Source organism: Salvelinus sp. IW2-2015, linkage group LG13, assembly GCF_002910315.2.
Source record: "Salvelinus sp. IW2-2015 linkage group LG13, ASM291031v2, whole genome shotgun sequence".
In the NCBI taxonomy this organism is placed as follows: domain Eukaryota; kingdom Metazoa; phylum Chordata; class Actinopteri; order Salmoniformes; family Salmonidae; genus Salvelinus; species Salvelinus sp. IW2-2015.
The window spans coordinates 47301292-47358610 of record NC_036853.1 but is presented as its reverse complement, the minus strand read 5'-3'; the positions used below and the strand labels follow the sequence as shown (position 1 = coordinate 47358610).

Here is a 57319-nt window from a genome sequence, read left to right as displayed (position 1 = left end):
ACGGTCCCTGCTCATCTGCGTGAACATGCCTTAGGCATGCTGCAAAGAGGCATGAGGACTGCAGATGTGGCCAGGGCAATAAATTGCAATGTCCGTACTGTGAGACGCCTAAGACAGTGCTACAGGGAGCCAGGCGGACAGCTGATCGTCCTCGCAGTGGCAGCCCACGTGTAACAACACCTGCACAGGATCGGTACATCCGAATATCACACCTGCCTGAGTTACACCAGGAACGCACAATCCCTCCATCAGTGCTCAGACTGTCCGCAATAGGCTGAGAGAGGCTGGACTGAGGGCTTGTAGGCCTGTGCAACAACGTCGTCTATGGGCACAAACCCACCGTCACTGGACCAGACAGGACTGGAAAAAAGTGCTCTTCACTGACGAGTCGAGGTTTTGTCACCAGGGGTGATTGACGGATTCGCGTTTATCGTCAAAGGAATGAGCGTCACACGCCGGGGCCTGTACTCTGGAGCGGGATCGATTTGGAGTAGAGGGTCCGTCATGGTCTAGGGCGGTGTGTCACAGCATCATCGGACTGAGCTTGTTGTCATTGCAGGCAATCTCAACGCTGTGCGTTACAGGGAGACATCCTCCTCCCTCATGTGGTACCCTTCCTGCAGGCTCATCCTGACATGACCCTTCAGCATGACAATGCCACCAGCCATACTGCTCGTTCTGTCGTGATTTCAGCAGTAGCAATACATTGTTCACCCTCCTCCTAATTAGCCATTTCTGAGACTCACTTAAATTCATTTAAAGATACAGCAGTAGCAATACAAGGATATAACATCTATAGAGACAGAAATGCTCATGGAGGAGGTGTTGCTGTATATATTCTAAGCCATATCCCTGTAATGCTTAGAGAAGATCTTATGTCAAGTGTTATTGAAGTGTTGTGGTTGCAGGTTCACTTGGCACATCTAAAGCCTTTTCTTTTGGGGTGTTGCTATAGGCCATCAAGTGCAAACAGTCAGTATATAATAGAAATAATATGTGTGAAACTCTTGATAGTGTACGTGATGTAAACAGAGAGGTCTACCTTCTTGGGGACCTGAATATTGACTGGTTTTCATCAAGCTGTCRGCTCAAGAGGAAGCTTCTTACTGTAACCAGTGCCTGTAATCTGGTTCAGGTTATTAAATTWGCTGAAAATAAACGCAGTTGACAGTGAGAGGACGTTTCTTTTTTTGCTGAGTTTATTTACACTGAGCTGCGCTTCGATAGATGGGTCGAAGATGGACGACTGGTTTGCCTAGCAGAGATRGCCCTTGTCCTTTGTAGAATCTTTCTGGTCGTAGTGTTGTAGAGCGGATACGTTGAAGTACCCTGTCTTCTCATAGGATTATCTGTCCTTTCCTAGGCCACGTACGTCTTTAGTGAATAAGAGTTCAAAGTTCATACCAAGTTGCCATYCTCAGCTCGTGCTGTATTCTGGCTGGTCTAAACYTATGGACACCAGTCCTCACACCTCACTAAAATTACATTTAAACATTTTAAATTGCACAACAATGTGTAGCCTTTCCAAGATACAATTTATGTCGTCCTATCATCAGATATAATGTCCCAGACACCAACTGATCTGACATCATATTCTTTAAGTACCAAACAGACACTTTCAACTGGTTGGTTTACAGAAATATTGCACCTTCCCTCAACCTTTTGATGTTACCATATTCTCTCTATGTTAACAAAGGGCTTTCCAAGAGTCCATTCTGTAGGGTGGAGGGAAAAGTATTTATGGGGGTCATAAACCTCATACAACAGGGCWTCGTCATGACAATARTGAAATATAAACTTGGTAATGCTTTCACTGATTGCACATAAAGCAGCGTTTCCCCAAGTATTTTTTTCAGCAGCGGTGGAAGGTTAGTGCGGGTGGGTCGTTTCTGTGGCCAACGGCGCCATCTACGACCAAACATTTTAGAGGACCTCCTCTTGACCMCAGAGACAAATTTTGTTGCTTTAAAGCAAAATTTCCCACAACTCAACATTTTGCCATGGGGCGGAGAGAACATTATACAGTTTTAAAGCTAGTTTCCTGCCATTCCACACTTTGTCATATGCATTTTTTAAAACGTATTATTAAATGAAATCAATGCAACTTATGTTTACATACAAAAACACACATTATAATGTATGAACTGACCAGGTAATATCCCCAAAAAACTCCATATAGAGTTCTCTGCCATTTTTGTAACCTCTTTCTGCAGGTGATTGGCTGGAGGCTAACAGAGGAGACTGGACAGCCATCTTGAATTCCCAGACCCAGTCCGGTGGAGCCAAGGGCTTACGGGACAACATCACTGAGCAGGCCAGGACCAGAGGAGACAAAGTGGAGGTCAGTGGCTGGGACAGCGTCCTTAACTCGGTGCTGCGGAACAACACTGTTAAAAACAACCAGAAACAGATAGTTGAACACAAAAACAACATCTGAACTTACTCTCCATGACAACAGACTGACTGAGCCCTGGGCTAGGTGTATATTTGGTCTGCGGGTACGGAGGTGTCTGTATGCGCGGGAGAGACAGTCTCAGACGAAAGAATGTTGCGAACGACAGAGCAGCGGAAGGATTTGGTGTGAGTCGTCAGGCTAGGGCTGAACTGTGGTTACCATTTTATAATGTCATGTTTCTGTGTGTAGAGCAAATGGGTTCTTACATAAACCTATATGCTTTTCTGTTCAATTTGTGTTTACAGTCTGCTGTCCATGAGAGCCTGCTGACATCTGATGTTGCTGGGTGGAGAGACTGGACTTCTGAGGTGGCTAGTCACAAAGCCTGGCCCCGGATCAGAACCCTGGATCAGGAGCCGCTCTTCCTTCCCGAGTCGGAACCAGGACCCAACTACGAGGGACAGAGACTCCACCACCACACAAACACAACCAGTGGACAGGGGACTGAACAACCTCAGTCCTGGTGGTCATCAGAAGAGGCTCTAGTCAGGGAATCATGTCTGCAGCCCAGACCCTTCTCTTCACAGTCTCAGTGCAGGGATGGAGCAGGGCCTGGGGCTGATAGAGATAGACCCTCCTGTTCCTATGATACAAACACCACAGTGTCCATGATGAACAGTGCAGGTCTTCCTGGGCTTCAGCCTTCACAGAGAGTGGTGAGAGACCCCCCTGGTGGGAGTCTAACAGGAAGTCTTTCCTCTCCATCAGGATCTCGTCTAATGCCTGGTGAATGGGTTCATAGAAGGTCTGGGACTGGGTCTAGCCCTCCTCATTTACCTCATGGTTACCCTAGCAATACAGACAGAGTCAGGATGGGTGTTCAGCACAAYCGCTTCCTAGCCTCTAACACAGCACAAAATCCTAACAACACCCAAACAATGGCTAGAGGTCAAGAAGGGAGCTCAAAGACTAACCACCTGAGGCTGGCTCCTGCTTCTACCTCCTCTGGTGTCATTGGGAGGCCGAGCATTAGGACTGACGCCGACAAGCCGTACACCTGCCCAACGTGTGGGAGGCGCTTTGCTAAAGCGAGCTATGTGAAGATGCACCAGACCGTTCACACCAAGGAGAAGCCCTTCAAGTGCAAACTATGTTACAAGAGCTTCTCCTTCCTGACTAACCTTATCAGACATAGGAGTGTCCACAATGGGGAAAAATTGTAGCAGTGTGGCCTGAGATGTACACAAGGGATGTCAGGGAACCATTCTTTAGGTGACATATTATAGTTATGTGAAGTGTCTTTGGGTAAGAGAGTAACCACATACCCCTCATTAACCCATTGTAAACAGGRTTGTGTAAACTGTTTTTAGAGAGAGAGTAAACCTGGGCTAGAACAAGGACAGTTGAATATTTACCTTACTGAGGTGATGTAGATGGAATAAAGTAATTGTATTCTATTCTACTGTGTTCTTGCTAACACACTGTTCTTTATAAACAAATCTGCTCCGAGCTTGAAAGATGGTGATCATGAATAGATTTGATGTGTAACGTAATAAGCAATMGCGTATTTGAAAAGAACAGCATGCATACCTATTTCATTTAACCACATCCTTTGAGCTATGACGCCAACCATTAAGTATGAGGCGTTATACGTGCCTATTCCTTGATTGTAATATTCAACTGATAAGGCAATGCCGCAATAGTGATTATTGGAAGAATTGAACCGCTCATGCAACGAGAAGCGGAAGCACCGACTGCTAGCAGAGCAGAGTGGATGATTGTAAGTAGAAACTTCAGTGCAAACTTCTTTGGAAGACTGTTGTGGGGTGGGCAGACTGCTATAGAAGMTTGACTGGAAGATAGCTACAGATTGTTAAACCAGATAATGTGATTGAACCAAAGATTTCTGGGAGTTACAGGTTAGGTACTGTTTGGTGTAGCACAGAGAATTTTCTACCAACCCTAACTTCAAATTGTATTGGTCACATACACTTATTGTGGGTGTAGCTAAATACTTATGTTCCTAGTTCCAACAGTGCAGTAGTATCTAAAAACGATTCACAACAATACACATAAATCTAAAAGTAAATGAATGGAATTAAGAAATAAATATTAGATCGAGCAATGTCGGAGTGGCATTGACTAAAATACAGTATATACATATGAGATGAATAAAGCAGTATTTAAACATTATTAAAGTGACTAGTGTTCCATTATTAAAGTTGCCAGTGATTCCAAGTCTGTATATAGGGCAGCAGCCTCTAAGGTGCAGGGTTGTGGAAGCCGGCTAGTGATGGAAATTTAACAGTCTGATGGCCTTAAGATAGAAGCTGTTTTTCAGTCTTTCGGTCCCAGCTTTGATGGACCTGTACTGATCTRGCCTTCTGGATGATGGGGGTGAACAGGCAGTGGCTCAGGTGGTTGATGTCCTTGATGATCTTTATTGCCTTCCTGTGACATTGGGTGCTGTAGGTGTCCTAGAGGGCGGGTAGTTTGCCCCCGGTAATGCGTTGGGCAGACTGCACCACCCTCTGGAGAGCCTTGCAGTTGCCATACCAGGGGGTGATACAACCGGACAGGATGCTTTCAATTGTGCATCTAGAAACATGTGTGAGGGTTTTAGGTGACAAGCCAAATTTCTTTAGCCTCCTGAGGTTMAAAAGGCTRTGTTGTGCCTTCTTCACCACACTGTCTGTGTGGYTGGTCCATTTCAGTTTCAGTGATGTGTACGCCAAGGAACTTGAAGCTTTCCACCTTCTCCACTGTGGTCCTGTTGATGTAGATAGAGGGGTGCACCCTCTGCTGTTTCCTGAAGTCCACAATAATCTCATTTGTTTTGTTGACGTTGAGTGAGAGGTTGTTTTCCAGGCACCACACTCCCAGAGCCCTCACCTCCTCCCTGTAGGCTGTCTCGTCATCATTGGTAATCAAGCCTGCTACTGCTGTGTCGTCTGCAAACTTGACGATTGAGTTGGAGGCGTGCTTGGCCACGCAGTCATGGGTGAACAGGGAGTACAGGAGGGGGGCTGAGCTCGCACCCTTGTGGGGCCCCAGTGTTGAGGATCAGCGGAGTGGAGGTGATGTTTCCTACCTTCACCACCTGGGGGGCGGCCCGTCAGGAAGTCCAGGACCCAGTTGCACAGGGCGGGGTTCAGACCCAGGGCCTTGAGCTTAATGATGAGCTTGGAGGGTACRWTGGTGTTGAATGCTGAGCTATAGTCAATAAACAGTATTCTTACATAGGTATTCCTCTTGTGCAGAGTGATGGCGATTGCATCGTCTGTAGATCTATTGGGGCGGTAAGCAAACTGAAGTGAGTCTTGGGTGGCAGGTAAGGTAAAGGTGATATGATCCTTGACTAGTCTCTCAAAGCACTTCATGATTACAGAGGTGAGTGCTACGGGGCGATAGTCATTTAGTTCAGTTACCTTAGKTTTCTTGGGAACTGGAACAATGGTGGCCATCTTGAAGTATGTGGGGACAGCAGACGGATAGGGAGAGATTGAATATGCCCGTAAACACACCAGCCAGCTGGTCTGCGCATGCTCTGAGGACGCGGCTAGGGATGCCATCTGGACTGGCAGCCTTGAGAGGGTTAACACGTTTAAATGTTTTACTCACGTCAGCCACGCAGAAGGAGAGCCCACATTCCTTGGTAGCGGGCCTCGTTGGTGGAACTGTGTTATTCTCAAAGCGTGCGAAGAACGTGTTTAGCCTGTCCGGAAGCAAGACGTCCGTCTCTGCGACGTGGCTGGTTTTCCTTTTGTAGTCCCTGCCACATACGTCTCATGTCTGAGCCGTTGAATTGCGTCTCCGCTTCATTGCCTTGCGGAGTGAATAACTACACTGTTTATATTCTGCCATATTACAAGTCGCCTTGTCAATGTTAAATGCGGTGAATGCTACCATCTATCCACGGTTTCTGGTTAGGGTAGGTTTTAATAGTCAGTGGGTACTACATATCCTATACACTTCCTTATGAACTCAGTCACCGTATCTGTGTATGCGTCTAGATTATTTTCCGCACACTACCTGGAACAAATCCCAGTGCACGTGGTCAAAACAATCCTGAAGCATGGATTCCGATTGGTCAGACTAGTGTTGAATAGTACGACGCACGGGCACATCCTGTTTSAGTTTTTGCATATAGGACGGGAGGAGCAAAATGGAACCGTGGTCAGATTTGCCGAAAGGAGGGCGGGGGAGGGCCTTGTAAGCATCCCGGAAGTTTTAATAGCAATGGTCGAGAGTCTTAGTGGGACAGTCAATATGTTGATAGAATTTTGGCAGCCTTGTCCTCAGATTTGCTTTGTTAAAATCCCCAGCTACAATAAATGCAGTCTCAGGATATGTGGTTTCCAGTTTGCATAAAGTCACCCTCTAAAGAGCCTTACYGTCCGCGGCGGTGGAGTTGCCGTACCAGGCTGTGATGCAGCCCAATGGTGCTCCTGGAGAACACTGAGGGCCCTCGGGGACAGGCAGAATTTCTTCAGCATCCTGAGGTTGAAGAGTCGCTYTTGTGCCTTCACTACGGTGTCTGTGTGGTTAGACCATTTCAGCTTCTCTGAGATGTGTGCGCAGAGGAATTTGAAGTTATTGACCGGCTCCATTGATGATGACGGGRGTGTCCAGCCTGGTTCCCCCTGAAGTCCACAATGATCTCRTTTGTTTTGCGAACGTTGAGGGAGAGGTTGTTTACCTGGCACCACTCCGTCAGAGTGCCTACCTCCTCTCTGTATGCTCGTCGTTGATCAGGCCTACTACTGTCATGTCATCAGCTAACTTGATGGAGTTGGAACTGTGTCAGTCCATGCAGTAGGGGACTAAGGACACCCTTGTGCGGKCCCTGTTTTGAGGATCAGTGGCAAGGAGCTAATGTTGCCTACCTTCATCACCTGGGGGCGGCCTGTCAGGATGTCCAGGACCCAGGTCCATATGGAGGAGTTCAGACCCAGGGCAGTGAGATTTTTAATGAGCTTATTGGCACTATGGTATTGAAGGCTGAGCGTTAGTCAGTCGATGAACAGCATCCTCACATATGCATTCCTTTTGTCAAGGTGGGTAAGGYCAGTGTGCAGTGCAATGGCGATTACGTCCTCCTTGGATCTGTCAGGGCGGTAGGCAAATTGGAGAGGTTGAGTGTGTCGGGGAGGGAGGAGGTGATGTGGTCTTTCAGTTGTTACTTTCCCTTTCTTGGGCATGGGGATGATAGTGGACACATTGAAGCAGGTATAGAGGCKTGTATCATTGGTTGACGTGAAAAAATAAACAATGGCGGCGGCAAAACTACCCACCGTCGGATTACCAAAAATGTATAGAGGCCTGAGCTAGAGATTGAAAATGTCAGCAAACACAACAGCTGGTCTGCACATGCTCTGAGGGCACGGCTAGAGATGCTGTCTGGGCCGGCAGCAATGCGAGGGTTAACACGTTTTGAAGGACTTACATACATACTCAGTGGAGACTGTGTGTGTAGCCCACGTTGTCATCGGGGGCTCTCCTCAACAGCTCATTTTGCTCAAATCTTGAGAAAAGGGTCTTTAGCTCGTCCGGTAGGGTGGCGTTGGTGACCGTGATGTGGCTGGCTTTCTTTTTGTAATCCGTGATCGTTAGGAGACCCTTCCACATACGCCTCATGTCCGACCCACTGAATTGCTCCTGTACTTGTTTRGCCATCTTGATCAATCTGTACTGTTAAACCAAACTTGTTTTTTTTAAATCAATCGACGATTGTGCACCCCAATACATATAAGACATGCTTTTGAGTTATGTARCCAGTAGGTCCCTCACATTCTCTGGCACTGGCCTTTTTTAACTATCCAAAGCCTAGGACTGAGAGGCAGCCTTTAGTTCTATGCCCCCCTGCCTCTGGAATAGCCTGCCAGAGAACCCGAAGGCGGCCGAAGCTGTGGACATATTTAAGAGATCTTAAAACACACCTTTTTAGCTTTGCTTTTCCTTAGGGTGCTGTTTAGTTTGTTATCCTCATGTTTGTTGTGTAGTAAATATTTCAGTTTTCATTTTCATAGTTTTTGTTTTTTCCTGTGAAGCTCAGTGCATCGCATTCATGTCTGAAATCTGCTATATAAATAAAGCTTGATTTGATTCTAAAAGTCAAAAGTATTCCCACAGAACAATGAGACAGATATTTCACTGGATGTATAAATGTGAAGCATCCACTTATAGTGAGAGAAGATGGATTTTGTCTGACGTTCTGCAAAATGTTCTCATCTATGAAACATTTGATCTCAATACAGTTTTCTGTTCCCAAAACTAGAATCTGTTACGAACATAGTGGACTTAAGTATTGTAGTTGTTACCCTTTGCCAAAGTGTTAAAAATGTKATTGTTTAGGAGTGCAAGGTCAAATTGAGTTATTGCATGCGCACTTCAGAGTAGGCGTTCCCTAACGGTAATATGCAAATACATGCTGAACGCGCCTCTCCTTGCTTGTTCTGCCCACTGACTAATTTCTTTCCATTGGAAATGACAGGCTGTGGTCTATCTTGGGTTAGTTATAAACATTTTTGGTAATCCGACGGTGGGTAGTGTTGCCGCCGCCATTCACTTCCGTAAGTTTACTCAAAAGATGAGTGAACTATCCCTTCACCTTGTTTTGGTATAACATCTTTGGTCTGACAGACGTTTATAATGCATTGTATGACATCAACAAACATGGCTTAGCATTAGCTCATCAGTACAACCTTCAAAAAAGTATTTTACACGCGTGTCCATTWCAATTTATGCAAGAATCGAATGCATGATGTCACCAGTAAATGTATTCATTATTACCACACAAACCATTTATTGATGCACGTGCCAGCAGTCAATCACGTAACCTCTGACACTCACTCAGCCATTCAGTCTTGTTTATGTATGTAGCTAGTGGGCTAAGCTGTAGCATTAGCAATATCTTTCAAAAGGAGACAACTCACAAATGTGGAAATTCTGACAGTAAAAGTCAGAAATCAGATTCTGATGGTGAGGGTCTGCTTCCCATCCTTGTGGCCATTAATAACCCTAAATCTGAGGACCCCTTGCTCACCGACAAAGTCCCATGCCCCTCTGAAGATGCTGYTGGTGATGGAGGCAGACCGACGAAGATAAAGTACAAGAGGTCTGTGGTAGCTGGAAGGCCGCAAGCCATTTCACCACTCCTGGCACTGCTGTTTGATGACGTCCATGTCCTCTCCACTGTCTATACAGCGGCCTTGTCGGCCACAGGGAAAGTGGACCACCTGATGGGAGAGAGTAAGATCAAACCAGACTGAGCTTGACTAACCTCAAAATGGGGGCAGTGGATAAGACAGARATGATAATCAGCTTTGTGGAATGCGCTCAGGAGACTACCAAGTGGTATAAGATCTTTTTCCATCTGATTGACACTGCTGTCCTCAATGGCCACATAGTTCACCACCAGATAACAGGTGAGATTATTGAACAAGTTTTTTTTTGTAATGGACATAGTTCAGTTCTAAAATTAAAGTGACTCTCTCACCCACCTCTCCACTCCCTCATCCTCCATAGGTGAGGTAATTACCTACCAAAAGTACAGAGAGAACCTCCACTGGGGGCTGTCCTGCTGCAGACAATCCCCTACGCCTCACCGCAAGGCATTCTTTCAAACTGCTGCTCAAGACAGTCGCACACGGAGGCACTGCAAATCTGACTGTCTGGCACCATGAGAAGGAAGCAGAGGTTGTTGACAAAGTACACGTGTTTAGCTTGTGTCGCACCATGCTTTGGGGAGTACCATACACTCAAGCACATTTGCAGCAATGACTAACTGACATGCCATGATACTATGACTTTAGGGGTGGATGGGTGGGAATGCAGTTCAAATCACGACATAAATATTGAAATATGGGTTATGCATATTAATAAGTTGTCAGTCTTTTCTTGCTGTTTTTTCTCCAAGTAAAACTGTAAAYGAGTGTGTTTAAACGGTATGTTGCTGGCCTTAATCGTCAGCAAGAAAGTTCCAGTTATGATMTWGGCAAATAATGTTTGTGTGTGGTTTCTGAAAGCACAGAATAAAGAGGAATTATTACTAATTACAATACAGCATCAGGATATAGCAATAAAACAAATTAAAGTAGTAACATAACACTGCTATAAAAGTAATAAATTGCATTGACAAAATCACAAATATGAATAACAGTAACTGTTGCGCTCCACAAGGAGGCAGGGCCCAGCAGAGCTAAAATACACAGGCCATGAGGCCAGGGCAGCTTCAAAAGATACAACACAAGCTAATACTTCTCTGTAAAACACACGTCAGAGACATATATATAMCCGGTGTGCTACAGTAGAAATGACATAACACGATACACAAACTATAATGTAATAAGTCACTTACTTTGATAGAAACGCACACATGTRCAAAGTTATTATTTGTAAGGAAAACAACAATGAAGGTAATTCAGGCATCAGGAGGAAAAAGTTAGCATTTCTTTTCTGATCGGAGATGCTCAAATGTCTGCATACGTGACCGGGGGAAACACTGGGGAAGTGCTTGGGCTCTCATCGAAGAGAGAAGTTTGTCCGGGTTCATCGTAGTGCCTCAAACGTAAATTCTCCACAGTGAAATGGGATACTTTATGTGAATTAATAAGGAATTGGAACACACCTGAATTCAAACTATTTGAAAATAATTTMAAATTGACCAGTTGAAACAGCCRATAGATAATTAGCAGGCAGCGTGGGTTAACTGTCCTGTTGCATAACAATCACATTTTGGAACACCAATTACGTTTCCATCCAAAAATGTGTCATTTTTTGTTTAATTAAAGAAAAATCACGACAGCTGTGATGGAAACACGAAGTTTCAGTGTAATTTTTTTTAAATGCCGASAGATCATTTGTTCCTTCGACATGGAGGGATCTTTGTGTCGGTAAAATTAATAACACGGGAAATGCCGGTGAAAACGCCTTTATGTGCAAATATTGATATAATAACCACCATATCTAAGTAAATTTGGAGTCACGCATGATATGGTGTATGGTCCTCCCACTACAACTTGAGAAACCATGCAGTTTATTAGGCTTCAGATGAAATATGTTGTGAAAGTGCATGGTGATGAGCTTGATGCTGCTTTCCAATAAATACAGAGGGTCTTATTCTGTGACATGATGATCGATAATTGACTGCCGTTTGACAAATATATTCGCTGTTATCCATAATAATCTCATGTAGACTAGACAAGCCACAGCCTACCCGTATTGTATCTGCGAGCTGTTGGCTAAAGTGCAGGTGCCAAGACCAGATTAGACACATTTGCTATTTAACACAACAGTTTATGACAAAACTATCAGAGTTGAAAATGCGACYGYAACACATTGATCTTTATATTTTTATTAMGTACATGAAAACTTTAATCGAAAAAGTACATTTTGGGTGCACTACGTCATCACGCARTGATTTGATGGAAACATTTCTGGTGGGAAAATGTGCACATTGTTTTTATGCAGATTTGAGAATATTCGCATGACAATCTGTTGCCAATTGGTATGGAAACCTAGCTAGTGAGTGCATTCTGACATCACGCGCATAACAAAAAAAACTCACGCTGGGGGGTTAATGCAGGGTTTGATCTAAATGTCAGAAGCTAGAGTGAAATTATTTTCTAATTTACAGAGTGGAATGGTTTTTCTGCTGGTGTATCCTGAGGTAGCTCCTCTCTGAGAACCTCTTCCCGCAATGCCTACAGGCGAACGGCCTCTCTCCCGTGTGGACCTTCAAGTGCATCTTCAGGTTGCCAGCCAGGGCGAAGCGCATGTGACACTGGGTACAACTGTAGGGTTTCTCCCCTGTGTGGACCCTCTGGTGCCTCTTCAGGTCACCAGCCTGAGAGAACCTCTTCTCACACTGGGGGCAGCTGAAGGGTTTCTCCCCTGTGTGGACCCTCTGGTGCCTCTTCAGGTCACCAGCCTGGGCGAAGCTCATGTGACACTGGGTACAGCTGAAGGGTTTCACCCCTGTGTGGACTCTCTGGTGGATCTCCACTTTCTGGGGGCAGCTGAAGCCTTTGTTACAGAACATGCAGAGGAACCGTTTCTCTTTACTATTGCCTGATGTTGCTCCCCCTCCCCGAGCCTTGGCCCTTTGGTCATTTGAGTTCAATACCTGATCGAAAAGAACACAGCCTTGTGAATCGGAAGGTGTCGTTGATGTGGACACTGGGTCGCGATCCCTGAATGCATGTAAAGGGGAGTGGGTGGCGCCATTTAGATTTGTCTCTAAGCTTCCCCTGTAATCTAAGAAAACTCTGCCCTGTGAGTGTCCGTCTCCTAGGAGACGATCTGCATTCCAGGTGGGAGGAGCGTCACCCTCCACTTTCACAGTCACCTCATCTACCACTATAGCCTCCCCTTTCTTATCTTGGCTCCCTTCAGAGTATACACTACTACTGTACKGGTTCCATTCCGCTCTAGACAGATCAGTCTGMGTCTCTAAACCCAAGGGCATGTTGCCAGGGCCCATCTCTGTAGTGTAAAAACAAGACGGATCATTGACAGTCTCTGACGCATCACCCAAGTRCAGATGGGAATGAACCATCCTCGGGCTTGGGTTACCGTAAAGTAAATACTCTGAGCCGGGAGCAGGACAGCCCAGTGGCCCCTGCCCCAGTCTCTCTGGGTCTGATCTGTGGTCAGATCCTGTGTGTAAGAGCCTTTGTGTTACAGTTAAAGTCTCGGTGTCTGTCTCTGACTTGAGGACGGCGTTCGGCATTCCACTGACCTCCGTGATTCTGCGTTGGGTCCTGGGCTGGGGCGCGGCAGCAGTCGCAAGGTCCTCTGTGGCTACAGGTGGCGCCACTCCAGCCGCTGCTCCAGTCTGAATGTCTCTGCTGTGTTGTGGGTCCTCCTCTCCTTCAGTTCTCTCCTGCTTGACCGGAGACAATCCTTCAGGACCTGCAGCCTCTGCATCTGCAGACTGACACAAGAAGAGAGGAGGTTATTACCGGTACATGAGTAGAATTGGATAACAATGTCTTGGGGAAGTCTCACAAGCTCCCCTATGGCAGAAAAATAAGGATGTACATGTAAGCAAGTGAATAGCTGAGGGGAGCCTTTCTGAAATAAACAGGCCACATTTGATGTACTGCGATTMTTTTATGTCACACTATGACAATAACTTGCTGGGTTGAGGTTCCACTCGCCTCAATTGCTATGCTTTGGTCATCTCTCCACACGTTATGTCCCGCTGGCTTCACAAAGCTCCTGTCGCCTCCAGTGAGATATCCTTCACCTGAGAGTGATTGGGGGAAAGGGGTGGTTAGGTTAGGTAATGCTCACGCTATATTTTACACTATTGACAGACGCCGTGCCGAATACCCATACTTGCGTCCTAAATAGTAGGCCATTTGATAGAATAGAACGTTTTAAATTATGTGAATTTTCTAAAATCGAGTATGCTTTAAATGCCAGGATGTTATACTCATTTCGGCTCTTCATCTTGTAGAATTCGCTGCACACTTTTCAGGAATTTTACAGCCACAATGCATTGGAAGAGGGGGAATAGTGAAGCTTCTGCGGTGGTGTTCAAATCMAAGTAGTTTTTGTTTTCCTTGAAATTATTACGAATGTATCATCGTAATGTTACATCTTTGAAAACAGATCTGCTGTCTGCTGTGCCTTTCAATAGCGTGTGACTGCGGTCCGCAATGCATGTGGGCATTGCAGGAACCCCCTCCTCCCCTCCCTAGAGCATCCCATTGGTTCCTGCATGAACGCCCCCCCCCATCGAGCATCCCATTGATATTCTGGATTTCCCCTGATTTGTTTATGTAATTAAAATGTGGGTCAAAAGGGAAATAAATGTATATCTGAGTTTTCACACTGTCTACCAGTGTCCTAGCTAGCTACCGTTATCACCCCCATCTCCTGTACACCGGAGTCCTCCTTGCTAGCTAGCTAGCTAGCTAGCTAGCTAGCTAGCTAGCTAGCACACAGTGTCGCCCCTGCCACATGCTGTGTACCAGAGTCCTCTTTACTAGCTAGCTAGCATGCAGTGTCCTTCACTCCCGCCTGCCATCACTGTCGTTAACTTCTTATGGATGAGGGGCAGTATTGAGTAGCTTGGATTAATAAGGTGCCCAGAGTAAACTGCCTGCTCCTCAGTCCCAGTTGCTAATATATGCATARTATTAGTAGATTTGAATATTAAACTCTGAAGTTTCTAAAACTGTTTGAATGATGTCTGTGAGTATAACAGAACTCATATGGCAGGCAAAAACATGAGAAYAAAATCCAACCAGGAAGTGGGAAATCTGATGTTTTCAAGTCTTTGCCTATCCAATATACAGTGGAAATTTGGTCCGATTGCACTTCCTAAGGCTTCCACTAGATGTCAACAGTCTTTAGAACCTTGTTTCAGGCTTGCTACTGTGAGTAGCGGGGGCGGAGAGATAACAGCTGTTTGAGTCAGTGTGCTGGCAGAATGACCATGAGCCTAGGTCATACGGCCTCTGTTGCCATGAGAGCTAGCTGCGTTCCTTTCCTTTCTAAAGACAAAGGAATTGTCCGGTTGAAACATTATTGAAGCTTTATGTTAAAACATCCTAAAGATGATTCTATACATCGTTTGACAGTTTTCTACGAACCTGTAATATAACTTTTTTGACTTTTCGGTCTGAACTAAGTGTGCCTGCGCTTCATGAATTTGGATTTGTGAACTAAACTGCAAAACAAAAGGAGGTATTTGGACATAAATGATGGACTTAAAAACAAACATTTTTGTGGAACTCGGGATTCCTGGAGTGCATTCTGATGAACGATCATCAAAGGTAAATTAATATTTATAATGGCTATTCTGACTTCTGTTGACACCAAACATGGCAGTATCTGTATGGCTTGTTTTGGGTGTCTGAGCGTTGGTCTCGGAGATTATTGCATGGTGTGCTTTTTCCGTAAAGCTTTTTTGAAATCTGACAGTGGTTACATTAAGGAGAAGTATATATTCAATTCCATTATAACACTTGTATTTATTCAACTATTCTATAATGTGTATTTCTGTAATTCATGTGGCTCGTCTTGCAAAATGTTCACCGGATGTTTTGAAGAAAACATTACTGAGACATAACCGCCAGGTGAAACTAAGATTTTTGGATATAAATATGAACTTATCACGAACAAAACATACATGTATTGGTGTAACATGAAGTCTATGAGTGTATCTAATGAAGATCATCAAAGGTTAGTGATTCATTTTATCTCTTTCTGCTTTTTGGTTTAACTCCTCTCTCTTTGGGCTGGAAAAATGGGCTTGGTTGTTTGTTCTTGGTGACTTAGGGCTGGACCTTATACATAATCGCATGGTATGCTTTCGTCTTAAAGCCTTTTTGAAATCGGACACTGTGGTGGGATTAACAACAAGTTTATCTTTAAAATGGTGTGTAATACTTGTATGTTTGAGGAATTTTAATTAGGAGATTTCTGTTGTTTGAATTTGGCGCCCTGCACTTCCACTGGCTGTTGTCATATCGATCCCGTTAACGGGATTTCATCCATAAGAAGTTTTAACAGAACTGCAAGAAAACCGCGCCAGACAGGCCGGGGCGAATGCCCTGTCTACCGGTGTACTAGCTAGCTACTAGAYGTTATAACTGTTAGAACAGTAACGTTACCTACAGGGTTACTTGCTTGCTGTTGAGCAACAACTTCATATTTAACATTAGCCTAGTTAGCTACTTGTTYTAAATACCAGGCCTGTGTTCAAACTGTTGCCGGGTCTTATGACAATACCAGACTTTTAATTCAGTGGCAAACACAGCAACTTGATAAAGTATGTAGCAGTCTAGCTACAGTTGAAGTCGGAAGTTTACATACACTTACGTTGGAGTCATAAACTCATTTTTCAACCACTCCACAAATTTCTTGTTAACAAACTCGGTTAGGACATCTACTTTGTGCATGACAAGTAATRTTTCCAACAATTGTTTACAGACAGATTATTTCACTTGTAATTCACTGCATCACAATTCCAGMGGGTCAGAAGTTTACATACACTAAAGTTGACTGTGCCTTTAAACAGCTTGGAAAATGCCAGAAAATTATGTCATGGCTTTAGAAGCTTCTGATAGGCTATTTGACATCATTTGAGTCAATTGGAGGTGTATACCTGTGGATGTATTCAAGGCCTACCTTCAAACTCCGTGCCTCTTTGCTTGACATCATGTGGAAAATCAAAAGACAACATTTTAGCCTCCACAAGTCTGGTTCATCCTTGGAGCAATTTCCAAACGCCTGAAGGTACCTCGTTCATCTGTACAAACAAATAGTACGCAAGTATAAAACACCATGGGACCACGCAGCCATCATACCGCTCAGGAAGGGACTCGTTCTGTCTCCTAGAGATGAATGTATTTAGTGTGAAAAGTGCGAATCAATCCCAGAACAACAGCAAAGGACCTTGTGAAGATGCTGGAGGAAACAGGTACAAAAGTATCTATATCCACAGTCAAATGAGTCCTATATCGACATAATCTGAAAGGGGCTCAGCAAGGAAGAAGCCACTGCTCCAAAACGCCATAAAAAGCCAGACTACGGTTTGAAAACTGCACATGGGGACAAAGTCGTACTTTTTGGGAAATGTCCTCTGGTCTGATGAAACAAAAATAAACTGTTTGGCCATAATGACCATCGTTATGTTTGGAGGAAAAAGGGAACACCATCCCAATCGTTGAAGCATGGGGGTGGCAGTCATGTTGTTGTGGGTGCTTTGCTGCAAGAGGGACTTGGTGCACTTCACAAAATAGATGGCATACATGAGGTAGGAAAATGATGTGCATATATTAAAGCAACATCTCAAGACATCATTCAGGGAGTTAAAGCTTTGGTCGTAAATGGGTCTTCCAAATGGACAATGACCCCAGGCATACTTCCAAAGTTGTGGCAAAATGGCTTAAGGACAACAAAGTCAAGGTATTTGGAGTGGCCATCACAAAGCCCTGACCTCAATCCTATAGAAAAATTTGTGGCTGAACTGAAAAGGCGTGTGCGAGCAAGGAGGCCTACAAACCTGACTCAGTTTACAACCAGCTCTGTCAGAAAGAATGGGCCAAAATTCACCCAACTTGTGGAAGGCTACCCAAAACTTTTGACCCAAGATTAAACAATAAAGGCAATGCTACCAAATACTAATTGAGTGTATTAAACTTCTGACGGACTGGAATGTGATGAAAGAAATAAAAGCTGAAATAAATCATTCTCTCTACTATTATTCTGACATTTAACATTCTTCAAATAAAGTGGTGATCCTACTACCTAAGACAGGGAATTTTTACTGTGATTAAATGTCAGGAATTGTGAAAAACTGAGTTTAAATGTATTTGGCTAAGTGTATGAAACTTCCGACTAACTGTATCTACAGAAAGTTCACAGCTCTACTTTGCTCATGTTTTGATTAATGTTGTACTTAATCTTATAACTTCAGGATCTATGGGCAGGATCACCTGCATGAGCTGGAGGGGCAGTCATCACCTGCATGGTTGAAGAAAAAAAAATTGGTACAGGTACCCCTGTTCTCTGAAAGCAACAACACTTTTTCCATCTATTTCCTATGCTTCACCGGCACATTCATGTAAACCACTTGTCAAAAGTTTTAGAACACCTTACTCATTTTTTTTTACTATTTTCTACATTGTAGAATAATAGTGAAGACATCAAAACTATGAAAAAACACATATGGAATCATGTAGTAACCAAAAAAGTGTTAAAATATATTTTATTTGTTTACATTTGAGATTCTTCAAAATAGCCACCCTTGCCTTGACAGCTTTGCACACTCTTGGCATTCTCTCAACCAGCTTCATGGGGTAGTCACCTGGAATGCATTTCAATTAACAGGTGTGCCTTGTTAAAGTTATTTGTGGAATTTCTTTACTTCTTAAGCGTTTGAGCCAATCAGTTGTGTTGTGACAAGGTAGGGGTGGCATACAGAACATAGCCCTATTTGGTAAAAGACCAAGTCCATATTATGGCAAGAACAGCTCAAATAAGCAAAGAGAAATGACAGTCCATCATTACTTTAAGACATGAAGGTCAGTCAATACGGAACATTTTCAAGAACTTTGAAAGTTTCTTCAAGTGCAGTCGCAAATACCATCAAGCGCCATGATGAAACTGGTCTCATGAGGACCGCCACAGGAATGGAGACCCAGATTCCTCTCCTGCAGAGGACAAGTTCATTAGAGTTACCAGCCTCAGAAATTGAGCCCAAATAAATGCTTCACAGAGTTCAAGTAACAGACACATCTCATCATCAACTGTCCAGATGAGAGCGTGTAATCAGGCCTTCATGGTCAAATTGCTGCAAATAAACCACTACTAAAGGACACCAATAGAAGAAGAGATTTTCTTGGGCCAAGAAACACGAGCAATGGACATTAGACCGTGGAAATGTGTCCTTTGGTCTGGAGTCCGAATTTGTGATTTTTGGTTCCAACCCCGTGTCTTTGTGCTACGCGGTGTGGGTGAACGTTGATCTCTGATGTGTATTTCCCACCGTAAAGATGGAGGAGGAGGTGTTATGGTGTTGGGGGTGCTTTTGCTGGTGACACTGTCAGATTTATTTAGAATTCAAGGCAACACTTAACCAGCATGGCTACCACTGCATTCTCAGCGATATGCCATCCCATGTGGTTTGGGCTTAGTGGGACTATCATTTGTTTTTCAACAGGACAAGGGCCCAACATACCTCAGGCTGGTGTAGTGCTATTTTACCAAGAAGGAGAGTGATGGAGTGCTGCATCAGATGACCTGGCCTCCACAATCCCCCGACCTCAACCAAATTGAGATTGTTTGGGATGAGTCGTACCGCAGAGTGAATGAAAAGCAGCCAACAAGTGCTCAGCATGTGGGAACTCCAAGACTGTTGGAAAAACATTCCAAGGGAAAGCTGGTTGAGAGAATGCCAAGAGTGTGCAAAGCTGTCATCAAGGCAAAGGGTGGCTACTTAGAAGAATATAAAATATGTTGATTTGTTTAACACTTTTTTGGTTACTACATGATTCCATATGTGTTATTTCATAGTTTGTCTTCACTACTATTCTACAATGTAGAAAATAGTAAAAAGAAAAACKCTTGAATGAGTAAGTGTTCTAAAAACMTTTTACCGATAGTGTAAATGTGAAGACATACATGTTAGAAAGGTGGAAGTATTACAGAGAAATGTATTGCAATTAGCACAATCATTTACAGGGCTTTATATGTAGTATTMTTGATGCTGAAAGCTATCCTTTTCCATATTTTTCCAGGAATATGGAGTCCGTGCTGACTCGGGAGGACACAGCCGCATCCTGGAAGTGGTATTTGGTGATGGATTTGGTGCTAGGGGGTTGCCACTCCATCACCCTACCGGTTATCATCTCCTCATCCTCCCTAGGTGTAGCTGTGGGCTCCAGATGTGGATGCTGGAGAAGGTATGGCCATTAATAAGATGTAGTTTTAGGTATTTTGTTTCATAGCTATTATTTATTAATTTTGTACTGTTTTTGGTGAGATTTTTTTTTTAACCCAACGTGGATCTCTGTTCTCATTGAAGTGTTTCTTGTTTATAAGAAAAGATTTGTACATCGACTGTTGGTGTGTTTTACTTTAAACATACATTTTTTTTTTATGCACTCGCACATCTGAGCCATTTTGTTGCAGGTGCATGGTAAACAMTTGATACGTTTAAAGAAAAAAGAAACCCACGCACACTTGCTAGTATCACTTTTTTTTTTATTGAAGAGTGCGTGTCGGGTTCTTGGCCTTTCATCAGCTTTTTGCTCTACTAAACTAAATAAAATATCTTTGGTAGAATAATAATTKATTTAATTTCTATAGCTCTCTTCATTACAATCTCAAAGTTCATCAAAAGCAAAAAAACGTAATACATCGTCATAAGTAGCCTAGCGATAGTTGCCTAGGTCATTCCAATGGAGGCCAAGTCTTTGAGTGCATGCTACTTATCTAGCTAACATTGGCCCAAAACATCAACACTCCGCTATAGTGAAAGGGCTTCTTCTTTTGTGTTTTCACATTGTGAAACAAAAGGGGAAAGAGAACCACCCTTCTGATTGCCCTACACTCATTAAAACCCACAACCCCATTCCACTACTTTGACCCTATTGTCTCCTACACCAGGCCYACACCCTGTAACTCTTATTTTTTACCAGTCTGACCTCATTTTTTTTTTTACAAGTTTCCAGTTGTCTTGAACGCACCAAGAGTAGTAAGTTTCAGCCATGGCATACTGAATATTTTTTACTAAACAGTGRGTGCTAAATACTAAGATGATAAGTACATACTATGCAGTTTAAGTATGTAATATGCTAGTATTCGGACACGCCCAGAGTCTACAATTGACAAGGATGTAAGGTAATACTTCTTAACATAACTTCTTGATATACTATTTATTTATTGATTGATTGTATTCCYTGCATCACATTTTTTTAATTGAGTATGACAATAAGAAATTCAGTAAATCAAGAATCTGGTTAGAATATGATACTGGTTGTGTCAAATCTGGCTTGTCTACAACTTAAACGGCATACTGTGTACTAATCATACTACATTCTATTTAGAACTACTAAGTAAAAACGAATGCAGTAAGCAACAAATACCAACATACTAGGCTCATCTATAATGAGAATGTGTCATCTAATACGCAATTGCGCTATTTCCCGCCATTTGTTCATTTCGGTAGCACATTCCCATATTTAAAACTGCAACATGTAACTTTTTGTGGACGGACAAAATTCACATAGAAATGTGTTATAGATCTGTCACTCATTGAAAGCAAGTCTAAGAAGCGATAGATCTGTTTTATGTGTGCCATTTCTATGCTTCCCATTCTTAAGTTTAGTTTTTGCGTCTTTTGCTTTAAACAGCTGAAAATACAATATTTTTGGTTATGGAAAATATATTTAACATCGGTTTAGATGTTACAATGATTCTCTACACAATGAATGCTTGTTTTGTAACAAACTGAAATTGGGCGAACTATTASAATTTTAGCAACCAGGAAATGGTGGAAGGATTTCTGCATATTGCACCTTTAATTATCKYCATATGTCAAACACATGGGAGTCTWKCACAAAAGTCTGCAGTGAATTCTACTAGATGAAATGGCGACATGAGTATAACATACTAGCATTTGCTGTCCAGTGTACCTCAGTTGGTAGAACATGGCACTTGTAACGCCAGGGTTGTGGGTTGGATTCCCACSGGCGTCCAGTACAAAAAWAAGTATGAATAAGTATGCACTCACTACTGTAAATCGTCAACAAAATGGTACATTTAAATCAAACTCGATTTTTGAAAATTTACATACTTAAAACGTTCTGTTTCCTCATACCTAAAATGCCTATTCTGACATGGTCTTTGTGCAAGAGGATTTTGTTCTTAATTGACCTGCCTGGTAAAATAATAGCGATTTAATTTTTTTTGCAAGATAGCAAGGGGAACTATTGCACCTATGTGGAATTTGTGGATTGCCTTCAAAATAAAAGTCCTCAATTGAAAGTGGCGGAAACGGATACATACATAAGAATCATGCCATATTTGGACTAGCTATTGCTGAACAAGATTGGAATGTCATATAAATTAAACAAAAGACAATAATWAAAAAAWTTACATCACTATGGATGTATTAGACTTGAATTGCATTGGGGGCATAATTATATGCACTGTACAGCCTTACCWATGGATTCTGGGTCCATGAAATGGAGAATCAGRCCACTCAGTGATACCCACAAAACACAACTGAAGACTTTACACACATATTAGTGTCATAGATTTTATTGRGAGACTTCGAAACCACTGAAATGAGCCACATTGCAATATAAAATGTCAATACGTACAATAGGCTTTATAGTGAGGTGTTTGTGTTAAAATAACAAATTATTGTATTTAGTTGAATTTGACATTCTGACATTGTCAGAAAGAAAAAAACATTGTAGCATGATCTATTCCAAATATGCKATGACTCCATAATTTTAACCATTTGCATCACTTTCAATMATGGAATTTTACTTTGAAGGCGAAATTAAAGTTCCACTCGTGTGGCTAATCCTTATTGTGGCTAGCTTAACATAGGTCAGTWTTGCGTACTATTCAAAAACTAACCAAGACACAATTCTGAGTAACACATCTGAACACGTATGCAGAGGAGAACGGTGCAACAGCCCCGCAGCCTCCACCTTCTGCAAATTGTACCTCTTGCCATTCCGCTGTTTCGGTKGTGAATCTTYACACTACTGGGACGACTGGCGAGGACGCGCTCTCGTATTGTCCTCTCTGCGCGTTCCCGTGCCACCTTCAGTTCCAGTAGCTGTAGTTTCCTTCGCAATCCCCTGTTTTCTTTCTGGCTTTGAGTTATTTCCAAACGAAACACTGCATAGTCGTCGTCTACGAGTTTACAGATCTCTGACACGGCTGCATTCGCTAGCACCTCCATAATGGAGGCTATTTGAGTGTGAAAAACCATACCGTTAGCCATCGTTAGGTTAGCAGCTAGCTAGCGTCTACCTAGAATAAACCAAGTTCCGTCTCCAACGCGAAGTAAAGACTACCTGAGGMACGTTTATGATGCTCGTATGTATTTTGAGTTCCAATGTGTTAATAAAGGTCTAAATAACAACAAAAACGCTAACGTGGAAATTGTATTTGTTCACTACACTACTTCTGTTTCTTTGGTATCATGGTGTTCGCACATTGTTTGTGCATGCCGCCACCTACTGTGCGGGAGTGTGGGCGATCACGTTACATTGAGTGATACAAAAAGGAAGAGGGAAAGGGAAAAATTGTACCATCAAACTAACCCTTCATCTATATACACCACTATTTCATAAAAAAAACACCACCACCCCAGTCCACTACGTTGACCCTCACTGATCCTACACCAGGCCTACTATTRCATTCAACACACCTTGTAACTCTCCTGCAGTAAAACCTTGTACACCCAAGTACTTCTTTGCAGCTGCCACCACATCTATTTTCTGTGATTTAGGTTCCATTTCTGTGGTACAGTTGATAACCATGGCTATGAATGCTAAGAAGCCAACCTTACTGAAGCACAAATGTGTATCACTCTGTATTGGCCTAGGCCTACTACTCACCCTTGACCCATCATCCTCTACTCTCTTCATTGCCTCAGCATACGACACCTTCTGTTCTACTCTGACAACCTCAACCAGTCCCTCTCGCACTAAGGCACTTCTGATCCCCAGCAACATGGGAACCCCCACAATTGATACTAACATTCCTTCGGCCCATGCCCTCCTGCTCACTTCTCGGGAATCTACCTCCTACACACTGCTGCTGCAACATGACCATAAGCTTGGCATCTGAAACACTTTTGTGGGTTCGGCTCAAAAGCTCTCACGGGATAACTGACATATTCTAACATGACTTTGTTAGGTAAAGACTCAAAAGGACAGACAGTGTCAGCGTAGCACCAAACGGCGGGCGTCAGTTTCTCCACCTCAACACTTAATGCCACCCCAGTAATGACTCCTTTCAAAGGCACCCTGCTCCAGAGAGCAAATCAAGTCACAGGTCTTGTCCAGAGGTGCGTTCTGCGAAGTGCCCTCTTCCTCAGAAAGGGAAGAAACACTGAAAATCATTAAGTCCACTTCGAGCTACCTTCAKCGATTTAACAGTACCCAAATAATTTTTGCCCCAGCCTGAGACGACATATGGGTCAGCCAAAAGGCAGGGATCCACTTTCTCCAAAAATGTCACTCCCACTGGGACCGAATCATACTTTGCATGATCATCGGGGCGAGGCTTGGACTCTGAGGTCTTCATCACACCTGCCACCGCAGGTAATTCATCCTCACTCTCTTCAGGTTAAATTTCTGAGCCATCAGAAAAAGCAGAGTACGGTTTGTACTTGCCATTCTTCCTCAACACACATCTTCCAACTACACTCGTCTTTTCTTCCTAGCTGTCCATAACCACATCTCTCTGTTCACAACGCTCATGCCGCACCTTCATCCGCTGTATTGTTTACAGAACACGCACTGATGGCCTTTCTCCAATACCCAACATCTGTTCCTTATCCCAATTTACGRGTCTGGCAATCTCTGGCCTCTCCCAATTGGGATTGTTACCTGCTGTTCCTTTTGCTTATTTTGCACGTGTTGATTTCATTTGACAGCTGACATAACAAGGAATTGCCAAAGAGCCACTATTCACTTCCGTTTACTTATTCTTAAAATTTGTATTGGCGGATTGCAACTAGTGATGTGCATTTCGAACGATTCGTTATTTTTTAACAACTCTTTTAACTGACTCGAGAGTCATGATTTGTTGAGTGACTCATGAGTGACTCGTTCATTTGACCGGCTAGTGCTGGTCGCAATGAGTTCTACAGTATGATTACTACACGCTTCTCCGGCTCAGCGGCTCCAGCGAATTGCAACTGAGAAAATAATCAATCCATTGGCTAATTTGTCAAGTTCCACTTATTTTTTTAGCTAGTCTGTACAACAACAAAAAAACTGACCATTTTATAAATGGTATAACTGTGTGATAAACAAGTTCCTTGAATTTTCATATCTATTTTGTTGTGCTGTTTAATTTGTATTGGTGTTTTGTGTCTGATGCGTGGTGGTCTTCCATATCATTTGCGGAGTGCATCATGAGCAAAGTCATTGTAGCCTATAATTTCAATTCCCCTGTGAAAACCATGAGCATGGGACTTGGCTTTGCTATACCGCAGCCTACCAAAAGTTGTACCGTGTCCATTACAGCGTAGAAAAACGCCTCTCCAATTTACGGAATATACCAAAGCATTGGCCATAACAATAGATGGTGAAGTCAATGATACTCGTTTCTCCTATCCATCTGTGGCTAAGTTTTTCCTAAATGCTTATGACAAACCCAGCTCCAACCATATTCCAGCCAGCTGGACTATTCCCAAACCCTATCCCCATATTACAACCCAACCCCATCCCCATATTTGTTTTAGTTTTTCTGCTATTTTGCACACCCATTTTTCTACTTGCACATCCCATCTGCACATATCACTCCAGTGTAAATTGCCAAATTGTAATTACTTCCCACTATTAGCCTATTTATTGCCTTACCTCCTTACTTCATTTGCACACACTGTATACAGATTTTTATATTGTGTTATTGACTGMACGTTTGTTTATCCCATGTGTAACTCTGTTGTTGTCGCACTGCTTTGCTTTTTCTTGGCCAGGTCACAGTTGTAAATGAGAACTTGTTCTCAACTGGCCTACCTGGGTAAATAAAGGTGACATTTTTAAAATTCTAAATACATTAYTAATAATTAAACAGTCCTCACCTTGAATTTCAAATCACAACCTCTTGATTCACGGTACGCCAATCTTCCTGCTACGCCACAATGTCTATGTCACATATCGGTTAATCAGAGTATTCTCATCATTGATTAGATGTATTTATTTCAGCAATATAAGGCCTTTCAGTATAATTGTCTAATGTTGGTGGGGCATGTTAACCCGATTTAATGATACTGCTGAATCACTTTGAGATCTGTTCATGTTTTTCTTGAGTGTACTTTAACAGAGCTGACTTTAACTTTACTTTAATTTACTTCAAGGTGCATTCACCCTATTGCTTACAGCCGTACACCTATCAAGTTGTTTCAGCTCTCCACAAGTGCCTAGAGAGGAGAGGGTAGGGTTTCTTTGCTGCTTGCATTTGCTGTTTGTTTTGGTTGTGTTTCAGATTATATTGTGCCCAGTAGAAATTAATGGTAAATAATGTATTGCGTCATTTTGGAGTCACTTTTATTGTAAATAACAATAGAATGTTTCTAAACGCTTCTAAATTTAATGTGGATGCTACCATGATTACAGATAGTCCTAAATGAATTGTGAATAATGATGAGTGGGAAAGTTACAAGTTACATATACCCCCAAGACATGCTAACCTCTCACCATTACAATAACAGGGAAGGTGAGCATTTTAGGGGGGTTATGATATTTGTGCATCTAACTCTCACTCATCATTATTCACGAATCATTCAGGATTATCCGTAATCATGGTAGCATCCACATGAATATTGAAGTGTTAAGAACATATTCTATTCTTATTTACAATAAAAGGTGACTCAAATTACACAATACATTATTTACCAATKATTTCTATTGGGCAGAAAATAATCTGAAACAGAACCCAAACAAACAGCAAATGCATCCAACATGTTTGTAGAGTCACAKGCTTAAAGTAATCATTGCACGCTAGGAATATGGGACCAAATACTACACTTTTGACTACTTTAATACACATTCAGTTGAAGTCAGAAGTTGTGGCGTACAGCATTAGCATCAAATAGCCCCCGTGATATGCAACTTTTCAGGGAAGTTAGGAACCAATATACACAGGCAGTTAGGAAAGTGAAGGCTAGCTTTTTCAAACAGAAATTTGCATCKTGCAGCACAAACTCCAAAAAGTTCTGGGACACTGTAAAGTCAACAGCCCTGCACCCCCCACAGCAACTTGCCCAAGCCTCCCACATTTCTCCTTCACCCAAATCCAGATAGCTGATGTTCTGAAAGAGCGGCAAAATCTGGACCTTTACAAATCAGCAGGGCTAGACAATCTGGACCCTCTCTTTCTAAAATTATCAGCCAAAATTGTTGCAACCCCTATTACTAGCCTGTTCAACCTTTCTTTCGTATCGTCTGAGATCCCCAAAGATTGGAAAGCTGCCGCGGTCATCCCCCTCTTCAAAGGGGGAGACACTCTAGACCCAAACTGCTACAGACCTATATCTATCCTACCATGCCTTTCTAAGGTCTTCGAAAGGCAAGTTAACAAACAGATCACCGACCATTTCGAATCCTACCGTACCTTACCGTACCTTCTCCGCTATGCAATTTCCGAGCTGGTCATGGGTGCACCTCAGCCACGCTCAAGGTCCTAAACGATATCATAACCGTCATTGATAAGAGACAATACTGTGCAGCTGTATTCATCGACCTGGCCAAGGCTTTCGACTCTGTCAATCACCACATTCTTATCGGCAGACTCAACAGCATTGGTTTCTCAAATGACTGCCTCGCCTGGTTCACCAACTACTTCTCAGATAGAGTTCAGTGTGTCAAATCGGAGGGCCTGTTGACCTCTGGCAGTCTCTATGGGGATGCCACAGGGTTCAATTCTCGGGCCGACTCTTCTCTGTATACATCAATGGTGTCGCTCTTGCTGCTGGTGATTCTCTGATCCACCTCTACGCAAACGACACCATTCTGTATACATCTGTCCCATCTTTGGACACTGTGCTAACTAACCTCCAGACGAGCTTCAATGCCATACAACTCTCCTTCCGGGGCATTCCAACTGCTCTTAAATGCAAGTAAAACTAAATGCATGCTCTTCAACCGATCGCTGCCTGCACCTGCCCGCCCGTCCAGCATCACAACTCTGGACGGTTCTGACGTAGAATATGTGTATAACTACAAATACCTAGGTGTCTGGTTAGACTGTAAACTCTCCTTCCAGACTCACATTAAGCATCTCCAATCCAAAATTAAATCTAGAATCGGCTTCCTATTTCGCAACAAAGCATCCTTCACTCATGCTGCCAAACATGCCCTCGTAAAACTGACAATCCTGACGATTCTTGACTTCGGCGATGTCATTTACAAAATAGCCTCCAACACTCTACTCAGCAAATTGGATGAAGTCTATCACAGTGCAATCCGTTTTGTCACCAAAGCCCCATATACTACCCATCACTGCGACCTGTATGCTCTCGTTGGCTGGTCCTCGCCAAACCCAATGGCTCCAGGTCATCTATAAGTCTTTGCTAGGTAAAAACCCAGCCTTATCTCAGCTCACTGGTCACCATAGCAGCACCCACCCGTAGCACGCGCTTCAGCGGGTATATTTCACTGGTCACCCCCAATGCCAATTCCGCCTTTGAACGCCATTCCTTCCAGTTCTCTGCTGCCAATGACTGGAACTAATTGCAAATGTCACTGAAGCTGGAGACCCATATCTCCCTCACTAACTTTAAGCACCAGATGTCAGAGCAGCTCACAGATCACTGCACATAGCCTATCTGTAAATAGCCCATCCAACTACCTCATCCCCATACTGTTATTATTTTTTTGCTCCTTTGCACCCCAGTATCTCTACTTGCATATTCATCTTTTGCACATCTATCACTCCAGTGTTTAATTGCTAAATTGTAATTATTTCACCACTATGGCCTATTTACTTACCTCATTTGCACACTGTATATAGACATTTTTTTCCCTCTATTGTGTTATTGACTGTATGTTTGTTTATTCCATGTGTAACTCTCTGTTGTTTGTGTCGCACTGCTTTTCTTTATCTTTGCCAGGTCGCAGTTGTAAATGAGAACTTGTTCTCAACTAGCCGACCTGGTTAAATAAAAGYTGAAATTAAAAATTWAAAAACGTTTCACAATTCCTAACWTTTAATCCCAGTAAATATTCACTGTTTTAGGTCAGTTAGGATCACCACTTTATTTTAATKATGTAAAATGTCAGAATAATAGTGGAGAAATCTTTTATTTATTTCATCACATTCCCAGTGGGTCAGAAGTTTACATACACTRAATTAGTATTTGGTAGCATTGCCTATAAATTGTTTAACTTGGGTCAAACGTTTTGGGTAGCCTTCKACAAGCTTCCCACAATAAGTTGGGTGAATTTTGTCCCATTCCTCCTGACATAGCTGGTGTAACCGAGTCAGGTTTGTGTGCCTCCTGCTGAAACGCTTTTTCAGTTCTGCCCACAAATTCCTATGGGATTGAAGTCAAGGCTTTGTGATGGCCACTCCAATACCTTGACTTTGTTGTCCTTAAGCCATTTTGCCACAACTTTGGAAGTATGCTTGGGTCATTGTCCACTTGGAAGACCCATTTGCGACCAAGCTTTAACTTCCTGACTGATGTCTTGAGATGTTGCTTCAATATATCCACATAATTGTCTCATGATGTCATCTATTTTGTGAAGTGCACCAGTCCCTCCTGCAGCAAAGCACCCCCACAACATGATGCTGCCACCCCCGTGCTTCACGGTTGGGATGGTGTTCTTCGGCTTGCAAGCTCCCCCTTTTTCCTCCAAACTAACGATGGTCATTATGGCCAAACAGTTCTATTTTTGTTTCATCAGACCAGAGGACATTTCTCAAAAAAATATTATCTTTGTCCCCATGTGCAGTTGCAAACTGTAGTCTGGATTTTTATGGCGGTTTTGGAGCCGTGGCTTCTTCCTTGCTGAGCGGCCTTTCAGGTTATGTTGACATAGGACTCGTTCTGTGGATACAGATACTTTTGTACCGGTTTCCTCCTCTTCACAAGGTCTTTTGCTGTTGTTCTGGGATTGATTAGCACTTTTCGCACCAAAGTACATTCATCTCTAGGAGACAGAACGAGTCTCCTTCCTGAGCGGATGACGGCTGCGTGGTCCCATGGTGTTTATACTTGCGTACTATTGTTTGTACAGATGAACGTGGTACCTTCGAAGCTTGGAAATTGCTCCCAAGGATGAACCAGACTTGTGGAGGTCAACATTTTATTCTGAGGTCTTGGCTGATTTCTTTTGATTTCCCATGATGTCAAGCAATGAGCACTGAGTTTGAAGGTGCATCCACAGATACACCTCCAATTTGACGTCAATTAGCCTATCAGAAGCTTCTAAAGCCATGACATCATTTTCTGGAATTTTCCAAGCTGTTAAAAGGCACAGTCACTTAGTGTATTGTAAACTTCTGACCCACTAGAATTGTGATACAGTGAACAAGTGAAATAATCTGTCTGTAAACAATTGTTGGAAAAAATACTTGTCATGCACAAAGTAGATGTCCTACCTACTTGCTAAAACTATAGTTAACAAGAAATGTGTTGGTTGAAAAAAATGTTTTAATGACTCCAACCTAAGTGTATGTAAACTTCGACTTAACTAAGTTTGTCCCAATACGTTGGTCCCATAAAAGGGAGGGTATGTACAAAAAGTGCTGTATTTCTAAACCTTTCCCTCGATATGGATGAAAATACCCTCAAATTAAAGGTGACAGTCTGCACTTAAACCTCAGACATTGTATCATTTCAAATCCAAAGTGCTGGATTACAGAGCCAGAACACACAAAATGTGTTCTGTCCCAATACTTTTGGAGCTCACTGTATACAATGTAGAACAAACATGTCATTGACAAACTCATTTTATTGATCAGATACGTGTGATGTAACTGTTGCCAAAATATGACCTAACATACACTGAGTGTCCAAAACATTAGGAACACCTTCCTAATATTGAGTTGCACCCCTTTTGGACTCTCCAAGATGTCGAAGCATTCCACAGGGATTGCTGGCCTATGTTGACTTCAATGCTTCCCACAGTTGTGTCAAGTTGACTAGATGTCCTTTGGGTGGTGGATAATTCTTGATAGACATTGGAAACTGTTGAGTGTGAATAACCCAGCAGCGTTGCAGTTCTTGACACAAAACAGTGCGCTTGGCACCTACTACCATACCCCGTTCAAAGGCACTTAAATCTTTTGTCTTGCCCATTCACCCTCTGAAACGGCAGTGGCACACAATCCATGTCTCAATTGTCTCAAGACTTGAAAATCATTAATTACCCTGTCTCCTCCCCTTCATCTACTCTGATTGAAGGGGATCTAGCAAGTGACATCAATAAGGGATCATAGTTTTCACCTGGTCAGTCTGTTATGGAAAGAGCAGGTGTTCCTAATGTTTTGTACGCTGTGTAAATATGCTGTCTCTATCACACAATGTCTGTATGCAATAGTCTACCCTGGAATATTCAACACTGAAATCTATCTGCAGACAACAATGAAAATGCATCTTTGTCTTTAATGCWGAGWTTGAGCTAAACYTCKGAAATTATCGAYTGGAATGGTTACTTTCTATGTTATASAGTGGAATGGTTTTTCTCCTGGTGTATCCTGAGGTAGCTCCTCTCTGAGAACCTTTTCCCGCAGTGCGTACAGGCGAACGGCTTCTCTCCCGTGTGGACCTTCAGGTGCATCTTCAGGTGGTCCTGGCGGGAGAACCTCTTCTCACACTGGGGGCAGCTGTAGGGTTTCTCCCCTGTGTGGATCCTCTGGTGCCTCTTCAGGTCACCAGCCTGGGCAAAGTGCATGTGACACTGGGTACAACTGAAGGGTCTCTCCCCCGTGTGGAACCTCTGGTGGATCTCTACCTTCTGGGTGCAGCTGAAGCCTTTGTTACAGAACATGCAGAGGWACCGTTTACCCTTACTACTGCCTGATGTTTCTCCCCCTCCCTGAGCCTGGGCTCTTGCCCTGTAGAAAAGGAAGCGGCCGTGTGAATCGGAAGGCCCCATCGACGTGGACACTGGGTCGCGATCCCTGAACACGTGTAAAGGAGAATGGGTAGAGCCATTTGGATTTGTCTCTAACCTTTCCCTGTAATTTAAGAAATCTCTGCCCTGTGAGTGTCCATCTCCTAGGTGATTATCTGCATTCCATGTGGGAGGAACGTCACCCTCCACTTTTGTAGTCACTTCATCTATGACCAGACCCTCCCCTTTCTCATCTAGGCGCCCTTCAGAGTATACACTACTACTGTACTGGTTCCAGTCCCGTCTAGACAGATCAGTCTGTGTCTCTAAACCCAAGGGCATGTTTCCAGGGTCCATCTCTGTAGTGTAAGAACAAGACAGAGCATCACCGCCAGTGGCTAACGTGTCACCATCTCCATGGGAATGAACCGTCCTTTGGCTATGTTGAAATACCGGTAAATACTCTGAGCCAGGAGCAGGAGGACAGCCCAGTGGCCCCAGCCCCAGTCTCTCTGGGTCTGATCTGTGGTCAGATCCTGTGTGTAACAGCCTTTGTGTTACAGTTAAAGTCTTGATGTCTGTCTCTGACTTGAGGACMGCATTCGGCGTTCCACTGACCTCCGCGATTCTGCTTCGGGTCCAGAGTTGCGCTGGGGCAATGGTATGGTTTACCGTGGCTACAGGGGGCGCTCCAGCTGCTTCTCCAGTCTGGATGTCCCTGCTGTGCCCTCGGTCCTCCTCTCCTTCAGACCTCTCCTGCTTGACCAGAGACAATCCTTCAGGAACTGCAGCCTCTGCATCTGCAGACTGACACAATAAGAGAGGAAGTTATTACCGGTACATGAGTAGAATTGGATAACAATGTCGTAGGGAAGTCTCACAAGCYCCCCTATGGCAGATAAATCAGGATGTGCATGTAAGCAAGTGAATAGCTGAGGGGAGCCTTCCTGAAATATCCCCCGAGATCCAGCAATACATTTTTGTCCTTTCTAATGGGTATTTGTTTTTTTGATTTAAGGCCATACATGCCGCTGTGTTAGTTCCTGTTGTACCTTTGAGAGGACATTCTGGGCTTTTCAATGATATCACGTGTGGGTGTGTCACCATCATTTTTTCTTTATGGTTCTTCAAAATGGCTACCATTACAATTAACACATTTTATGGTAAGTGTGTGTAATTTTTGTGAGTTTAATATTCAAATTGTTTCTYATAGYTAWWTARCTAAGGAATAGTTTGAGTTTATGGCAGTTTAATCATTTTTTCATTATTAAATAAGATCTAAATAGTTCATATTTACTACCATTTACTAATGGCCACTACAGTGCACATACTATAGAAATCTATAGATATTTTTTTCACCCTAAACTCTTTTGTGATGCAAAAATATGAATAATTCCCTAAACTTTTTGTGCTGGGTTTCGTGAATAGCTGAGGAGAGCCTTTCTGAAAATAAACTGGCCACATTTGATTTACAAAGTAACACATTTTTTCTGCAACACTATTACACTAACCTCTATCATGATAACGTGCTGGGTTGAGATTCCACTCCCCTCATCAACAGTGATTGATTGGTCATCTCTCCACGCYTTGTGTCCCGCTGGCTTCACAAAGCTCCTGTGGCCTCTAGTGAGATGTCCTTCACCTGAGAGAGTGATTGGGGGAAAAGAGGTGGTAAGGTGAGCTACTGMCAATGCTCAACAGTATATTTATTGACACTGTCTAGAATTGGCTAGGATATAAGGTAACACTTGTCATAACGTCTTGATATACTATTTATTAATTGATGTATCACATTGTTTTCATTAAGTAAATAATAGGAAATGCAGTAAATAAAGAATCTGGTTAGAATATGATTGTGTCTGCGTGCAAGATAGCTAAGCAATGCGGGGACAGGGTTGGGGAGTAACAGATTACATTTAACTGATAAAGAAAACTCTTTACCAGCAAAAATATTATCKGATTAGTTACTTTTGGAAAAACTAGATGATTACTTCTAGGATTACTTTTAAATTCAGAAAGGATGTTTACGAAATACTAAGCGAGTCTGACCACAAGTCAGAGACCACTATGATGGCACACCAAATCCGTTTTCCTGCAATCCTTCAAAGTGCAGGAATAAGTTTATGTAGGCTATAGTGCAAGCTACTGTATGTCTTCCAATGGTGCAACTTCTGTCGGCATCAAAGATTATACAAACAACGTGGATAAATCCTTGGAGGTAAGGACGACAAGGGAAATGAATAGTACTGCAATGGAGCGCTGCCGTTTTCTCCTGACCAATTCAGCTATTTTTGCGTGGTTTTTGCGCTGATCTTAGAGCTGCAATATGTACCTTTTTGGGCGGCTCAACCAAATTCAGGACATACTGCTAACCCCGGAACAGGCCCTAATCCCCAAGARTTGGAAAAGACTGCTTAAGAGAGAAATAATCTGCCACTACTCTCCGTTCTATTGGCGAACAAACTGGACGAGCTCCGTTCAAGACTATCCTATCAACGGGACCTGAAGAACTGTAATATCCTATGTTTCTCGGATTCGTGGCTGAACAAGTATGGTTTTTCTATGCATCGTCAAGATCGCACAGAAGCGTCGGGTAAGGTTAGGGGGGAGGGGTGTGTTAACAACAGCTGGTGTGGAATCTCTAATAATAAGGAAGTCTCAAGTTTCTGCTCGCTCAAGATAAAATACCTCATGATAAACTGTAGGCCATARTATTTACCAAGAMAGTTTATCTATATTTCCCTAGCTGWTTATTTACCACCACAAACCYAAGCTGGTACTAAGACCGCTAAGACAAGCTGTATAGGGCCATAAGCAAACAAGAAAATGCTCATCCAGAYYCGGCGCTTCTAGTGGCCAGTGATTTTAATGTAGGGAAAGTGAAATCCATTTCTACCAGCAAGTCACCTGAGCAACCAAAGGAGAAAACTCTAGATCACCTTTACTCCACAACACAGAAATGTATACAAATCTCTCCCTCGCCCTTCATTTGGAAAATCTGACCATAACTCTATCCTCCGGATTCCTGCTTACAAGAAAAACTCAAACAGGGAGTACAAGTGACGCGCTCAATAAGGAAGTGGTCCYATGAAGCGGATGCTAAGCTACAGGACTGTTTTGCTAGCACAGACTGGAATATGTTCTGGGATTCATCAAATGTCATTGATGAGTTTACCACAGTCACCGGCTTCATTAATAAGTCTGGGATGATGTGAGCCCTGTTCACGACTGTGTTGGTGTGTGTGGACCATAATAGATCCTTAGTGATGTGGACACTGAGGAATGAAGCTCTCGACCTGCTCCACTACAGCCCTGTCGATGTGAATGGGGGCGTGCTCGGCCCTCCATTTCCTGTAGTTCACGATCAGTCCCTATAGGCTGTTTCATCGGTGATCAGGCCTACCAACGTTGTGCTGTCAGCAAACTTGATGATAGTGTTGGAGTCGTGCGCGGCCAATAACATCTGCTAAACACGTGTATGTGACCCAATAAAATGTGATTTTAAGTGCATCGACAACGTCGTCCCCACCTATCCCAACCATTAGCCATGGATTACAGGCAACATCTGCATCGAGCTAAAGGCTAGAGCTGCTGCTTTCAAGGAGTGGGACACTKATTTTTATGTCTTATTCTTACCCGTATTTTTTMAAACTGCACTGTTGGTTAGGGGCTCGTAAGTAAGCATTTCACTGTAAGGTCTACCTACACCTGTTGTATTCGGCACATGTGACCTAATAAAATTTGATTTGATATAATCCGGACGCATATAAGAAATCCCGCTAAGACCTCCGAGCCATCAAACAGGCAAAGCATCAATACAGAACTAGTATCGAATCCTACTGCGCCGGCTCCGACGCTCGTCGGATGTAGCAGGGCTTGCAAACTATCACGTATTACAAAGGGAAACCCTGCCGCAAGCTGCCCAGTGACGTAGGGCCTACAAGACAAGCAAAATGTCTTCTATGCTCGCAACACTGAACCATGCATGACAGCACCAATTGTTCCCGGACAACTGTGTGATCACACTCTCCGTAGCCGATGTGGGTAAGACCTTTTTAACTGGTTAACTTTCACAAGGCCACAGAGCCAGATGGATTACCAGGACGCGTACTTAGAGCATCCGCTGACCAGCTGCCAAGTGTCTTCACTGACGTTTTCAACCTCTCCCTGACCCAGTCTGTAATACCTACATGTTTCAAGCAGACCACCTTAGTCCGTGTGTCAAAGAACTCCKGGTAACCTGTCTAAATGACTATCGCACCGTAGCACTTACATCTGTAGCCATGAAATGCTTTGAAAGACTGGTCATGGCTCAACACCATCATCCCAGACACCCTGGACCCATTCCAATTTGCATACTGCCCCGACAGATACACAGATGACGCAATCTCTATTGCACTCCACACTGCCCTCTCCCATCTGGACAAGAGGAAAACCTATGTGAGAATGCTGTTCATTGACTAAACCTCAGCGTTCAACACCATAGTGCCCTCCAAGCTCATCACTAAGCTAAGGACCCTGGGACTGAACACCTCCCTCTGCAACTGGATCCTGGAATTCCTGACGGGCCACCCTCAGGTGGTGAGGGCAGGCCACAACACATCTGCCACACTGACCCTCAACACGGGGGCCCCTCAGGGACTCCAACACTATCATCAAGTTTGCTGACAGCACAATGTTGGTAGGCCTGATCACCGACAATGATGAAACAGCCTATAGGGAGGTCAGAGACCTGGCAGTATGGTGCCAGGACAACAACCTCTCCCTCAACATCAGCAAGACAAAGGAGCTGATTGTGGACTACAGAAAAATGGAGGGCAGAGCACGCCCCCATTCACTTTGACGGGTCTGTAGTGGAGCAGGTCGAGAGCTTCWTTCCTCAGTGTCCACATCACTAAGGATCTATCATGGTCCACACACACCAACACAGCTGTGAAGAGTGCACGTCAACGCCTGTTCCCCTTCAGGAGGCTGAAAAGATTCTACAGCTGCACGACTGACAGCARCTTGACTGGCTGCATCACCGCTTGGTATGGCTACAGCTTGGTATCCAACTGCAAGGCACTACAGAGGGTAGTGCGTACGGCCCAATACATCACTCGGGCCAAGCTCCCTGCCATCCAGGAACTCTATACCAGGCAGGAAGGCCCTAAAAATGGTCAAAGACTCCAGCCACCCAAGTCATCGACTGTTCTCTTGGCTACCGCACGGCAAGCGGTAACGATGCACCTAGTCTGGAACCAACAGGACCCTGAACAGCTTCTACCCTCAAGCCATAAGATTGCTAAATAGTTAATCCGGGTAGCTATTTGGTTAACTATTTAAAACTATCTGCATTGACCCTTTTTGCACTAACTTTTTGGACTCCTCATATACACTGCTGCTACTCCTTATTATCCATCCTGTTGCCTAGTCACGTTATTCCTAGTTATATGTACATATCTACCTCAATTACTTTGTACCCCTGCACATCGGCTCGGTACTTGTAGCCATTGTATATAGTGAAGTTATTGTTACTCATTATGTATTTTATTAGGACTTTTCTATTATTTCTCTCTGTATTGTTGGGAAGGGCCCGTGAGAAAGCATTTCACTGTTAGTCTACACATGTTGTTTACGAAACATGTGACAAATTAAATTGGATTTGATTTGACAGCAGTGGTGTAGCCTACGGGCAACACTTAGGCTTATTATTGATGTCTACATAGCAATGTGATTCACACCTCTGCTGTGGTAGTTGTGGATGGCTGTTCACAAATGTATAGGTGTATTTTACCCCAATAATGGTTGAATTGAAGAAGTGTAGGCTAAGCTGCCTATCAATCATTGTTTATGCGACCTGTGGACAGCCAGTGAAAAATGCGCTCTTGCAACAGCTGCATAATGCGGATCCCAGCCTATGGAATAAAAGTTTGARGGAGTTCCTCCCTTGTAAACTACTCCGTGGTATTGTGATCCACTAATACTGACAAAAACGAGTTTAATATAAGAAGACCACGAGTGGGTATTTTATTGCTCAATCTAATTCAGGCTGGTTAAAGAGATAAAGTGTCACCCATAGAGATCCTATTAAAAAGTATTATAATTCCTAATTCTATGGTGTCACCAACAAATACTTAAACATTAGCCCTATAACAAATGCAGCATATGGCATACATTTTTCATGTCATGAAGGCCCTAAAAATGGTCAAAGACTCCAGCCACCCAAGTCATCGACTGTTCTCTTGGCTACCGCACGGCAAGCGGTAACGATGCACCTAGTCCCGTGTGGCTCAGTTGGTAGAGCATGGCGCTTGCAACGCCAGGGTTGTGGGTTCATTCCCCACGGGGGGACCAGAATGAATATGTATGAACATTCCAATTTGTAAGTCGCTCTGGATAAGAGCGTCTGCTAAATGACTTAAATGTAATGCCAATAGCACTTTTTGGTACAGCTCAAAGTATGCCATTCAATGAGCAGCATTTCTTTTTTAAACATTGTTTTGAAGCAATGAGCCCTCCATGACAAAAACAGAATAGGCTAATGAGTCCTTCATTTTTGGGTAAAACCATTAGACTTTGGTTTTTAATATAAATATACACTGAGTGTACAAAACATTAAGAACACCTGCTCTGTCTATGATAGACTGACCAGGTGAAAGCTATGATCCCTTACTGATGTCACTTATTKAATCCACTTCAATCAYTGTAGGAGAAMAATGATTTTTAAGCGTTGTGACATYGATTGTGTGTGTGAGCCATTCAGAGGTTGAATGGGCAAGACGACATATTTAAGTGCATTTGAACAGGGTATMGTAGTAGGTGCCAGGCGCACCGGTTTGCGTCAAGACCTGCGACGCTGCAGGATTTGACATGTTTGAACCACCACCCAAACACGTTTGGGGAGCATTGGAGTCAACATGGGCCAGCATCCCTGCGGAACCCTTTCGACACCTTGTAAAGTCCATGCACCGACGAATTGAAACTGTTCTGATGAGAGGGTCGTTAGTGTTTTGTACACTCACTGTATATGAAAGCCACGCAGCCTCTGCCTTTTGCAAAATGTACCTCTTTCTATTCCTCTGTATCGGTCGACGATCTTGACACTTCTGGGACGACTGGCGAAGACGCGCTCCCGTGKCACCTTCAGTTCCAGTAGCTGTAGTTTCCTCCGCAATGCCCTGTTTTCTTTCTGGCTTTGAGTTATTTCCAAACGAAGCACTGCATAGTCGTCATCTACGAGTTTACAGAGCTCTGTCACTGCTGCATTCGCTAGCACCTCCATGACGGAGGCTATTTGAGTGTGAAAACCCATACAGTTAGCCATTGTTAGCAGCTAGCTAGCCTTACCTGGAACACCTATCAAGTCCTGTCTCTAAAGCGAATTAAACACTAAATAAGGTAAGTATAGGATGCTGTGCAGTTAAATGAGTACCAGTGTTTAATAAACTTCTAAATAAAAAACGCTAACGTGGAACTTGCTTGGTCACTGTTTACTTCCGTTTACACTGAAGAGCAAGGATCTTGTTCGCTGACGTCATAGCTCAAAGGGTGTGGTTAAATGAAAACGMGTACTGCTTATTAGTCGCCTATTCATGATCACTATATTTCAAGCTGAGAGTAGACTTGTTTAGAAAGGACAGTGTGTTAGCAAGAATAGAGTACAAAATAATGACTTTATTCCAATCAATCACCTCAGTAAGGTAAATATTAAACTGTCCTTGTTCTAGCCTAAGTTCACAAGGTTAATGCGGGGTATTAATTGCCCTCTTACCAAGACACCCTGCATACATATCAAGCCACACCACTACGATTTCTCCCCTTGGTGGACACTCCTATGTCTGATAAGGCTAGTCAGGTAGAAGTTATTTTAAAATAGTTTGCACTTGATGGGCCTCTCCTTGTTGTGAACAGTCTGGTGCGTGTTCTCATGAGCCGGCTTGTCTGCGTCCGTCCTAATACTCTGCSTCCCATGTGACCAAATGACAGCAGAGGACGTCGCCTGACCTCCCTCCTTGAGCCATTGTTTGGGTGTTGATGGGATTACGCGCTGTGTTATAGGCTAGGTACCTCTTGTGGCGAATGTCCATCCTAACCCTGTCTGTATTTGCGGGGTAACTGAGGAAGGCTAGACCCAGGTCCAGGCTTTCTATGAACCCATTCACCAGGCATTAGACAAGACCCTGAAGGAGAAGACAGACTACCACCAGGGGGTTCTCCCACCACTCTCTGTGAAGGCTGAAGCCCAGGAAGACCTGCATTGTTCATCATGGACACTGTGGTGTTTGTATCATAGGAACAGGAGGGTCTATCTCTATCAGCCCCAGGCCCTGCACTGAGACTGTGAAGAGAAGGGTCTGGGCTGCAGACTGGATCCCTGACTGGAGGCTCCGTCTCGCTGATGACCACCAGGACTGAGGTTGTTCAGTCCACCTGTCCATTGGTTGTGTTCTATGTAGTGGTTGTGGAGTCTCTGTCCCCCGTGGTTGGGTCCTGGTTCCGACTGGGGAAGGAAGAGTGACGGCTCCTGATCCGGGGAACCCTCAGAGGTCCAGTCTCTCCAACCAGTAACACCGGATATAAGCAGATCTTCATGGACTGGAGACTGCAAACAAGGATTATACAYWAKATTKTTTGCTGTACACACAGAAACATGACATGTTATAAAATGCTAACCACAGTCAAGTCCATCTAACACTGATTCAAGTACCTAACAATARGGAGCCATTGGATTTTTTTTATTTAAGTCCGAACTCAGTCTCTGCAATGATACAAAAATAACCAAGTCAGTCAGCACAGAGTCAATTTAGTATTTAATTTAAATAGCATAACAATCACATTTATTGCACAAAATGATACGTGACAAGTAGAATACCTTTTCTGTAAATATCAATCCAAGTTACTAATAAAGCCCTTCTTACATCAGCTGATGTCACAAAGTGCTGTACAGAAACCCAGCCTAAACCCCCAAACAATGCAGGTGTAGAAGCACGGTGGCTAGGAAAAACTCCCTAGAAAGGCCAGAACCTAGGGAGGAACCAGGCTATGGGAGGTGGCCAGTCCTCTTCTGGCTGTGCCGAAGAGGAAGATAATATGTTGGCCATGTATTGATAGAAAATCACTGTAGAAAAATAGATGAAAAAATAAGTCATTTCTCTATTGCCACAAGAGGTCTTAGAAAGGGTCAGATATTAAATGGAGGCAAGATATGGTACCTATAAATATGGTACCTTKACWTTGATAAAAGTAACTATAYAATACTTTGGAAATGGTTCAACACTACATTACACACAGCTTCAATACTTCATGAATTAAGGCACTATCATTATCTCACTATAAAACACCTAAAGACACYAAGTTTGTCACTCTTCATCAGTGAAGCATTTTTACAGACACCATCACCATATCATCTACTCTGCCTCATCATACTCATTCTTTCCTCAGTTCACCTCATCCAGTTCCCGATACATCCAAAACCAACAGAATTAACTACAAATTAACTAGTACTACATTATATATTAATATACTCTATACATGGGCTGTGTGCATTTTCTGCTGGTGTATCCTGAGAGAGCTCCTCTCTGAGAACCTCTTCCCYCAGTGCATACAGGCAAACGGCCTCTCCCCCGTGTGGACCTTCAGGTGCATCTTCAGCTGGTGCTGGCGGGAGAATCTCTTCTCACACTGGGGGCAGCTGTAGGGTTTCTCCCCTGTGTGGACTCTCTGGTGCCTCTTCAGGTTGGAGGATTGAGAGAAACTGGCCCGGCACAGCTGGCAGCCAAATGGTTTCTCCCCCGTGTGCATCCTCTGGTGGATCTCCATCTGTTTGGGGAAACTGAAGGCTTTCCCACAGAACGAACACGGGAAGCGCTTCTCTTTGCCACTGGATCTACTGATAGCATTACTACTACTGTCATTTGTCAATGGGCTTGTGTTGCCATTTAGTGTTGAGGCACTGGCATTGTCTGAGGTKTGGTTTAACAGSAGAGTGTGAGGAGGACGAAGGCCAGGGAGTGTCGGTGTTGTCGCAGGGTCCATGTTCCAGTTGATAGATCCTATAGGTGCTGCCTTCAGCCTGCATTCTGTTAGGTGGTTAAGCTGAGGTGCCATCTGTCTTTCTGAATCACAACTATAGGAGCAGGACGGAGAATAGCTAGCCAAGTCTATGTCTGTTCTCATACGGACACCTCCCCGTCCCCGCGGACCAAATCTACGCCTCGCCCTGGTGTSAGCCAGTCTGTTGTCATGGAGACTAAGTTCGGATGTTTTGTGTTCAACTGTCGGTTTCTGGTTGTGTTGAACACTGTTGTTCCCTAGCCCAGAGTTGAGGACYCTGTCCAATCCACTGGCCGCCACTATGTCGCCTCTGGTCCAGACCAGCTTGTTGATGTCATTCCCTGGGCCCTTGGCTGTTTCCGTCTGGGTCTGAGAATCCAAGATAGTCACCCAGTCTCCACTGTTAGCCTCCAGCCAATCACCTACAGGAAGAGGTTACAAAWTAGACTTTACAAACATGGCAGAGAACTCAGGTCCAAAATMATTGGCWCCTCTGATAACGCAAAAACCGGGATCAGCAAAATASCCCCATAACATCAAAGATCCACCACCATATTTTACGGTAGGTATGAGGTACWTTTTTGCATATGCTTCCATTTWYAAAKWTTTCGACACCAAATCCACCACTGGTGTACATGGCCTAATAGCTTTATTTTCAAGTCACCTGACCGTAGCACAAGCCTGAAGTTTGATAAACTGCATTGGCACTTGGATTMAAACCGGTGCTATGAGGAGGAACGAGCGTMGTGTTGGAGTGACGTTAGCTGGCTGAAAAAAATGGGCTATATGCATATCTCCCTTACCTTGCTCCCCCATCTTTAGTCCACTCAGCAGGTCAATGCTCTCTGGTCCATCCTCTATTGTCTCCTCTTTGACCAGCAGCAGATCAGGCTTCCCATCCTCCATGTCTACTGACTGTTAGAGATACAGAGTGAGAGGATGTTGATTCAAGAAATTTGATATGAGCACCCTGCTATGGACATCTTCTGATTGGGAAATGAGGGATTGTTATGAGTACTATGCAAACATGTTAGTTAATTTGATTACGTGACATTCTTTTAATGGTTTAATAATTCAAAGGCATGGTCCCATACTTRAGACAAAATTAATCAAGACCCGTATRCACAAAAAGTCTGAGTAGGAGGGCTGATCTTTCCATATAATACGGGCCCTGACGTAATAACATTCAGACAGTAGTTTACAGTGGGCTCACCTCAGTGAGACTGTGTGTGGTCCTGTGCTGCTCAGCTGGTTCCTCTGTGGGTTCAGGAGGAGGTGTAGTCTGGTTGTCCTCCATGACCATGGTCCCCTCAGGGTTCCCCAGACCCTCCTCACACCCCTCCTCCTTCACCAGCAGCCCCTCTGGACCCTCCTCCTCCTGGAAGAGACAGGTGATACAGATTACACTCCTTCAGGTACATACACACAGATAATAAACACATTCAACATGGAGTGTTTACCCATCCCCACTACCTTTTGAGTACTAAACTGTAGTTACAAAAMGGCTTCATTGTTGTAAAATCCATCATGGTGGACATGTGGGTAAATATGAGTCAACTATTAGAACCTCTTCTCGCAGTGGGTACTGGCCAAACTGCATTTCTCCCCTGTGCGGACCCTCTCGTGCCTCTTGAGGCTACCAGCCTCAGCAAAGCGCATGTGACACTGGGTACAGCTGAAGGGTTTCTCCCCTGTGTGGACCCTCTGGTGGATCTCCACCTTCTGGAGGCAGCTGAAGCCTTTGCTACAGAACATGCAGAGGAACCGTTTCTCTTTACTATTGCCTGATGTGGTTCCCCCTGCCTGAGCCTGGGTTCTTGCARTTGAGTTCAATACTTGGTCGAAAAAGACACTGATGTGGACATTGGMTCGCGATCCTTGAGCGTGTGTAAAYGGGAATGGGTCGCGACATTTAGATTTGTCTCAACTTTACCTGTAATCTYAGAAATCTCGGCCCTGTAAGTATCCGTCTCCTAGGCGACTATCTGAATTCCATGTGGGAGGAATGTCGCCCTCCACTTTCAGTCACTTCATTTACGACCAGACCCTCGCCTATACTCTACTACTGTACTGGTTCCAGAACCCTCTGAACAGATCAGTCTGTGTCTCTAAACCAGATGTGAGACTAAGTCACTATTATTCGAGTCACAAGCAAGTCACAACCTGAGAGTTTCACATGCTAACGTTTTAACATTTGTGGCACAAATCCCATTCAWGTCATGGGACAGATATTAGCTTTTTTCACGCATCATGTTCACATCATCTATAAGTGACTTTGTTGAGCTTTACAATCGTATGAGATACTTTTGGATGATTTGGACATGATGCGTGAAAAATGCTAATATCGGTGGCCTGTTTAAATGTTGAAAGTCTATACACATAAATACCCCACCAATGTGGACTAGAGGCCACAAGCTTATTTTTGGAACAACGCCCTATAGAGTCTTGGCCTAGCTCCTCATGTACCAGTAACCTAGCAGAGCTGTTACTCCCAAATAACTTTTATGTTTAGAAGTTACTTTTTCCAACAAACCAAAGGAACCACTATGGGGAGTACGATGGCACCCAATTATGCCAATCTTTATATGGGAAGCTTAGAGCAGTGGTTCACAACCAGGGGTACTAGGACCCCAGGGGGTACTTGGCCTATCCACAGGGGGTACTTGGCCTATCCACAGGGAGTTAACTTGGCCTATCCACAGGGAGTTAACTTGGCCTATCCACAGGGAGTTACTTGGCCTATCCACAGGGAGTTACTTGGCCTATCCACAGGGAGTTACTTGGCCTATCCACAGGGGGTACTTGGCCTATCCACAAGGGGTACTTGGCCTATCCACAAGGGGTACTTGGCCTATCCACAAGGGGTACGAGAAGACTCATGAGACTATAGACTAACTGGTAAAATGCACACAAGGTGGTACTTCAGGGGTTCTCCGAGCAGAACAAAATTCAGTTAGTGGTACACCAACTGAAAAAGTTTGGGAATCACTGGCTTAGAGCATGATCACATTCCCAACCCTGAGTAAAATCCCTTTCTATCCGTGATCAAACTATATCAACATTATATAGATGATATTGGTATTATTTGACGGGACTCCCAATGAACTTGAGATGTTCCATGAGTTTCTTAATAAGTCAAATGATCATCTTCATTTCACTGTGGACTTTGGTTACTCTAGTGTCAGCTTCCTTGACATTCAGATCACTAAAGAAAATMACACACTCGTCACCGATCTCTAAAGATAAGTCTCCCCATCAGTCAGTTTAAAACCATAACAGTCTAAGCCCTGTCTAATCCGGGAAGGGAGGGATTCTACTAAGCTATATGGAATTGTTTTAAGAAGGGCATACCAAGGATCATTTTACTATTTGATTTTGAATTTTAAGTATCCCGCAAAAATCTTAAATGATTTGATGAACAAACAAAAAAATGTGGAGCCTTACTGCTATTAGCCCARACAAACYCATTGAATAAGAGATTCACTACATTGTACAACAGTTCTAAAGGAAATTAGTTCTGAAGTGTCTGTCCTATATCTGAGAGATATAAGAAAGATCGGGAAACATTTTTGTTTTTACATGTATTTAACCCCTTATTTTTGTCACCAAACAGTCTCCATATATACTGCCATTCACTTTTTCAACTGGTACTGGGGGACCTTCAGACGGGTCCAATACCTTCAGACGGGTCTTGAGYCCTGTKGGCGTCCTAGAGCAAAACACATGAGACTTCCACCTTTCCACTAAGGGGTCATATTAGTGTGTAGCCTAAACGTTTGGCCCCTACAGACAGAAATTGACAGATTGGCTGTACCGACTTCAGACGAGTCCCAAGATGCTTGTGTTGAGTCTAGTTAGGCTCGAGTCCAAGTCATGTGACTRGAGTCCACAGCTGCTCTAAACCAAAAGATATGTTGTCAGGGTCCATCTCTGTAGCCTAAGAACAAGACAGATCATCACTGGTCACCATCCCCACGGGAATGAACTGTCCTCTGGCTCTGGATGACAGCCTAGTCTCCCCAGCCCCCAGTCTCTCTGGGTCTGATCTGTGGTCAGATCCTTTAAGTAAGAGCCTGTGTGTTAGTTAGTCTTGGTGTCTGTCTCTGATTTGAGGATGGTGTTCCACTGACCTCCATGATACTGCGTTGGGTCCTGGGCTGCACTGGGGCGGTTGTGGGGTCCTCCGTGGCTGCAGGGGGCTCTCCTGCCGCACCAGTCTGGACGTCTCCGCTGTGCTGTGGGTCCTCCTCTTCAGTCATCTCCTGCTTGACCCCAGGACCTGTAGCCTCWGCATCTGCAGACTGACACAAGAAGAGAGGAGGTTATTACGGGTACATGAGTTGTATTGGATAACAATGTCGTAGTGATGTCTCACAAGCTCCCCTATGGAAGATAAATGAGGATGCACAAGTATGAAAGTGAATAGCTGAGGGGAGCTTTTCTGAAATAAACTGGCCACATTTGATGTACTGTAATTTTAATGTAACAATATTCCACTAACCTCTATCATGATAACGTGCTGGGTTGAGGTTCCCCTSCCCTCATCAACAGTGATTGGTTTGTCATCTCTCCATGTATTGTGTCCTGCTGGCTTCACAAAGCTCCTGTGGCCTCCAGTGAGATGTCCTTCACCTGAGAGAGTGATTGGGGGGAAAGAAAAAGAGGTGGTTAGGTAAGCTACTGTCAATGCTRAACGGTATATTGTACACTATTGACAGTTTTGACAATGTCAAGAATTGGTAAGAATGCAAGGTAACACTTCTCAACTGATTGATATACTATTTATAGATCAATTATGTTCCATGCATCATATTGCTTAAAATGAGTAAATAGGAAATACAGTAAATCAAGAATCTGGTTAGAATAKGATATTGTATCTTTGTGCAAGATAGCTCAGCAATCAGGGTTATTATTGCATACTATCTAAAAACTGACCAAGACCCAATTCTGGTTAACACAAGTTACATGTGTAGAGGGYAACTAGGCGACAGGCAGGCACCCACGCCTTTGCAAAATGTACCTCTTGCCATTCCTCTGTATCCGTCGAGGATGTTGAAAGTACTGGCARGACTGGCGAATACGCGCTCTCGCATTGTCCTCTCTGTGCGTTCCCGTGCCACCTTCAGTTCCAGGAGCTGTAGTTTCCTCCGCAATGCCCTGTTTTCTTTCTGGCTTTGAGAAATTTCCAAACGAAACACTYCATAGTCGTCGTCTACGACTTTACAAATCTCTGCCACGGCTGCATTTGCTAGCACCTCCATGATGGAGGCTATTTGAGTGTGAAAAACCATACCGTTACAGTTAGCCATTGCTAGCTAACGTCAACAACTAGCTAGCTAGACTTACCTAGATAACATATATCAACCAAGTCTTGTCTCCAACGTGAACTAAACACTACCTGGAGTAAATATTTGATGCTCTGTAGTGACATTTGTCATATTTTGGGTTCCAGTGTGTTAAACGTAGAAATAACAAAACCCTAACGTGGAAATTATTGTTATTGTTCACTTCCGTATACTTCTTCTATGGTATTATGGCGGTCCGCAAACATTCATAAGAGGTGCATGCCACCACCTGCTGCGTTCGCCTACTGTTCTGCGTTCGCCTACTGTTCTGGAGTATAAATTCATTACACTTTGTATCTAGATTTCCATCCAATTGGCGACAGATTTTCATGCGAATATTCAAAAATTGCATAAAGAAAATATGCACATTTTCCCACCAGCAGCAGTGTYWTTCCACCAAACTGACTTGTGGATAAAAATCAGTGCGTGATTACTTTTTTTCTTAATTTTTCATTTATCGAATACAAAATGTAATGTTCAATGTGTTTCCATTGCATTTTCAACACTACCATAGATTTGGCACAAAAACTGTCAGCTTCATTAAATAGTACCCTCTAAACACCAGTCTCAACGTCAACAGTGAAGAGGCGACTCCGGGATGCTGGCTTTCTAGGCAGAGTTCCTCTGTCCAGTGTCTGTTGTTCTTTTTTCCATCTTAATCTTTTTCTTTTATTGACCAGTCTGAGATGTGGCTTTTTTTTTTCAACTCTGCCTAGAAGGCCAGCATCCCGGAGTCGCCTCTTCACTGTTGACGTTGAGACTGGTGTTTTGCGGGTACTATTTAATGAAGCTGCCAGTTGAGGACTTGTGAGGCATTTGTTTCCCAAACTAGACACTAATTACTTGTCCTCTTGTTGTGCACCGGGGCCTCACACTTCTCTTTCTATTCTGGTTAGAGCCAGTTTGCGCTGTTCTGTGAAGGAAGCAGTACACAGCGTTGTACGAGATCTTCAGTTTCTGGCATTCTCGCATGGAATAGCCTTCAACTTTTTTTTCTGGCCATTTTGAGCCTGTAATCAAAACCACAAATGCTGATTCTCCAGATACTCAACTAGTCTAAAGATGGACAGTTTATTGCTTCTTTAATCAGTACAACAGTTTTCAGCTGTGCTAACATAATTGCAAAATGGGTTTCTAATGATCAATTAGCCTTTTAAAATGATAAACTTGGATTAGCTAACACAACGTGCCATTGGAAACAGAGGAGTGATGTTGCTGATTGGGCCTCTGTACGCCTATGTAGATATTCCATAAAAATCTTCCGTTTCCAGCTACAATAGTAATTTACAACATTAACAATGTCTACACTGTATTATGATCAATTTGATGTTATTTTAATGGGGGGAAAATGTGCTTTTCTTTCAAAAACAAGGACATTTCTAAGTGACCCCAAACTTTTGAACGGTTTGTATATATTTTTTTGCATTTTAGCTAACACTAATCCTTGTCCCGAACCTTAACCTAGTTATCCTAACTGCTACATCAATTCTCCACGTGATATATAAGACCTAAAAGCCATACATCACATAGGAACAGTTCAAAAGACATCACACTCGCACAGTGGCGGATAAAATTCAACCACACATAGGCCTAACTATTGATTTCAAGACCTCTTGGGAAGTCAGAATTAGTTAGGTAACATAGATAAAATAATGTTTTATTTACTTTCATAATATGCTTATGTGAGATACTTCATTAGAATGTCTCCTTTTGGACTATACTGTTGCACTTGCATTCCTTTCCCTTCTCTGCTAAGGAAAAGTCACTTGGGCCCAGAGAGGGGAGAGGTCAGGCTTTGTCTTTACATGTCTGTGCTATGCAGAATATTCAGAAGGGGGAGGAGGACAGAAGATGGAACATTGTCTTCAATTGTGAATTATCTGTTAAACCATGTGAAGGGATGATTAAGGGGGAACCAATTATCTCTTGGCTCCACAATGTCTGTGCAACAGTCACCCCCTCAGTGAGCTTGTCCAGGAGTGGGGAGAAGAGGGGGTGTATTTGAGATGGGGTATCTAGAGTTGACAATTGTATATGCCATTGGATGAGGTAATGTTTTGGTACTATGAAGTACCAAGACGAGATTAGAACCTCGTCTTAGAGACCAAACTGAACGAAATTTATAGCTAATGCTATCTGGCTATGGATACTCTCTCTCCAAGTAAAAGTCTTTCATTGTGAACTGTTCCTAAGATCTTGTGTTCGTCATGTAAGTTGAGAGAGGTGTAGCTTGGCTATAAAAGATATTGTATTCTCTTATAGGCACTCTCAGAATTCATTATTGACACTGAATTGATCTGAGAGTCAAAGGGCTATGGTGAAGCTCACATAATTATAGATGAAGTTTAAGTATAACTCTGACTGATGTGTGGTTTGTTAACGCTCCTCATTTAGTAATACAGGAAATTACCACGACAGACCACGGACAGCAAAGAAAACAGATGCGCTGTGTATGCTTGTCATCGGCAAGGACTAGGGAGGGTTTTTTTGGATAAAAAGAAACAGAATGGAGTTAAGCACAGGCAAAATCCTAGAGTAAAACCTGTTTCAGTCTGCCTTCCAACTGAAACTGGGAGACAAATTCACTTTTAGCAGGACAATAACCTAAACACAAGGCCAAATATACTCTGGAATTGCTTACCAGGACGCATTGAATGTTTCTGAGTGGCTTATTTATAGATTTGACTTAAATTGGCTTGAACATCTATGGCAAACTTAAAATGGCTATCTAGCAATGGCGCATATATATATATAGTCAACAACCGAATCTTCTCCTGAACGAGAAACTGGCAGTGCAATAAGGCAAAATATATAAATAAGTTTTTGTACGTTTACACTGGCTAATATTGCTGCCAGAGAATTAGAGCCACCCAAAAAAAAGAGAACTCACCAGCATATAATTAGGTTCATAACATTGTATTAACTCAAGGGGTTGAATACTTATCCAATCCAAATATTAGTGTTTTACTTTTCATTCATCTTTAAAAAAAATATATAACTTTTCTTTCACTTTGAAAGAGTATTTTGTGTAGATTGTAGAAAAAAAAGACAATTAAATCCGTTTTAATCCCAATTTGTAACACGTGGAAAAAGTATAGGGGTGTGAATACTTTCTGAAGGCACTGTCCTTTAATTTTATATCTGAGAGAAGTACTTTCTCGATAGACATCAAAGCCAGGACTGACAGTCGGGCCGGTCCGGTGYTGTTCCTAGAGTAAGTCTTGATCRGTTTCAGGGCGGAGAATGTGGACACAGGAATGGTCAATACCAGACWGGTAAGCAGATACAGTTGGTGCATACTCTCATTCATCCTCTTCTGCCGGAGAACATGGAGAAGATTGGCCGGCATCCTACCCTCAGTCAGACATGGAGTACATTACTGTGAGTTCAGTTTTGAGCTGCAACAGATCAAAGTTGYTGTCATAGCTTTCCCCAAGACATGAGAATGCAGTACTGGGGAAGGTTTCACTATACCTGGGGAACTGTTGTGGGTCAAGGAGGACAAGGAACATGAGCCTTTTGTGGTCCTTGAGTGTATACGTTTCTCCAGATCAGTGACTGAGAAGACTTGACTTTAGCTACAGTACCAGTCAAACGTTTGGACACACCTACTCGTTCCAAGGTTTTTATTTATTTGTACTATTTTCTACATTGTAGAATAATAGTGAAGACATAAAKATMTATTTCCTTCTTAATGGGTTTGAGCCAATCAGTTGTGTTATGACAAGGTAGGGGTGGTATATAGAAGATYGCCCTATTTGGTAAAAGTCCATATTATGGCAAGAACAGCTCAAATAAGCAAAGAGAAACAACAGTCCACCATTACTTTAAGACATGAAGGTCAGTCAATCTGGAAAATTTGAACGTTTCTTCAAGTGCAGTTGCAAAAACCATCAAGCACTATGATGAAACTGGCTCTCATGAAGACCGCCACAGGAAAAGAAGATAACCGAGGGCTCTCTATGGTCAGGGCGCGACAGTACCCCCCCCCTAAGGTGCGGACTCCGGCAGCAAAACCTGTAACCAAATAGGGAGGGTAGGGGGGTGACTAGTGTCGATGGCAGCTCCGGTGCGGGTCGTAACCCCCGGCCCGACCACGGATCCGGCCATGGAGCTGGGTTGGACACCGCGCCCGGACTGGGCACCGGCGCCGAGGAAGCCTCCGGCCATAGAGCTGGGTTGGACACCGTGCCCGGACTGGGCACCGGCGCCGAGGAAGGCTCCGGCCATGGAGCTGGGTTGGACGCCGTGCCTGGACTGGGCACCGGCGCAGTGGAAGGCTCCGGCCATGGAGCTGGGTTGGACGCCGTGCCTGGACTGGGCACCGGCGCAGAGGAAGGCTCCGGCCATGGAGCTGGACTGGATGCCGTGCCTGGACTGGACACCGCCGCAGAGGAAGGCTCCTGCCAGGAAGTGGGACTGGACACCGTGCCTGGACTGGGCACCGGCGCAGAGGAAGGCTCCGGCCTAGGAGCGGGACTGGGGAGGTGCACTGGAGGCCTGGTGCGTGGAGCCGGCACAGGTGGCAACGGACTGGTGACACGCACTTCAGGGCGGGTGCGGGGAGCTGGCGCAGGACGTACCGGGCTGGGGAGACGCACTGGAGGCCTGGTGCGTGGAGCCGTGCACAGGTGGTACCGGACTGGTGACACGCACTTCAGGGAGAGTGCGGGGAGCTGGCACAGGACGTACCAGACTGGGGAGGCGCACTGGAGGCCAGATGCGTGGAGCCGGCACAGACTTCACCAGACTGCTGACAGGCTCTTCAGGTCGAATGTTGAGCAGAACACACCTGCACAACATCTCTCTCCTCTCTTTCTCTCCCAACTTCTCCATCACCTCCCTGATGGTCTCTGGCTCTTCAGGGCGAGTGCGAGGAGCTGGCACATATGGCACCGGACTGATGACCCGCTCTTCAGCATGCCTGRGCTGCAGCATACTCCTCGCTAACTCTTCTCTCCGGTATCCCTCATTGCACTCCTCCATCGACTCCCATTCGGGCTCTGGCACTCTCTGCTGCTCAGCCGACCACCCCTCGTGCCCCCCCCAAAAAAATAAATCTTGGGGTTTCTGTGGCCCCAGGTGTCGTTGCTGTCCTTCCCGATTACTCTGCGACTCCCGCCAAGGAAGAGCCTCGCAACCTCCCATTATCTCTTCCCAGGTCCAACTCACTTTTCCCTCCGTTGTTCGCTGCTTGGTCCTTTCGTGGTGGGATATTCTGTCACGGTCGTGAGGAGAGACAGACCAAGGCGCAGCGTGATTAAAGTTCCACATCTTTTTATAAAGTGAAAKTTCCAAACAAAACAATAAACAAACAACGAAACGTGACATCAGTGGTGCTACATGCACATACACAAAACACAATATCCCACAAAGCAGGTGGGAGAAAGGGCTTCCTAAATATGATCCCCAATTAGAGGCAACGATTACCAGCTGCCTCTAATTGGGAACCATACAACCCAGCCACATAGAAAATCAATGACTAGAACACCCCCCTAGTCTACGCTTCTTGACTAAACACCATAGAGAACCGAGGGCTCTCTGTGGTCAGGGCGCGACATTCACAGAGTTCAAGTAACAGACACATCTCAACATCAACTGTTCAGAGGAGACTGCGTGAATCAGGCCTTCATGTTCGAATTGCTGCAAAAAAACACTACTAAAGGACACCAATAAGAAGAGACTTTCTTGGGCAAAGAATATATGAGCAATGGACATTAGACCGAGATTTTTGGTTCCAACCGCTGTGTGACTTTGTGAGTCACAGAGTAGGTGAACGGATGTATCTCTGCATGTGTGGTTCTCACCGTGAAGCATGGAGGTGTGATATGGTGTGGGGGTGCCTTTCTGGTGACACTGTCAGTGATTTATTTAGAATTCAAGGCACACTTAACCAGCATGGCTACCACAGCATTCTGCAGCGATACGCCATCACATCTGGTTTGTAGTTAGTGGACTATCATTTCTTTTCAACAAGGACAATGACCTAAACGACACCTCCCAGGCTGTATAAGGGCTATTTGACCAAGAAGGAGAGTGATGGAGTGCTGCATCAGATGATCTGGCCTCCACAATCACCCGACCTCAACCCAATTGAGATGGTTTGGGATGAGTTGGACCGCAGAGTGAAGGAAAGCAGCCAACAAGTGCTCAGCATATGTAGGAACTCCTTCAAGCATTCCAAGTGACTACCCTTGAAGCTGGTTGAGAGAATGCCAAGAGTGTGCAAAGCTGTTATCAAGGCAAAGAGTGGCTACTTTGAAAAATATTAAATTTGTATTTGTTTAACACTTGGTTACTACATGATTCCATATGTGTTATTTCATAGTTTTGTCTTCGCTATTATTCTACAATGTAGAAAATAGTAAAAATATAGAAAAACCCTTGAATGAGTAGGTGTGTCGAAACTTTTGACTTGTACTGTATATTTCCTAGCTGAGGGAGAAGGTTGTCAATGATCCCAAGGTGTAGCTGTTGGTACTTTTTTTGTGTGTGTTCTTTTGTTTTTTTTTTTTTTTTGTTTTTTTTTTTTTTTTTCTTTTTCTTTTTTTTTATTTTTTTTTTTTTTTGTGTTTTTTTTCTTTTTTGTTTTTTTTTTTTTTTTTTTTTTTTTTTTTTTTTTCTTTTTTTTGTTTTCTTTTTTTTTTTTTTTTTTTTTTTTCTTTTTTTTTTTTTTTTTTTATTTCTTTTCTCTTTCTTTTTTTTTTTTTTTTTTTTTTTTTGCGCCCGTTTTTTTTTTTTATATCTGTCCTCCATACGCGTCTGTGAGATCAGACATGAAATTCCTCCTTTTCTCCTCTTCTCGGTTGGTGGCTTTTGGCATTGTTACGAACCAGAATAACTTTTTGCATGGCTCAATAATTTCTTCCTTGTTGTCTTGTCAATAATCTCCATAATCTTAGTTTTCTACGTCGGAGTACTCATATGATGGAGTTGAAATATAATCTTAGTCAACTTTGCAGCACCTTTTGTGACATTGAACGGCAGGTTAAGCGTTGTGTCGCATAATAATGAATGAAACTGAGGCCTGCAGTGATGTTTTTTTCTTTGACCCTTTGCGGTCTCAGTTTAGACCAGAGACCTATGTTTTGTACTTTGCGGCCACTATTCGTAACATCTTTGTGGCCAACTACTTTATTGTGTGATATGATTCATACGTTTTTTTCTCTCCAATAAACGAACCTAGTGGCTGCAACATCTAGCTGCTCCTGCTTGTTCCTCAAGTGACAGTATCATCACTATCTCATCAGATATCTCTTTCCTTCAACCTATCTTGTCGTAGTTACATTGCTAATGTCTGTTGTCTCAACCCTAATGTTTACACAAGGTGTTCTTCTCACCACCTCCTTCATGGCATCTGTCATTACTTACATCTGCGACCGCTTGGATCAGGTCATTCTGGATTTTGCTGGAAGTGCCAATGAACATGGTTGCTGTAGCAAGATGACAGTTTAGGGGGCTGTCATACTAAGCCAAAAAATCCAACATCTCCAAGTAGTTCCCTTTTATTAGCCGATTATCTTCCCTCAWCATGTCCTCTGAATGCCAATTGTTGCTTGCCCAACAACCAGTACTTGACTTGTACTGAAATAGGTTTTAGGTGCCGGTACTGTTTATATTCGGGAGCAGGAGCTCAACAATACTTTTGAGCTAATGTTCTATAAGAGGTGCAGGAGAAAAATGTAGGTGTCGGTACTCCGCTTCGGTGAGCTCCCGCCCAAGTCAAGCACTGCCAACAGCACAACACAGTGTGATTGAAGTGCTTCAGAATCTCCCTGTTCTGCCTGACTTTCTCTTTGTAAGAAAGAGTCTCTCTGCACAGGTTCTCGTTAAACTGAAAGTCTACTCTTGAGTCCCCAAATGTTTTTGAGCTCACCGTAGTTCGCAGGTGTGAAGTTGAGTTTTGGTGGCACAGAGCTGACTTCGTAAAATTGGCTAGGTCTTTGAAACCAGTACTGGCCCAGGTTGACATATTGTGGTGCTGGAGAGTACAATCCCAGCGGTACAGCTTCTTGGTTTGCTTACACCCAGTCATTCACGGTTAGCATTCATAATTGTTCTCACATTGTATATAGACAATTTTTTCTACTGTATTAATGACTGTATGTTTGTTTATTCCATGTGTAACTGTGTTGTTGTATGTGTCGAATTGCTATCCTTTATCTTGGCCAGGTCGCAGTTGCAAATGAGAACTTGTTCTCAACTAGCTGTTGGCCGGGGTTGAGGTAGCCAGGAGGAAAGCATGGCCAGCCGTAGAGAAATGCTTATTAAACTTCTCGATTATCGTGGATTTATTTGGTGGTGACAGGTTTCCTAGCTTCAGTGCAGTGGGCAGCTGGGAGGAGGTGCTCTTATTCTCCATGGACTTTACAGTGTCCCAGAACTTTTTGGAGTTAGAGCTACAGGATGCAAATTTCTGTTTGAAAAAGCTAGCTTTGCTTTCCTGACTGACTGCGTGTATTGGTTCCTGACTTCCCTGAAAAGTTGCATATCGCGGGGACTATCGATGCTAGTGCAGTCTGCCACCGGATGTTTTTGTGCTGGTCGAGGGCAGTCAGGCCTGGAGTGAACCAAGGGCTATATCTGTTCTTAATTCTACATTTTTTGAAAGGGGCATGCTTATTTAAGATGGTGAGGAAAATACTTTTAAAGAACGACCAGGCATCCTCGACTGACGGGATGAGGTCAATATCCTTCCAGGATACCCAGGCCAGGTCGATTAGAAAGGCTGTTTGCAGAAGTGTTTTAGGGAGCGTTTGACAGTGATGAGGGGTGGTCGTTTGACCGTGGACCCATAGCGGATGCAGGCAATGAGGCAGTGATCGCTGAGATCCTGATTTGAAAACACAGAGGTGTATTTGGGGGGCAAGTTGGTCAGGATAAATATCTATAGGGTGCCCATGTTTACGGATTTAGGGTTGTACTGGTGGGTTCCTTGAATAATTTGTGTGAGATTGAGGGTATCTTAGCTTAGATTGTAGGACGGCTGGGGTGTTAACCTCTTTCAGCTAGGGGGACTATTTTTATGTTTGGAAAAATAACATTCCCAAGGTAAACGGACTATTTCTCAGGCCCAGATGCTAGAATATGCATATAATTGACAGATTATGATAGAAAACACTCTAAAGTTTCCAAAAACTGTCAAAATATTGTCTGTGAGTATAACAGGACTGATTTTGCAGGCGAAAACCTGAGGAAATCCAACCCGGACGTGCTTTTATTTGGAAAAATCCCTGTTTCATTGCCTGCCCATCCTCCATTTAAAGGGGTATCAACCAGATTCCTTTTCCAATGGCTTCCTCAGGCTGTGACCAGGCTTAGACATAGTTTCAAGCTTTTATTTTGAAAAATGAGCGAGATTTATCAAAACTCGTCAGGTGTCCTTTGATTACTTCATGCGCGCTAGAGTTGTAGCTCGACATTTTCTTTCCCTGTAGTATTGAATAGTTTACCGTCCGGTAGAAATATTATCGATTATGTATGTTAAAAAACAACCTGAGGATTGATTATAAAAAACGTTTGACATGTTTCAACAAACATTACGGATACTTTTTGGAATTTTCGTCTGCCCTTAAGGACGCACAAGCCTGTGGTTTTCTGAACATAACGCGCAAACCAAATGGTTTGGTTTTTGGTTATAAAAATAATCTTTATCGAACAAAAATAACATTTATTGTGTAACTGGAGTCTCGTGAGTGCAAACATCCAAAGATCATCAAAGGTAAGCGATTAATTTGATTGTTTTTCTGACTTTCTTGACCAAGCTAATTTGCGGCTAGTGTTCTTACTGTTTTGTCTAGTGATTGATAAACTCACAAACGCTTGGATTGCTTTCGTTGTAAAGCATATTTTCAAAAACTGACACGATAGTGGATATAACAACAAGCTAAGCTGTGTTTTGGTAATATTTCACTTGTGATTTCATGATTATAAATATTTTTTTTTATTTGGCGCTCTGCAATTCAGCGGTTGTTTACGAAAATGATCCCCTAAAGGATCCGTGCGTCAAGAAGTTAAGCATATCCCAGTTTAGGTCACCTAACAGAACAAACTCTGAAGATAGATGGGGGCAATTAATTCACATATTGGTGTCCAGGGCACAGCTAGGAGCTGAGGGGGTGTCTATACCAGGCAGCAACAGTGAGAGACTTATTTCTGTTTGGGCATAGACTTGGAAAGTATGACAGAACTTTGCAGGCTATCTCTGGAGTAGATTGCAACTCCTCCCCCTTTGGCAGTTCTATCTTGACGGAAAATGTTTG

At 43.5% G+C, this 57319-nt stretch overlaps 2 protein-coding genes across 6 annotated transcripts in view; one reads left to right on the top strand and one right to left on the bottom strand.

The window, feature by feature from the left end:
- The window catches only part of LOC111971716 (uncharacterized), a 35941-nt gene extending 32086 nt beyond the window's left edge, over positions 1 to 3855 (top strand). For 4 of the 5 annotated variants that reach the window (XM_070446375.1, XM_070446374.1, XM_023998553.2 and 1 more), the window contains 2 exons: positions 2214 to 2341; positions 2701 to 3855. In XM_070446375.1, the coding sequence (XP_070302476.1) occupies positions 2214 to 2341; positions 2701 to 3618 (1046 nt within the window). In that variant the 3' untranslated portion in view covers positions 3619 to 3855. Of the gene's footprint in view, positions 1 to 2213; positions 2342 to 2458; positions 2581 to 2700 lie in introns of all 5 variants that reach the window. The other variant, XR_011480806.1, reaches the window with a different exon arrangement.
- Positions 3856 to 11734: 7879 nt separating this feature from the next.
- On the bottom strand, positions 11735 to 47222 carry LOC111971766 (zinc finger protein 585A-like). Its single transcript, XM_070446018.1, has 10 exons — positions 46733 to 47222; positions 46214 to 46344; positions 45843 to 46013; positions 42926 to 43090; positions 42516 to 42627; positions 41188 to 42134; positions 38725 to 38992; positions 33189 to 33319; positions 31343 to 32484; positions 11735 to 12336 (listed from the first exon to the last, which is right to left on the bottom strand). Exons 1-10 carry the CDS (start codon positions 47019 to 47021, stop codon positions 12027 to 12029), a joined length of 3666 nt encoding a protein of 1221 aa, XP_070302119.1. The 5' UTR covers positions 47022 to 47222; the 3' UTR covers positions 11735 to 12026.
- Between the last annotated feature and the right edge of the window lie 10097 nt (positions 47223 to 57319).